We start from the raw sequence: 71226 nt of genomic DNA, 5'->3' as shown, positions 1-71226 counted from the left end.
TTCGAACCCCGTGGGTCAAAACATCCTAAAGCCAACGCTGCTCTACGCAGTGAGATGTGGAGAGTCACAGGTTCTGCTGTGCGGATTTAGTTAATGATTTTAAACCATGAAAAACATCCCAAGACCATTATCCCACCTTCAAAATATATCAATATAATTTTGCCTGCAGTATATAGTGTAGCAAGGTAGTCTTCAGTATTTTTTATAGCTACATTTTAGGGGACCCCCCAAGAGTCCTAAGTCATTTCAAACCCTGCATATACAGCTAACATATCTGGTGATATCTAGATAGGGAATGCTGCGGTGGAATAACCAGCAAACAGTGCCGCTGGTATGAATGATGTAACATTTTTAAAAGTGACTCTGGATCGCGTGGTGCGTTTGTGTATTCAAAGCAAACACAGACAGGTGGTTACTGAATGTTTTAACACTGCGTGAAAAAAAGATCAGAATGATATAATACAATCCATCCTAGTCATCCTTATTTACTTTATTTTAACATGTTTTGGCCCTATTCGACCCCTTGCTTAGGAACCACTTCCCTATTTGCCTGTGCTTTGGGCTGAGTTCTCTGTTGTGTAATTTATTCGGCTTGAGGTTTAACAGCCGGTGTCTCCTGTCCCTGCAGAAACCTCGGTCAGTTCCTCGAACTGAAGGCACAGGACTGTGAACTGACCTGGACACGGTGCTGCTTTTCCCCGATCCGGTGGAGTTCATACTCCTTCCTCTCTCTTTATACTGACTCCTCTTCTGATCCGCCGCCAGATCAAAACTGAATATCAACATACGCACAAGAGCATCAACACACATACACAGTTATCAACTTTATTCACTTAATGTTAGGGGTCAAATTAAAGTGAACTGACCAGGATTTAGATTTTTTGTTACTGGACTGAAGATGGTTGGCTGGAGCGGTAAAAAAAAAAGAAAAGAAGGAAATTATGATGTGTCAACAAAACATAAAAAACCCAATATAACATACTACGTCTGTGTCTACTAATTCCCCAACCATTACAAAAAAAGAGACTATAATAAAACAGTTGACCATATCTCCAGGTATGAAAATACCTGGAGAGTTTACACCCGAGCAAAGGTTACCAGAAATAGCATCACATTGCTCAGTGCTCCTACCCAAAGTCTAGTTATATGATAGAGATACTGTTCCAAAATATGACTCAGTATGTGAGCTAAGCTGCCAGATCGGATTTGACAAGGTGATCCTACAGGTTTCCTTATTAACCATCTGATGAGAAGATTAACTAGATGTGCTCTGCAATACAAGAACCAGGCGGTTTCCTCATTTATATGTCTTTATTTATACATGTTTATACATGTTACATATTTCATCAGTTGAGGGCGCTGACATTTTCCCTGGGATATGCTACTTCAGCTTTGGTCTATTGGCATATGATGTATGGAAGTGCACATGTATGACAGTCTTATTTTTTTAAGAGGAGGGAACTGAAAGTATTAAAAAATCCAGAGCAAGAATAAATATTGCTGAAGCGCATTAACTGCCGTACTGTCTGGGAAAATCATCTACAACTGCAGGTGTGACTGTTTTCCAAAGAACCTGTTGCAACCTGTCGCCCTGTCAATGTCTTTCTCTGAATGGATCACTCTCTTTCCATCCAATTAGTTTCAACTGAATTTCTTCCTTTGGTATTTTCCTCCGGTTCAAAGGAGCCTAACGCAACAAAAAACTAGCCTCCTCAGTGTAATTCACTGACTCACTCACATCCAATTCACCCGCAATCCTTTAATCAACTAATTCCCTGTCATCCTGTCCCGATAATGTTTGACATCACTTGAGTCCATTGGGACGTCTTCAAACACAACAATACAAAAAGTCGTCTGCCACACAAAAGTTATTTCTACATCTACTTGCTGAGATTAAGGCTGATGACAAGGAGCAGCCAGAACCACTCAACTAAATAGAATCTCTTCAAATATTTAACTGTAATGTAAAAAAGATCCCATTATCTTTCCACCCTGATTGTAACGTCCACATGAACAGAAAGCCAGTAAGCTCAAAGGGAAAAAGGCTGTTGTGCGTGTCACTCCTCAGAAGTCCAAATATGGTCACTTTCGTTCACGGGTTTGCAAAAATACGAGATAGCGACGGACAACACGGCAAACGTGAGGCTTCGAAACTTGTGTGTGAGTAGAGCAGAACACACTGGGCATCTACACCTACTTGCTTGATGGCATGTCAGCTCATTGCTTTGGTTGCACCACCCAAAACGTGACCATTTTGAATCACTCACCTTTGTCTTGAAACCAACTGTAACCTACGAGGTCGTCAAAGTGGGAGATGAACAAAGTTAGAAAATAGCTGCTGAACGCAATTTAGAGCATTTAGAAGCAGATGGGACACAGTGGCGTCGCCCCACTTGGTCCTCCAAGGATTTATACAAAATGTCAATATTTGTGTTTTGAAACATGGAATGTGGCCAGTGACATTTGTAAAATACTATTTGAAGATTCTCGTTCTTAACTCCATGCGAGCAGAGAGTGGATTACGGCTGGCAGCAGCTGTCAAATGGGCCCTTAATGGGTAATTAAAAACTTAGTTTAGCCTCCAGTTAGTTGCTAAGAGTAAACACATTTGGTAAACGTAACAAAAGATCTGCCAAATGACTGGTGGCGAGAAGTGCACAAGGCAAAGCTCTCAAAAGAGGGATTGCACTTTGCTACACACACACACACACACACACACACACACACACACACACACACACACACACACACGTCAGTGTTGGGTGGTTCAACATAAAGTCATTAAAGTCTATTGTTAACTCAAAAGCGCACGCACGCACGCACACACGCACGCACGCACGCACGCACACACGCACGCGCACACGCTGTCAGGACGTTTGTTGATGTAGCCGCAGCAGTTAGAGTGATGACACACACGCGCTCACACAGGCACAGTCAGTCATGCGTGGTGTTCCACGCCTCTATGAATGACTTTTTGTAAAAACTGGACTTGGGAATGAAGATGGATCGATGTGTATCTGTGTGTATCGCGCTGTGCATCTTTAGACACATGTGATCAAAGCTGCATTTTCATTTCAACACACTTTCTCTCTCCCCCTCTAAATACAACTTTGGCAACATTATTACTTCATCAATCGCTCAATGGTGCAACTCCATCACTGGGGAAGTTGTTCTAAGCGTAACTCATGATGAGTTAGTAGACGTCCTGAGCCCTGCGTCTGCAGTGTGACGCTGGAGTGTATGCTGTATACATCTTGTATAATACACACTTTTCTACACACTGCACTGCATCGGTTTAACTCTCAATTACTCAATAACTAACCAGTTGAATGTCTATCTAAGTCCATCCTTATGAAACCAGAACCTGTCACACCGCTTTACCACGGATAGGGGCACCAAACTTGTCCTGTATCACACTACACGTGTATACTCAATGTTCCAGTCGGATAAAACTCACCGCCCATGTAGTGTGATCATTTTTATTTAAGGGATAGGAATTACTTAGTAAAGCAAAAATCTTTTTAACTCCAGTTAAGTGGGAGTTTTAATCTGAGTTTAGGCTTGATGTAGAACAACAAAGTATTTGTAAAATGTCAAAGCCTTTTTTAAGTTGCTATTTGTACAGACTGACAACATGTGAAACTGTGAACAATGAGCACATAACTTTAATCTCGGGTGCATTGTGACTGACCTTCAGCTCCCAGTGAAAGGTCATCTTCAAAGCTGCAGCCGTTCTTCAGCGCTCCTGTTCTCACACACACAAAAACACAAACACATATTTGTTGAGTAAGACATCTATTGTAACATAGGCTGAGAAAGATTAATCCTGACACCAAAATATTTTGATGTCAAGTATTTAGTCATGAACCAAATTCCCCTAAAAGGTTTGAATCCTCACAATGTATTTACAAAAAAAACACAGAATGTGATGATTACCTTTGCTGGGAGAAGCCGTGTGATCATCTAGAGAGGTTCCGAGGGGAGTCCTGGGAAAATCACAAAGGAACAGAAAAAATAAACTCACCATGGAATTACAGCATTGTGTGTTTCAATGCTCATTATTTCCCTGACACATAAAGCTGGACTCGCAAACAGAAAAATCAATACCCATCAGCCCACCTGAGGTCATGACCGACGCCAACTACCACACTAACATGGCCTAACCCAACACTAACTGTATCTCCCAGCCAGGCAGAAGGCAGAGTATCCCGCCCATCAGGTCATGTGACCGACTGTTAGATAAAGGTTGAGCATCCCAACGGTAGGTACCTTCTCTAAACGAACTAAGAAAGCAGATGAGGCTAACTGCACGTCAGGCGAAGTAAATCCGTGCCTGTCGGGATGAGGGTCAGCCGCACAGGGTAACTGCACATGGGACTGAGGCTAAACAAGCCAGGCTAACTGTGGAATAATAAGGCTTCGTAAACGTAGGCCAGGTGCCCAGTCGAGCCGAGTAACGCTGGGTGACTGCCTGCCAGGTGAAGGCAATCAATGTGTGTAATTACCACAGGATAACCCCCCTAGCCTCACCTATCCGGGGGACGTTTAAAGATCCCACCCTAAAACACCCGGGCTGTTCCTGGTGAACGTTCCAGGTGTCCCACTGACCGGACCAGCTGTCTGAGCTGCCGCCGGCGGCCGGATGCTGGGAACGCGGCGCCGTTACACAACCTGCCGCGCTTATCGACGGGACAAAGCTTCCTGCCACCACTTAACACACACACACACACACACACACACACACAGATGTTTGTGCAACAGTGCGCAGCCGCAGTGTCTGCTGCGCCTCCCACTTTCCACCGGGCGGCCACGTCGGCCTCGAAGCCCCGGGCCTCGCGGCCGTCGCCATGGTAACCTGGGATCTAGCTTCTGCTGGTTATGTGACCACGACGTTGTTACACGGGACGCGTCGGTGCGCTGCGGAGTCACAACGAGGTGAGGGACAGCAGCGAGCACCGTGTGCGTTTGTGATAACAGTATTGACACAGAAGGACAAACCCCTCCTCTGTTTACTCTCTTTTCTGCCTTTCTTTAAATCCTCTGTAAACTTCTTCCTGCTTCCCTCTTCCTACCCTGGAAGGACTCAATGTGCTCAATCTCTGGGCGTTGGTCTGCCACTTTTGAGTCTGTGTGTGATTGTGTGTTTGTGTATGTTGTAAACCTAGGTGTTGGCAGTGTGGTGCGACGTCAGCAGCCGATAACAATGCTGCTGAGCACACACATCTCCAGACACCAGGAAAACATATCGCACAGGGTTCACATTGTAGTCTGTGAATTACTAGGGTTTTCAATGTGCATTCTTTCTGATAATTTTCTAATCAGTCATCAGTTTTTGTGATTGATTTTCGTCATTCCAAGCAGTCACTGGCAACGTTACACTTCTCTCAGCTTTAATGTACATGCTCATTTATCTGACAGGTCCCATATGACATTTGGCAAACGGGTTAAAACACAACATGAAAAACCCGTTGGTATGTTCCTTTAATCAAGTGGTGAATGGATACTGTACCTGCAATCAATCAGCCAGCTAGTGATGTTGTTGGGGACGGGCCCTGGCACAGAAAGACAGATGAGCGTGTTAAAGCTAGCACAGGCCGCCTGACACAGCAATTACAACATTAACCAAGTAAAGAGGAGCCAGACTTTCGGACATAACTCAACACCTCGGCTGAATATTGTCGGTGAGCCTGCAAATATTTTCATCTGTAAACATCCTAATCTCCAGCGTTTTGGTTTAGGGCCCCGGATGCGGACTACCTATCTTGCGTTCGTTTGTGACCGTTAGCAGCTGTGTCTTGCTTGTGTAACGCTAATGACATGGCGGGTGCGTGGCTGAGGAACTACGAAAGTGCAGCGTCGCCCCCAAAAACGTGGCGTTCTCTTAACGGGCCCATTTTTAAAAAAGGGACACCGCACTACTTTTTGTGAAGATGAAACGAGTGAATGTTTGGCATTTTGCACGGTGACTGACAACCTGTTGATTATTAAAGTCCAAAAGTTGTTTATAATTAATGAAAGAAATCCTCTTAGTGGACTTGAGAGAACTGCGCATGTTTAAACTGGAGTCTGCAGCGATGAGGATGACCTCAGCACAGCTGCACTTTGAGTTAAATGCTAATGTCTACATGCTCACCACTACAATGTAAACATGCTGATGTTAGCAGGTGTTCGGTGCTCACCATGTTAGTTCCGCATGTTACCTTGGTAACGGTTGCTAATTAGCACAATGCAGGCTCCACTGTTTGCAGGTATAAGGTCTCAAATGTATTGTTAAATGGAAAATTGGGTAAAAGACATTTACAAATCATCCTCTGGGGACAGAACTTTCTCCTGGATTCCTTGGCAATCTATAAAATATGTGTAGTTTACCTACTCCATCCAATAGTTTTTTGGTATATCGTTGAAATAATTAAGAATTCACATATTTTGGTAAACCTTATGGAAAAGTCATGAACGATGGAGGCAATGAAGAACTGAATATAGCGATCATGAATCACAAATGACATTGGTTGTTTATTGGAAAAAGGTTTATGATGATACACTACAGCTCCTGCCTATATACTTTCAGTCTGTAGAAAAAGCTTGTCTTTTTTATTTTACTGTTTTGTGCTGTATTTTACTGTAGTGTACTGTAAAAGAACGTTTTTTTTGTTTGGGCTGTGGTTAGGGTGTAAATGGTAATAAGGCTATTGACTAAGTTCCTTTGCATTTACAATCTGTTTTTCTGTTTTGTAATGACGGAAGATTTCTTTGTGTTGATATTATTTTCTTATTTAGCAGCAACTTTAGCACTCAGTTATGATGGTTGTAGAACATTTTCCAAATATAGCAAATATAGCTTCTGGTTTTTTAGAGTACAGCTATAACATTTAATGTTAAAACACAGTCACACCTGGTCCTTCTGACGGTCTCTGATCTTCCCCTTGGTTCTGTTGGGGCTCCTGGGGGCCACAGCTGCCTCCTTCTGATCCTTGCCAGGTGGAGTCTTTGCTCTGGGCCCAGGCCTGACGCCGCAGAGATGCTAAGCTGCAGTTCGACTGCACTCTGGGATCTGAGGATCAATCAAGCACTATTAAGTCCTCCATCAGGTTTGGCAGGCTCAACCTGTCAAACAGCAACACCGATTCAACACAACACAGAGCAGGAGAGTCCAGCCAACTGGTCACATGCAACCACATCCTATATATTATATATCTACATGAGCGAGAAAGACAATTGTCCCAACTCGTAACGTAACGGCCGTTACAAACCATTACAACCAGTTATCCTCTTCTCTGAAATACTACATAGAATGCAATGGAAGTCGCTTTGGATAAAAGCGTCAGCTAAATTACATGTAATGTATTGTAATACATAAAATTCAATACATTAGAAGATCCACTGTAGCATTTCAACTCTGTCATCTAAGCTTCAGTTTTGATCATCTTTGACACATGAGTTTTTAAGTTGTCCATTAAAAACGTGAGATTAAACATGGCTTATTATTTACTTTAAGCATTTATCATTCCAACTGTTCTTCTGTTACTTTAAGCTAACATTAGATATTACAATCTACAATCATTGTTTATTTGCTCCAACCGACTGACCGTTGATTTTTAGCTAATTATTTCAACTGCTTAAAATCAATTGTTTATTATTTCATTAATCAATTCCCTGGAACAAATGTTTAGCTTTTACTCATGTTTATAACTTAAGCTAATTATTACAATGCGAGTGTTACGCACAAATGGGGAATATTTGGCTTCCCACACATCCCACAATGCAATGTGCCAACGACCCACCTGGAGCAACGTTGGTGTCCATCCCCAGAGGTCCACTCTCCATATCTTCCTGTGTGTGTGTGTGTGTGTGTGTGTGTGTGTGTGTGTGTGTGTGTGTGTGTGTGTGTGTGTGTGTGTGTGTGTGTTTGGTTGGGGTCAGTCAGTCAAAGGAGACTGAGGGCTGCAGCAACATTAGCAACAGCTAAAACGCCTGGAGAGACAAAGTGAGAGAATGCATGTCATTCCTTGGAATTGTACACAACAATAAAGAGCACTGTAAATGTCAACACTTTAGGCCTTGGACAGATGTTACAAAGTCACACATATAAATAACAAAAATGAAAGTTCCATCAACTCTGCCGTCTGGAAGAGATCTAAAGTGAAACTATCCATGAAAGATTTTCTACATTTTTCTGGTATATAGATATTCACTAAATAGAGAATCTTAATTTGTTATAATGTTTTAATAGCAGCTTGCAGAGATATTGCAAGATACACAAATAGTACATAGAATACATAAATCCCTCTGGACAAAGCAGACAATCACTGGCAGAAAGTAGCGAAAATACTTGCCAAATTGTAGATGATATGTTCAAAAGACAAAAGAAGTAGCAGTATTTGTTATTAACACAAGGTTCCATGCCGCAAAGTCTAACTAACTAACTAACTAACTAAACTCCATTTTTCTTCCCATCTTGTTTTTTCAATGATCCCTCTTTTCTTGTTCTATTATTTCCTTCACAAGAAACAGGAGAGAGCGCCCCTTACATGCATGAAGAGGAAGACACGAGGAGTCTACTCCTTGCTTGGAATGCTGCAAAAAGGCTGTTAAAGGCTTTGTTGAGCTCAACCTGCGCACTGTGGACACAGATGTTGTGGTCCCAGCCAGTGCACGTGTCACAGCCAGGCATTGTGGAGCTTCGGGTGGAGGAGGCCCCGCTGGGGTCCGAGCTGAAGAAACCTGCATTAATGCTACCGTCGGTACGCTACCATCTGCATCTCGGTTTTAGAGATTCTATCAGATGAAATACACAGCGCTAACGTTCAGTAATTTAGCCTGTTTAGCTAATTGAATTTTCACAGCAAATGTGCCTTCAGCTTTTTCAAGAGTACAGCTGACATTCAGTATCAAAACACAGTCACACCTGGTCCTTCTGAGGGTCTCTGATCTTCCCCGTCCCCCTTGGTTCTGTTGGGGCTCCTGGGGGCCACAGCTGCCTCCTTCGGATCCTTGCCAGGTGGAGTCTTTGCTCTGGGCCCAGGCCCCACGCCGCAGAGAGGCTAAGCTGCAGTTTGACTGCACTCCGGGATCTGAGGATCAATCAAGCACTATCAAGTCCTCCATCAGGTTTGGCAGACTCAACCTGTCAAGCGGCAACACAAACGGATTCAATGCAATCTCTGCAAGTTCATTTTGCATAGAAATGGTCAACTGCAAATGGGTTTGTTGTTTTCTTCTGAAAACACGTTAACGCTTCCTGTCTTAATCACCCATTCACACCTATTCGCACACTGACAACAGGAGCCACCTCAACCGCTGACACCCCCCCCCCCCCCGCTTCACACGCCGTGGCCACAGCCACACAAGCTATGTGGGTTTCAGCCTTGTCCCGGGACACGTCCACGGGACACATCCACACGGGGCCCAACCAGAGCCTCTGATTGAAGGCCGCTCAGTACAAAACATATGTTCTTCTTTCCTAAAGTCTTTGTGCTTTCCCTCCCCACAGAAGCTTCTGTGGGCGGTGGCTCTATCTGATGGTGGTCCTGCAGCACACCTGGCTTACTACTCGCAATATTTGAATCATTTCTGCTGTAGGGATTGAAAGCATTGTACATCTTTCACGTTGTTCATTCTGTACACGTGTAGTCTGTCCATCCCTGAGGTTTCTTGCCTCTTTCCCCACTGAAGGGTTTTTCATTTCACAGTTTGTCCCGTGCCGCATGTGTACAGACTGTAAAGCCCTCTGAGGCAAAAAGGCCATTTGCGATTTTGGGCTATACAAAATACAATTGAATTAATGCAGGCTTCCTTTTTTAGGTCTAAATATATGATGATTTGTTGCTGCCACTTTCTAATCTATTATTGGACTATCAATCCCCGACTATTTGCAACGAGTCCCTCAGCTGCGTCTGGCAGGAGAAAAGCTGGCTTCAGCCCTGCACTCATGCAAACGGGAACACGGCATGCGGCCGAGGCTGTTTACAAACAGAAATGGAAATAGAGCGAGGCAGAGAAAAGTAGAGTAGAGAGTACAGAGAGTCCGTATGGAGCCCCGGACCGGAGTCGAAGGATGCAGAGGGAAGAAAAAGGAGCACAGAGCCAAATTAGAACGACGTGTGAAGCAGGAAACGAGTGTTTAGGCTGAATAACAGAAGGACTTCCTGTCTGAGATACGGGGGGGGGGGGGGCGGGAGAGATGGGAGAGGCTCGTCTAATTTTAGATTCCTCTCATAAATGCAAAACAAACCAGAATGTCAGAAAACAAACAACAACAAACACACGGCCAGAGAGCCCTCTGCAGAGTCCTCCCCTGCCCCCCCAACATCTGTCCTCTCCTGATGTTTGGAGACACCTGCAAAGGGTTCGTGGTGGGTTTGGTTTGCATTCTGAGGTTAATAAAAGGTTTCGTTGGCAAAGGGGTTGGTGAGCTTGTTTGATGTGTTCAGATATTTACTGAACCATCAACAGGGAGGTTAAAACGTTTAAAAGAAAGAAGCTTGGAAAAAGGTGAAATCTAAAAGTGTCAAATCTAAAATCGGCTATAAAATTAAACTGCACATCCTCATGCTTGAAAAGGCGGAAGTACGTAATTTGTGCTGCACAAAATGTTACTAACTATGATTATAATTGATCAATTATCAAAGTTGTCACATAATTATTTTGTGTGACGCAGACCAGCGGCTGTGAGTGTCTTTATTCCTTTGACATGGTGTTCTGTGTCGGTGTGACTGGTTATGACGTAAGAGGAAGTGCGTCGGACCGGCTGTGACGTTACAACGCGACGCTGCCTCGTGGAACCCGACCGAGTAGACCTACGAGTCATCTAATCAGTGCTGAAACTATATGAGCTGAATACTCAGCATCAACTATTTTCATGAAGGCGATGTTCACGCATTAAAACAACATACATTTTTATGGTTAAAGCAAATTGGATGGATGGATTTAATTGATATTAGAAACACTTGGAACACTGTGAAGGTGAGACTTTATGCTTGTGGTGTTAAATGGAATTTGTCACTCTTTTCAATCCATCGATAATAATCAGATTACTCAGATTACTGCCTGAAGATCCATCCATCTTCAAGCCGCTTATCCTGTGCTCAGTGAGAGACAGGGTTCACCCTGGATCGGCCGCTAGCCAATCGCAGGGCAACACAAAGACAAACAACCATTCACACTCACATCCATACATCTACAGGCAATTTAGAGTTCCCAATCAACCTGATCCCCGGAGCAGAGTCTTTGGACTGTGGGAAGGAAGCCGGAGACCCAGAGAGAACCCACGCAGACACAGGGAGATCATGCAGAAAGGCCACTGGGCGGAGTTGAACCCAGGACCTTCTTGCTGTGAGGCGACAGTGCTGAGCACCACACCACCGTGCCGCCCCCTGCCTGAGGATAATGATCATAAATACCAGAGAGAAACCTGAACCAATCACGCTGGAAAACTAGGTTCTACAAAATCGACATGAGTAATAATACTCTAATAGCACATGTTACCAGAGTAGCTTTTCCCTGCATCCTTTAACATTTTACTGACAAATTACTTAAAATAGCATTTTCAATGCAGGCCTTTAATTTTTCCAAAAGCATCTTTCAAGTACAGACTGCTGCCCCCCCCCCCAAAATGGAAAATCAGCCATTTCTGACATTTAAACATTTTCTGAAGCGGTTTTCGAAAATAAAAACTGATTTGACTAATCAAGAAATCAACACTCGACTATACTTTTTATTCCAATACATCCATACGACTTTTACAGATACTAACTATTTTCTACGTAAAGAAACATAGAATAGCAGTATACTTCTAATCTACCCAATGGACAAACTACAAAATTTAAATTGAAAAAAAATGTCTAATTCAAGTGAAAGTTTGTAATCAAGATCTTTACTTTCACTATTTTGTTTATTTGATCGAGTCGTTCATAAAAAAAAAGCTGTGCCATATTGTGCCACTGATAACAACAGCTATGTAACAATAACCAAAGTCCAGATTATTTACAACACAAAACACTCAATGGAACCGTTGAGTAATGCAACTAAATGAGTAGTTTATTTTAGAGTAGGTAACTGAAAGAGTTTAATGTTCTTCATCACAAACACAAAGGCCTGAGCTGTGACAGCATGATGTAGTAAACCGCCCAGAAGTCACTAAACGCATTTCCAAGCAGATACAATAATAAAAGCTGCCATAAGTGTGGTCAGTGAGAACCAATAATATAATGCATAAACCTGGAAGGGGCCATTCTGCAGCTTATCAGTAGTTTTAATGCTTTGACTACATTATGATAATGTTATTTTTATTAAGTATGAGGGTAAATTCAATTTATTGACGATTTTCACAATATTGTACAATGAATCTCTCTATTCATGAGAAGAATGTCAGGACTTCTTCCTCTTCCCACTGGTAATTTATTGACAGAATGATCCGACACCAAATAAGGAATTTTTTCCGTGTGTATGAACTACACCAATAATCTAGAAAACATCCTTTTAGGTGGAGGAAGTATTCAAAGCAACTACTGTATAAGTAAAAGTAATATTACCACAACATAACATTATCATGCAAGTAAAACTCCTGTACTTTAAGTTGTTTGTGAAGTTTGTTGTATTACCATGTAAGCAGTATTTGTCTAATCTACTTTATTCCAGAGATCTATCAATTTCTAGAAGATGGACATGTGTTCTGTGTAAAGTCTAAAAGTAATCAAAGTGCAATATTTCTGATATGTAGTAGTGATGAAGTATTCAGATCGGTTGCTTAAGTAAAAAGGTACTAGCAGCACAAATGTTCCCTGGACCCTGTACTGCTTTTTTAAAAATATCATTCGATTATTATTACTTGTGCATTACGGCCAATGCTTGGTTCAGGTGGAGCTCATTTTGAAATATTAACGAATTGTTATTTTCATAATGGATCAATCTGTTGCTGTAAATCTCCCCTCGGCGAAATCCAGGGGAACAACTTTGAATGAATGATGGAAATCGTTTGGACGAAAAGCAGCAAATAAAACGTAAACATTGAACTGTAGAGAAGTTTCATAAATCATCACATTCATACGTTCTCCGTACGTTGCGTGCAGGTCGCTTAAAGTAAGATAACCTCAACTTTGAGATAATTATAGTAAGTAGTAGTAAGTAAAACAGCAGCATATTCTACTACTCAAGTACGTCAAAGTACAATTTGAGGTAATTCGAGCAGAAAGGCGTACTTCCATCCCAGTGGAGCCTCGCAGGCAGTGTCCCCGCGGTGCGGCTCGGACTGGTTCTGGGTCATGAGGACACGGGACCGACAGCAGTGAGAAACTCTGCGTCCCCCCCCTCCCGTTAAGCTCCCGGTGAGCCCTTCAACCGGCGGCCACGGCGAGCCCCACTACGGACGCACTCGGGTACTCACCGTCATGTTCTTCCGCGGCTTGAGTCTGCGCTCGCAAACTGTCAAACTTGTCCAAAACTTTTTCTGAAAACACACCAACATTCCTGCTTCCGCTTCCTGAAACCTGCTGGAGGAGAAGGGGGCGCGTCCTCAGCCGGCGGCGCGCGGCCAACAGCGACACCTGGCGGACTGACCGCGGGCACCCAGGAAGCTCACGCGCATCTCACGACTATTTTTAAAAGGCATGTGGATTTAATAAAAAAGAAAAAAAATACTATCGTAATTGTTTATAAGCTGCTGCTGCTGCTATTTTGAATCAGAAACAGCGACGTTATATAAACGTTGTTCATTCTGTATACACAAATACATGAGGTTACACAGTGACGTCACACAGGGAAGTTGCACAGTGACGGGAAATAGTAATGATGTAATACATTTACTGCGCGGTGAATGAATATAATGAATATATACATGTTGTGAATGAATCATGTATCAGTAATGAAGTTCTACAAATCAAAAATAAGTAAATAAATTGTCTGCCTGCAGTACTTCGCTTTAACCACCAGATGGAACTATATGCAATCAAATAGATGAACGTCTTTAAAGGAGAAGCTGCTGCTGATGCATCCGCGATGAACCAAAAGATGTCAAACACGAACACATACTCCCCGGTATAAAAACAATGTACTTTCACTACTAAAGATTTGAGAAAGTTCAAACAATGTCCCCATTAGATGCCCTATAGCAAATTATAGCTTTAACAAATTCGTATCTTTAGTCCTTTGGTGGGTCAAAACAAGGATAACAGTAGAGGGTGAAAAGCACTTTTAAACCATACATCAAAAAGGGCAAGAAGTTTCCTTATCATTTCACACCTATGCTGGTGGACACTGACTTTGTTCATTCAAAACATGATGTATATGTGCGTATAACTTTTTATTTAATAAACTACTAATGCTGAATATAAGTTTAAATAAATTGTTAAATTGTAATAATTGTTAAACTACTTAAAGTTTAAAAGCACTATGAGACATCATTCGCTGTCTTAGATGTGTGTGTGTGTGTGTGTGTGTGTGTGTGTGTGTGTTCCTGTGGGTGTGTGTCGAGTTCTTATTGGCTGCTTTGTTCTATTTATGAATAGGTTAATCTGACTTTTTTTCACACACACACCACCTGCAGCAGAGAATAATAGTTCTTATTCAACACTGAGTTTGGTTTGGTCGCCCTGTTTAGACCACAAAGTTCTCTCCCTCGTTAATTATTCTCACATCACTACTGTTTAGTTTAAACTCTTTGTCATTCATGTTTCTTCTCCTGATAAACGCCTGTAAAGTAATGTATTTTTCTCATCATTGGAATTGTCAAAGTAAATATATTCAAGGCTGAAAAACATCAAATCAAACAGTGACTTCCATTAATACCCGTAAGTTAATTCTTTATATCACAAAGTCGACCGACTTAAAGTTTTATAGAAAGAAGTAATTATAATTGTGTGTAAAACTCGTCATTCATGAGCAGCCCTGAGTTCTATATTCATTAATCCTGGACGGAAGGCACAGAGACGCTGGATTGATTTTGTGTTAACCATTAGCTGTCAGACGCCGCGTGCAGATGGAAGCGCCACACCGGTCCTCTAAAGTTGCCTGGTAACTTCGTAGCAACCAATTTATCGTCACCACAGCAACTTCTTCACCGTCCAAAGTCCACTGCCTCTTTCCGATGGTCAGATCACCAAAACCCAGCCACATTATTTCAGTGGATGAAGACGGATGCGACTTAGTCATCATGATGTCACCCACTGGTTTGCGGACTGTTGTTATGCAGCCTCAAGAGTGGCGTTTTCGCCTGCATCTTCGAATTCGGCCAACCCCATGTTTTTGTTTCTAACTGTCAATCACAGAGTAGCTCCACCCGAAATATTACTCCTGGACCATGTGACTCTAAATGGAGCATAAGTTACTGAAGAGACATCATGCTCTGTTAACAAAGACTTGACACCAGATTGAGATCGTAAACTCATGTATGTTGTATACTCAAGGAATACATCGATAGAAAAGTAAATATCCCCGACACCGACACGCTTTGAGAGACAGAACAGTGGAGCAACAGCTGAGAAGACCCAGCCGAAGGAGGAGCAGACACTCTTTCTCCAGCACCACCAGGTGAGGTCTGCTCTAAGAAGGATCGACATCACCAAGGCAGCGGGACCAGACCAAGTGCACACTGAAGATCTGAGCCGACCAGCTAGCTGAGGTGTTCGCTAACATCTTCAACCTCTGCCTGCCACAAGCTACAGTCCACACCTGCCTTAAGGCCACCACCATTGCCCCTGTCCCAAAAAAACATGCAGTCACCTGCAAGTGCTTCCAGAGGACGATACTATGGCACATCAAAAACGTCCTCTCCGTCGACCTGGTCAGGCATCAGTCCACCCATGGACGGGTGCACCAACTCAAACACCTCTGTCTTTCTACATCACTCTGTTTGGGAATTCTGGACTTGCTCTCAAACAGACCACAGAATGTGAGGATAGGGAACCGGACACCAACAACCGCCATCCTGAAGACTGGTGCACCGCAGGCTCTCTTCACCCTCTTCACCCAGGACTGCTCCTGGTTTGCTAACAATAACGCTGTAGTGGGACTCATCTCCAACAGCGATGAGACCCACTACAGACAGGGGTCCAACATCTGGCTGAATGGTGCTCGGACTAAAACCTGGTCTTGAACACCACCAAGACCAGGGAAGTCATAGTGGACTTCAGGAGATCCAGGAAGATCCACTCTACGTACGTGGGAAGGAGGTGAAGACGGTGGACAGTATCATATTCCTGGGACTCCACGTTACTAAAGGCCTCACTTGGTCCCTGAACACATCACACACCGGGGTCACCCTTCGCTTGTTCCACTGCCATCAGGAAAAAGATTCAGTGCTTTTTAAAACCCGGACTAACACTCAACACCTCACTCAGCTCACACCGGACCAACAACAGACAATAACATAACACTGATGCCCGTGTTACGTTTTATCTGTTACATGTTTATTTTATTTATTGTCTTGTCTTAATGTTTTCATACATTCTTTTGTGACTGTTACTGCTGTATGTTACTTTACAACGACAGCAAACATCCTTATTGCCAAGGCGGGAGTCGCCCTCTCTGGTCAGCACAGAACACAAGTTTTCAGGTCGCTGTCTGATTAATACAAACGACAAAAGAGCAAAGGAAACATTGCTCGGATATCGGTAAAGTTTGGGAGGAGGCAGCTTCTGAAGCTGTTGAACCACTGATCTAACTTTCACTGTTGTCTCAGATAGCAGCTTTTCACGGCTGCACATTGCGCTGCTTTGAGCTAAATGCTCATTTCAGCATTCGAGCTTTTAGCTAACATGCTAAAGGTCGGCAGGTGTTATGCTTACCTTACTGGTCTAGTCCGTTAGCATGCTAACATCTGCTATTCAGCCAGGAACAGTTGCTACAGCTGATGCCGAGTGTTAGTTAGTTGTCATCACTGTGTTCATTTGTTATGTCAGAAATGATGACGCATCCCTCTGTGAAAGGTTATGGGAACCATAGAACTTTAAGAATTTATCTTATGCAGAACACAGATGTCTGAAAAAGTCCTTGTTGGTTCATGCAATTAGTAGGCTATATCTCCCAAAAAAAAGTAAAATAAAAAGTAAAGTAAATATCAAGGGATCACCAAAAACCAAAAGGATTCATCCTCTGGGGAACATAAATATCTGCACAAAGTGTCACGAAAATCCATCTTATAGAAGTTTTCAGTCAAATTGAATTTGGTGATAGCCAATATCCACCCAGAGCTGGTGTAGCCATAAACTCATTTGATACCCACGGGGTGCAGGTCGGTCTGAGGCAGTGGGGGTGGGACTGAGAGGAATGCAAGGTGGGAGGAAACATATCAACAGAGAGTCTGACGTTGTGCCAACACCTTAACTGGCATCAGACATTAAGTACAGAAAATCATTTGACTCCATCTCCCCCTGATAATCTGTAATCTGGATATTTACATTAAAAATAATCCACATCAATGCAGATGCATGAATGCCAAATTGCAACCTGACTTCTACTGTGCAGGTGAAGTGGTCCATGCAGGGTGATTCTCTAGTATACCTTCACAATTTCGAAAGTAGTTCTACTTCAAGAATAATGCTAAACCTTTTTCAAAACAACATATTGTTACCATCACACACCTTCTACAAAGTGCATGATGTTCGTGTGTGCGCATGCGTGGCTGCATGTGGCGACAGATGGTCAACTTTTCCTCACAAAGAGAGAGAGAGAGAGAGAGAGACTTGGCTCATACGAAAGGATTTGTCACGTGATCCCCGGGGCCGTTTAAATGAAGTTTGTACCATATGGCGCGTGCCGGGAGGGTGTGGCCTCGATATGCTAATTACCCCCTCCCGTTCGTGTGTTCGTGTGAGTGTTTGTGTGATGCGGGGTATAAATTCAGCATCCTCCCACGCACACACCTCAGACAGCTCAGCGCCGATCACGCACGGTTACGCCCGGACACGCACGTTGAGCGCGCGGGATGCGTGCGATCTGACGGACAGCGGCTTGCTACAACAGGTAGGGGTTTTCTTCTTTTAAAGATAACGCAGCACATGACACATGATAGATTCATCTGATAGTGATCTGTGCAATTTAATCTTCGGGATGATAATTCCGATTAATTATTCATGGCCTACCAAATAAATCATCCATCAAAGCTCATTTAAATCAGGAAACCATTAACACCAATTCGGTAATTCAATAACTACGCTCATTTGTAGGAAAATTGTGCAAATAAAGAATAAATGAAGATTCCTTTTTTTTAATAATTCTGATTGTTTAAAATTGTTGGTCACCTCACTTTAATTTTTCGACTCCTATTAATACATTTTTGTTCCCCTCAGCTGTTTCTTCTACCCATCAATGCAAACATTTGTTCAATTTTTTATTTAGTTAAATGGTTTTCGTCTCTTAATTCTTCTCCCACCTGTCTCACCTTCACCCCTCTGTGGAGGGGAAAAGGGACCAGTACGCAGAAAGCGGGAAAGGGTTTAAATACCCATTGTGTAATAATAGCAACTATTATTGAAAAGGATGACTTCCAGGGCCGCTAATTCTGGTACTTCTGCGGGGATTCGTTGCGTTGAAGAAATCCGTAAATCTTCTGTTCTGATTTTTTTTTTTTTTTAACGGATCATTTCATTTAATTTCGACATTCAATCAATAGATACGATCTATTAATTACACTCAACAAAGCTGCAGATTTGAGCATTTCATCAACAACTAAACTGTAGACGGTTGGATATTATATTTAATTTTCCCAAATCCCAAACTAAAGGTCCCATATTTTTATAAAAATTTAGGCCGTCCGAGTCAAATGTGTGATTTTAAGTATAGGAAATACAATCGACATAATCGTCGGGGAATTCATTAAATTTCAACAACGTTTCCCACTTCTTCAGGTTTACTTCTTCACCCTCAAGGCCTCTGGTGATTTCTCCGTAACTGCGATGTTCACGTTCACTGCATCTATCGGAGATGCGCGGCCACACTGATGTATCTCACTGGATCGGATTTTGTTGTCTAAAACAAAAAGATCTAAAGTAGCATACGTTAGAAGTCAAATAAATAGAATTCCCGCGTAAACTACGTGTACGTAAATTAAAACAAATCTTCGACGTCGGATTCCATGGAAATAAATATTCATCATTAAATAAACGTATCAATGCAGTAATTATCTGATAAATCACCAAAAACAAGATATCGATATATTGTAAGGTTAAATCCATCGAAACTTAAATCAGAAGAAGCCCCAAAAATCATATAATTAAACCGCCTATAGGATGTATTTTAAAATAATCATATCTAAAAGTTGGAATAACTAGCAAATGAGAAGACAATTTATTATTTTGTCAGAATTTTTTTAAAAGCTCAATAAAAGTGGAACACGTTGTAAACCAGGCCTCTGATGGGCTTTTTAATGATTTCATTTTAATCGGATTTCTTCTACATACATTAATTGTGCTGAAGGGTTGTTTATTTGTTTTTCTCTCAAACAGAGAACCAGCATCATGACCCGGTCAGTGCAAGAGGAGCAAGAGTCAGTGGAGTCAGAGCAGACGCAGGAGCTCCACAGCCCCATAGAAGGAGGAGGAGAAGAGGGAGGCGAAGAAGAGGAGGAGGACAGCCCCCACCACCTCGAGGAGGATGAGGAGGACGACGATGAGGAGGAGGAAGAGGAGGACGATGACGGCGAGAACAAGCCCAAGAGGCGAGGTCCGAAGAAGAAGAAGATGACGAAGGCCCGTATTCAGAGGTGAAGCATATTGATGTGAACTTTCAGCCGTGTTAAGGGTGGCGCTAAAAGAAATGTCACACGGTAGTAAAATGTGCAGGGCTCATCCTCTGAGGAGCAGGACTGTGAAAAGTAGATCTGATGGAAATCTGACCCGCATACCGTAAAAAATGTATTTACCGTAAAAGGCGGAAAAATCAGTATTATTTGATGAAAATACCAAATAATATCCATCAAATGTGATCAGAACAATCGTTGAATGAAGTAGATCAGACCAGTATTTCACTACCCAGAAGCCTCAGCACCTGCTCAAAGCTCTAATTATACAAAATCTGTAATGAGTCGTAATGTTTAATGCAAAAATGGATCTGAACTAAACAGAAACTAATTAATCAGTGGATTGGTGTTCTGATCAAACTCTGATCAACATATTCATCCCTTTTGGCTTAAAGTCTATGATGACCTGATGTTACCAGCAGCAGACCGGCTTTACATTTCCATTGTTAAACAAAAACATAAATGAATGGCTCTGTGTTTCTGCAGGTTTAAGGTCCGTCGGATGAAAGCTAACGCCCGCGAGAGGAACCGCATGCACGGGCTGAACGACGCTCTGGAATGCCTGCGCAAAATCGTCCCCTGCTACTCCAAAACCCAGAAACTGTCCAAGATCGAGACGCTCCGCCTCGCCAAGAACTACATCTGGGCCCTGAGCGAGGTCCTGCGCTCCGGCAAGGCGCCCGACGTCATGAGCTTTGTCCAGGCACTCTGCAAAGGTCAGTGTCAGCTTACAGCAACACGTTGACCAGAACCGCAGAGTCAGCGCGGGGCCCGGCGCTGTGGTTGGATCGATTTAAAATGATGGGAAACAATATGGCCATATTGGGAGCGCCATAGTGTAGTGTCTAATGCCCCGTGAGGCCTTTATTCATCACCATTGACCAGTGTCTCTCTGATCCCAGGTCTGTCTCAGCCGACCACTAACTTGGTGGCGGGCTGCCTGCAGCTGAATCCTCGAACCTTCCTGCCGGAGCAGACGCCCGACCTGCCGGTCCACCTGCCCCCCGCCGGCGCCGCCACCTACCCCGGACACTACTCGTACCAGAGCCCCGGGCTGACGGCCGGCCTGCCCAGCCCGCCCTACGGCACCATGGAGCCGTCCCACATCTTCCACCAGGTCAAAGGTCAGCCCTACGGCCCGCTGGAGCCCTTCTTCGACGGGGTCCTGGTGTCGGACGGCCAGGCGTTCGACCCGCCGCTCAGCCCGCCGCTCAGCATCAACGGGAACTTCTCGTCGTTCAAGCACGAGGCCGCGGCCCCGGCCGCCGACTACGACAAGAGCTTCTCCTTCAGCGTGCACTACGGAGGAGCCGGAGGAGCAGGAGGAGCCGGAGGGCACCCGGCCATCTACGGCGGCGGGGGGTCCAACCCGCGGTGCGGCGAGCTCCCGGTGGACGCGCTGATGGGCTTTGACGGACACACGCACCACGAGCGGATGATGAACGCCCAGCTGAACGCCATCTTCCACGACTCCTGAAGGAGGAGGACGAGGGACCGAGAGACTGAGGAGGACGGAGGACAGTTACATAGAGGGACAGACGGTCCGGTGTGTGTCTGTCGTTTCATAGGCGTCTTTCTTTCCGTCTTTCTTCCCGTCTGCTCTGCGACTCCTGTTCAACGAGGGCGACGACGCCGCCGTCACATCGACGACGTAGCCTCCCTCAACCGGCAGGAGAGGCCCTCTGAATGTCTCGTTATCCATATTATCACTTTGAAATAATCAAGAATCAATGAGCAATAATCTGGAGGAAACTATGCAATTTTGTTCCAAGCTGAGCGACGCTCAGTTGATGATTCCAAATGTTGAAAGAATAAAGATTTCTCTATTTTTGGGTGTGTAAGGCGGCTTTCAGCCGGGGTCTGGGCCGGTGTCGGGGCCCAAATGTTCATGTTGTCCATGTGGTTTTTCACCTTTTGCTTTTTATAACGTTCCTGTAGCGTTCTGTTAACTTTTCATGTGACTCTTGTTCATATTTTATAAGATAGATGTTTATAAAGGCCTTTCATTAAAAGGAATTCCGTGTGATTCAACTGAGACTCTGTTCATCCGCAGCAACACATCCCCGAGGGGTCCGGGCCGCTTCCTTGTGGTGGTAAACGGTTCCTTCGGGTTGGTCCATTCCCCTTTGGGTTGGTCCATTCCCCTTTGGGTTGATCCGTTCCCCTTCGGGACACTTTGGTCGAGTTCAACGCCGTTAAAAATGTTTGAACCACATTTATAAAAAAGAAAAAGATTGCAGCAGGTGATTATTGATGAACCTTTTATCTCCAGTTTTGGTCTGAAGTAATACTGGACTCCACATTTTCAACGGCCTAATCAATCAGATGGATTTCTGATTAGTGGATTGGTCCAGGAACAATGAATGTAAGTATTACATAGTTGTAATAATAATAATTATAATAATAAACTATATATTGGAGAAACTACAATTGTTGACAAGTTTAATGTGTAATTGTAAAATCGACTAATTATTTGAATAGCTTTTCAAACAAATTTAAAGTGTTAAAGTGAATATTCTGGCTTTCAAACTGTTGGTCAGAATAGATATAATTAATCCTGAAAATGATCAGCAGATAAAATTATGATTATAATTAATTATCATTACAACCTCCCACATCTCAATCTGCCATCAGATGATCCACTATAAACAGTGGGTAGCTTATTTTATTATTTCAGAGAACCAGCTAACAAACTTGCCGATGGCCCTCATAGTAAATGAGATTAGTTGTCCAACACATGGAGGTCCTTTTAATTTTCCACGTGACTACAGTGTTCTTTAAGTGGGTCTTAAATTCAGATTTTCAATAAACACATGAGGAGAGAACACATATTTCCTTACAGAGAAAACCCTGTTAACAGGTTAACTACATTATCTCACACAAGGACAAAACCAGGATCGGTGAGTGTGTGTGTGTGTGTGTGTGTGTGTGTGAGTGTGCGTGTGTGTGTGTGTGTACGAAAGGCACAGATGTTCATTCTGCAGGCGAGATTTTAATTTATGAAAATGATCTTGTTTATGCATGAGAGCTCTGCTACAAACCATGTCCTGCTGTGTGTAGGTGTGTGTGTGTGTGTGTGTCTGTCAACTGGGACAATATGGTGGCCATATCCAACCATTTAGCCTCCCTCTTAAATGGAATAATAGGGACAGAAAGTCAGACGGCAGTAGTCTCATCCAGAAATTATTCTGAGTCCTGTGAGATTTTTGGAAAAAAACAAACAAAGTTGTCTGGTACCAATGCTGATAAAATATGCTTTAAATCTACCAACAAACAATGTACAGATAGATATAGGGATCAGTTGTTCCTATTGTTTTTTCAGAAAAGCTTGTAATAAAACATCATGCATATTGCTTTTAGCTTTACTAGCAGTATGATCAGTATCAATCGTAGCATCAGCAGTACTCTTTGTAACAGAGGTTTTGTGTTTCAGTCCGTTGGCTGATCATAACACTGATTAATGCAGCTTAAATCCAGCCATCTGCCATCTACGCGCGCACACACACACACACACATAAGATGGCTACTCGATTGCTTAGCCCACAGCAAGGAAACACCATGCGCTCTAAATGGTTGGTTTGTGGCAATTAAAATCATAAAGAGAGAAGAGTGTATACAGTACAGTAGACTTAAATGGTAAAAATGGTTGTGTGTATTTTGGAACTTTTATATACAATGAGTTATGCGCTGCTCTTTATTGGAGTTATGGGAAAATTAACCAGTCATGCATATGACAACTCATTTGTTCAGTTGTCCACTGGACACATACTCAACGGCCTCCAAAGGCTTTGGCCTTTTTGGCCATAAAATATGGTGGCTTTAAAGTGCAAATCACAACGGCAAATAGGAAAACCTTTCATCAAATCATAAAACCCAACAGCAAATAGGAAAACACTCCTGTCCAATCAGAAGGGTCCATCCTCTGCTAGATAGGCCCTACCATCTCCGTAAGAAGTTCATCTCGTGGTGTTTTATGATTTGTTGAAATGTTTTACTATTTGCCGTTGTGATTAGCACTTCAGGGCCACCGCATGAATATCACCTCAGACGCTTGTTGATCAAACTGACAACCCGACTACCAGCCGCCCAACTTTTACCAGCTGCACCATTGGTAGAACATGTAGCCTACATACACGTGACCTTATCAATAATTATACTCTACAATACTATACTCACTATAAGCATCATATAAAGTAGCATACATTTGAAATGGTCAAGTAGAGTAGAACCACAAGTCGGCCCGTTGAAAAATAGTGTAACTATAAAATGCCCACAACTGCAAACACCGGGACACAATCACTTATCCTCACAGTGTGCGCGCTCCCGCGGGATAAACAAGGAAGCGCGCGCGTCTATTAGACACCGGATCTCCCGCGTGACAGAAATCTCTGGTAAACCTGCTCAGCGTTTCCATAGCGACGGTACCCCGGAAATACAACACAACCGATCAGTGGCGATAAGCTTACCGTTTTCTTATCTGCCACCGTGTTTATCAAAGAGGAACAAAAGCGTGGGAGCGTTTTTTTCGTTCGTCGGTTAAACCGGTAACGATGTCGGAGCCCGAAGAGGAGTTCGAGGAAGAGCAGAGGGACAGCGCGAAGACGAAGAAGAAAGAAAAACGAAGCGCGAGGAAAAAGAAGAAGAAGAAGAAGGAGGAGGAGGAGGAGAAGGGGAAGCGGGAGGAAGAGCAGGTGGAGGAAGAAGGGGAGGGGGAAGAGGAGCAGAGGTGAGTGTTTGTTCTCAAGGTTCCTTCAGATTCTGGTTCCACTCTGAAGACAGAGCTCTGCGTTTTCTTCACACAATAAACTGATGAGTCAGAAGAAATTAATCATTATCATTAGTACTACGTATTATCCAACTCTTTCAATGTAAAAGCCCCACAGTCTGAACTTTACCAAAATAAATCTAAAACAATGAATCCTTGGAGTAAGAAGTATTAACTTCACTGACTTATTGACAATGTGTAAGCAACACAATTTAGACATATTTAGACTTAGAATATTAGTCTTGTTTCTAATAAAAATAATAATAATAATGTAATAATTGTGTTTTCTGTGTGTGTCAGTGATTGTGTTGTCCTCCGTGGCATCTTCAAACTGGGCAAGAAGAGTCACGATGTCCTGCTCACCCAAACCAGGCTGACGTGGATGCCCATCATCCCGGAGATCCCCACAGGTCAGTTACCACGGTCACAGTGGTCCTGTTGATGTGTGTGTGCGTTCTGTCAACAGTATTAATTGGGTTATGAGGTTGTTGGTGTTACATCCTTTTGTCACAGTGAGGGTTCATTTTCTAAATAAAATGTTCTTTTGTTGCTAAAACTGGATTTGTCCTCCTGTCTCACGGGCCCAGACATCCTCGATACACTTTGTGGCTTTTTTCAGCTGAAGGATCTCAAAGCACAGCTGCTTCTGAACATGTTTTGCCACGTTCATGAACTTTCATTTCACTTGGCTCTCTTAGAGATTAAACAGAATGTACAGATTTAATATTTTTTTTATCAGAGTTCACATCTTTTAGTTTAAATCCATTCAAAGAGTTCTATTCTTGTTCACGGAAAGAAAGAAGACGGTGAGGCAGGATTTAGTTATAAACATTATTTTCTTCACTCCACTAGCTGATGTTTTGTCAGACTAGAAGCTCAACATGAGTTACAATTCATTTAATATACAATGTATTCAACTATTTAATGAATAACCGTACAACCAAATGAGACTCCTCGGTTTTACAACAATAGATGTTGAGTCAGGACATTTCCTGAATGGATAGCACTTTCTGTAATAGAACACTAACACATTTGTTCAATAACAGGTTAAAAGGAGCAGATGTTAATCTGCAATATATGTCAACTTCTGGTGCAGACAGGAAGTTAAAAGGCCAAAGGAATGGAGCCAAAGCCCATTCTTCAAACTGAAACACAAAAAGGCAATTTTGGGGTTTAAAATTTAAGATGAAGTGTCAAATTCAGCTGAGAGAGGATGAGTATACACAAGTATTTTTTTTATTCGTTCTATCTCAATTCCTTCTATGGGCTGATTTCGGGTAAAGGCACCTTTGCAGGACCACCACAGTCCTCTGTTGGTCTCATACAGCTCGGATCACAGCATGAGATGCCTTCTCCTGTGATTATAGGAAATGGCAGAAGCTTGATATCAAGCCAGCTACATCTGCAGCTTTCCTAAGACTAAGCACAACAAAAACGCTCCCTTTTGAAAGACACATCTTTAGGTTTTAATGTACAGCATTTAGTGCAGGACTTGGTTCTTGTATAAAAAAATATACACAGTATTTTTAAAGAATGATCTTCAGAAATGTGGATACAGTGACTGAGTGAGTGAAGAAAAATAATAGAACAGCGAGAGCAGGCTTGTATGCTCAGAACAGGACATCACTTTACTGCAATACAGCCTTTAAAACCAGTAAAAGACAACATGTGATATTCCAATATCCACCATGTAAGATGATAATCTCGTATTACGACATTGATATAATATCAATATACTGCCCCACCCTAACACATGCTGGTATAGTCACCTTGTGGCCACATTTTGGTTATATTTGAGTATCATTGTGGTATATTATGGTATGTCTTTTATTATTTTGCCAATATAATGTGTGATTGCTTTTAGTTGAAATCCATTCAAACAGAACTCCTTAGCAGGGAAGTGTTAAGGTGTAAATACAGTGTGTGTGTGGTTGAAGCCAATCTGTTTTGCTGTATTTCATCCAACTAAATGTCATTAAGCCCAAACTGTGTGTGTGTGTGTGTGTGTGTGTGTGTGTGTGTGTGCTGGCAGTAGTATAGAGCAGTTGGTTCGGCCCATGGGGGGTTATTAGAGTCTCTCAGTGTGAGGAGATTAACACACACTCTCACACAAACACGCATACACACTCACACTCAGTCAGCCTGTCAGCATGCTGTGTGTGTGTTGATTAGATATTTCTATAAAAATGCATCAGCTGTTGTTGTTTATTTGTGCAATTCATCTCGGTACACCCAGTCAGTCTGTCAGGACCTGAGACCCAGTATCTGCAGTTTGAATGCATTCCCGAATGGTGTAAAGCCTTCCTGGTTGAAACATCCGTTTAAAGGAGTAACAATTTTGTTGTTGAAGATCATTTGTTTTTTGATGAAAAAGAGGAGACGTTCACTAGAAACATCCACCAGGCTTAGGTTCTGTGATGTAGGCTTCTAATATATACACTCTGTTGACAAAACTAATAATACCAATTGCATCTTAAGTTAATTCACTCACCCGTTTTGTGTCAATCTTGGATGAATTCAGCACAACAGCACCTTCTCAACTGCAACAACAAAACTTTTTGAACTTGCTCAGTCATCTTCTCCATAACAACGATGGCTGAGGCTAGCGAAGTATTTGGCGTATTTAGTTAGTCTTTGAAAATGAAAGAAACCAAGTGAAATTGTTAAAGCTGGTATTCAGATTATAAACATACAATTGTTATCCAGGGCAGTTTTGTGTTGAGGACATTCAAAGAGGAATGCCACACTTTCCATTGTCAGTTAAAATGAAATCACAAAAAAAATCTGCAATCTGTTTAAAGTACCACGGTTTCCTTTGTGCGGCGCATTTAGGAAAGATCATGTCCATTAACTTCACATGGAAAATCTGCTCAATTCATATGTGGTTCATTAAAATGAACCACTTCATAATTTCACTACACACTAGAAAACAGCCACATAGATGAATTATGAATATGAATTATCAACTATCCATATGAATTAACAATATCAGAGAGCAGCAGTTTACATAATCAATGTCACCAAAACACAAGAGGAGTAATGCAGCGCTGGTGCCTCAGTGTGTGTGTGTGGGGGGGGGGGGGGGGGGGGGGGTTGTGTGTGTAAATTAGGTATCATCCATAATTACCCACCGTGAGCCACATGGCTTGGTCACCATGAAACCGGACTGCCACTGTGTGTGTGTATCTGCGTGTGGGTTGTAAGGATATGCCAATTGCACATCTTTATCTATCACTACTTTGTAAACATAACTTTTGCTTTAAGTCTGAAATTAGGAGAAGGTAAGGCCTCCAGAGAGTGAACAGAAACACGATATTGTAGCCAACATATATGTATACATATATACAGGTGTGTGTGTGTGAGAGTGTGTGTGTGTGTGTGTATGTATGTGTTTTAATGTTGATGAGGTTGGCACAGTGTGTCGGTGAGGGCATGATGGGGAACTCATCTCCATCTGCTACCTGTGACAGGCAATAGATTGTGTGTGTGTGTGTGTGTGTGTGTGTGTGTGTGTGTGTGTGTGTGTGTGTGTGTGTGTGTGTGAACCAGAGAGAGCAAAAACTCTGTGGGTTCTTTCAACTCAGATCACCGTTATCTCTATTGGGGTGGACGGACAATCTGTCTCTCTCTTTCAATTTAATTATTTATATTTCCTTTGTACTTTACTGAAATGAGTTGTGACGTACATTTCAGAAAACAATGGATACAAATGTCGACATGGAGTTATTCTAATTATCAACTGAAATAATTCATCCATCAAAATCTCTCTTTCTTGACTGAACTCTCTCAGTGTTTTGTTCTCCTATGCTGCCCCTGCTGTTGCAATTATTTTACTGTATATAAAAGTGTGCAACTCTTCCAAGTGTAGTATCCAAAACCATGAACATCTTCTTAATTTTAGATGGCACTGAGCTTACAACTTCGATCTTACACTGTACTCAAGCTACAAGGTAAGAGAGGCTGTGCTTTCATCGTTAACGCAGAGTGAGTTGATTTCCGGCTATGCAGATAAATCGGTTGGCTGTTATCAATAATGGAAGTTAATAGTTTTAAACAGTGTTGGAGGATGAAACTCAATATTTCAAAACTTGGATTGGGATAATGGCAACAGCGAAACCTTATTGAGAGTGATTGTTCTCTTCTGGTGGTTATGGTTTTGTCTAAAAGACAGTTTTTTTTTGTTTTGGATCACAACCTTGTCTCCGGCAAAGAAACAATAGTATTTCTCTGTATGTTTGCTGAATGCTGTTCCATTCTCTATTGCTCTTTAAATGATGATGGATTCTCCTTTTTTGTATCACTTGAATCTGTTCAAATGTGAGATCAACACATTGAGCAGGGGCTGAAGCCACAACAGCAGACAGACCACCGTCACACATACTGTGACCCTGACATATGGGCGCTGGCCTCTGCGGGTGGGAGAGGGGTGGGGAGGTTTGGGTTTTTTTTGGTATCTGATAACGGCAGGAGGGTATTTCACACAGAGGGGTAGTTAATCAGTTATCATCATTTATAATTTGTTGCTAATGGATCTGTTCCCTCTGAGAACCTATAAGCTGTTCATTGTGTATTTCACACTGTTGGTGTGTTTGTTTGGTTTAATTACTGTTGTCTCAGTTCATCATCTGTTCACAGGGGAGCTGCTTAATAGCTCGTTCTGTAATTTCATTTCTTTCATTCTTCACTACCTTAAGAGACTTGTTTGTACTCAACATCAATTTGTTTGTTTATTGTTCATGTTAACAACTAATTGTTAATCTTTGAAAATTCTTAACCAGATCATTTTTTAACAGCAAAATCTTAACAATAAATTAGGTAGATTCAAAAAATCAATATAATAACAAGAAATGCCTCCATTGCTGTTCATGGTCCAACAATAATCATCTGAATTCCTTTGAACTATAGCTTCATTTTAAAATAAAAAGTGAAAGTTCTATGACTGGGCTGTAAAATATAAGCGGTTTAAGATAATAAATAATAATTCAAAATCTGGATTTGAATATTTGTAATAATTACCGTGGATTAATATCTCATTGAGGAGTTTTTTTGTTCATGTACAGATGTTGGTCAACCTGCTGTGAACGCTGGGACCCACTGTAACAGGCGGACTCTGCACACTGTCTGACGTAACTGTGACTGTACTGTCTGAGCTCCTCTAACCCCCCCCCCCCCCCCCTCATGCTTATTGCTGCTGTACTGTACATTATGTAATGTGGACACAGATGAACCAGCAGCAGTATGCCTACTTAGTTTCCTGACAAAATAATGGGAAACCCTCTCTTTACAGATGTTATTAACACAATTCTTATGTAATCATCACATAGTGAAGTTAGTAAAGTTTTTTGCGTGCTGGGTTCAGGGACTGCGCGTTGACCCCACCTCTCTCCCTGCAGCTGAGGCGTGTGCGCTGCAGCCAGGCGTGTTGATGCTCCGCGACGTGTTTGCGGTGAAGGTGAAGCGGCGGCGAGCGGTGGGCCAGCAGTTGGGGGGACCCGTCCTCGGCGTGGCCCTGTTCTGCTGCCGGAGGAGGGGGAAGAGGCTGGAGGAGGAGACTCTGCACCTCCACAATGCGTCCGCAGAACACACACAAACCTGGTACACCACCCTGAAGGAGCTGCTCACAGGTAACACGTGGCCCCCAGTAGATGTTTTTACATTTTTAACAAATGAAAGAAGTGAACACTTTCTACGTCCGGGATGTGGTTTACATCCCTTTAACAGAACAGAATTGGACTCACATGCAGTCAATATCAATGAGAAAAACAAATCCAGGCCAATAGTGAGATTGTCAGCTTTTCTTTGTTATGTAACAACTACAGTGGAAACATGACTGAGTACTTCTTTGAGCATCAACAAGATGATTACACACACTGCTGTGTAATACTGTTATAATAACCCCTATTGGATGCCATTCAATGTGGCCGGGTCATTCTGGCCCCCCTCACAGGAGCTGTAGCGCTGACATCGTATTGTGCAGTTTAGCTTGGACTTACAGTTAAGTGCATCAGTGTCCTAGCTGCTGGGGTTATAATTTCACTGTTTTCCATCAGCGTGGTCATCACTCAGGTTAATGAGGCGGGTCAGGGTTTCATCAGACAGTAGGGACAATCTGCTAATCCACCAGAACAAAGAGACTCAGATTACACACACACATTCAGCACGACTCACTAAGCAAAGTGCAGTCAGCAATTGAGTCATGTTGTCTGCAAGAGAGATTAGACAAACTAACACGCATGTGTGTCCAATTCACTTTAGCTCACAACGGAAACCTTCACTGGGCCCAACGTATGTGGACGTTCATCCACATTCAACGTTGCATCTGTATGGATTTCATAATTATGATTTAGCTATCTCATGAGATCATAATTATGAAATATATATATAATATAATATATTTGTTTGATCACTAAAAAATTGTAGGTTGACTTTTCATTTATGAACATTTAGTAAACTGCCCTATTGTGCCTTTATGTAATGTAAAGGTGTCACTTAACTCATAATAAAAAAACCACAGAGAACCAGTCCTTGCAGTTAACCTATATCAGAGCATTCATTTTTTGCCCTTTATCAAACTCTCAAGCCACAGAAGGTGACTTTTTTTTCATTCTTAAAAGAATATGTAAAAAAAGCTTTAATAAACTCTACACTGCTCTGCACACAGAGAAAGTGGAGCTACAATATGTGGTCTCCAAAAAGATAGTTCTAGAAATGGGTGCAAATGGGTCTCCAACAATAACTAAATAAAAGGCAATAATGTCACAAGCTCATGCAGTTTTCTGCAATCAAATATTTGCGTGGATCGCGTGAATCCAATGCGTCAACCACCTCCTGGCAGTTTGATATTCTGGATATTGCTGCTGCTGAAGTTCCCAGACTGCGGTTTCCCAGGTGCACGGTGGTGGGCGTCGCCCGGCCAACACTGAACACACAATGGGATTGTTAGAGGGCACTTTGTATGGACCTCACAAAAAACGCTTTACATTTCTTCTCTGTCCACTGCAACAGAGACGTCACAGGCCTTCCATGGATCGCCTCAGGTCACACGCGCAACCTTTGTCTGCTCACCATGTCATCGGTGTGACACGTTATCGCCGGTCACCTGTCCGTCTGTCCTGTCCGCCCGGGCCGTCAAACCAGATTACCCCGCGAGGCCCTGCAGCCAAGTCACAACTTCCTTTAAGTGGGTCGTCTTTCGCCTCTCACTCACGCACACATGAATGGCTCACAGGTCGCGTGTCAGCTCGCGTGGTCACACCGCGCGTCAAACTGTGACGGCTTTTGTGACTTTGCACACCGCGGCGGAGGAACCTGTGTGTGTGTGTGTGTGAGGAAAGTAAACAGTCAGGCCGCTCTGGTGCAGCGCAGACATTAAGCCTATTTTCCAGCCGAGGGTCAGTGTGAAAAGCTCATTGTTGTACGAATCGTGGCGTCGCGGAGCAGGCAATCCCTCCACTGACACCGCCACCTCCGCCACTTCTTAACCCCTCAGGTCCGAAAACATTCAGCAGCACAATGGTTGGCGGTGGACGGACACTTTTCTGTTTCCAGGGAGGGGTTTGCCGCGTGAAGCAGCTGCAGAACGCCACGCGGAGAGCTGAATGGCAGTCAGAGTAACAAAAGGCCGGCAGCGATGCTGTATAGTCTGCCTCCATACATGCAGCCAGGCGGCGGGATGGATTGACTGCAGTTGTTTAACAGCACAACAGAGTGACAGGCCCGGTGGCCCCGGCGGAGCTCACGGGACGGCCAGACGCCGCTCGCCCAGGGCACCAGCGGCCGCCGGGACTCCTCCCAGATCAATTGTCTTGTCAATCTGACGTCCGCTTTCCGCTCGCTCACATAGTTCGGCTTGACAAAGTGAAACCAGTCTGGTCAACCTGGTGGTAGCGTAAGGGGCCTTAAGGTCAAAGCGACGCCATCAACACACAGTGCGGCCTGTAGGAATCTGCTTCTGTAGCATTTCATCTCAGCCATATATTTTGGTTTCTCTCTCTCTCTCTATATCTTTCAGTATTTTTAACTGAAGGCTATTGTTGATTGAGCATGTAGAAGTCCAGGGTTTTATAGTAATAGCGGTTGGGACTGATATGAGCATCATAATATATTTAGTGATGGGCAAGGGCATGGAAGAAATGTCGCCCACTAGCTCTGAATGCACGTACAGACGAGGAGTTGATGTCACCAAAGTAGTTTGTGAACACAACTGTTGAGATTTTAAATGCGCACAAGACGTAAGAAAATTCTTATTTCTAACTCTATTTTGGGTAACCCACCAATGCCGTTTCCCCGCAGGCTGTTGCCCTCACCTGAATCCCCTTTGGTACCTTCATGTATTTCTTATAAACATCAATAAGCATTAGGAAAACAGATGTTTTAATGTTAAACTGCTGTTGCATGCCCGTTATAATGTAACTGTTTCTGCTGTAACAAACTGCAGATATTAGATGCTGTAGATAAAAACATTAATGCCCCAGTAGCAGCAAATATCTATGGTTTTACATTTAATGTCCTGATCCAGGACTTCGTATCCCACAGAGTTATTCGCACATTACACCACAATAAAATGCCTGACTCATAAAGGACATTGTAAAAAAAAAAGAATATTAACTGATGCACAATTTATTATGTTATTTAGTTTTCATATGACATATAAACTGTGAAAAGCAAAAAATCTTCAATAATGCAGAAACTTTTTTTTAAACTAATAACTAATGACTAAATGATTTACTGATCAACAAATCATTTTAATAAGATTCATTTTGTAACAGAACCCCAGTAATTGGTTTCTCTGTGGGATTCACGAGTATGAAAGTGTTTGCTATTATTGCTCTGTTCTTCTAGTTTGCCTCTTTTACCAAGAAGAGACGGAATAAATAATAAGCTTTATGGCCTTGTGTGTCTCTGTTACATATTAACGGAGGCCTCCGTGAAGCCAGCAAATGTTTCCATAGAGACACGAGGAGAGAAACCTGTTCACCTTTTTTTCTCTCCTTCATATTCAAGTTTAATTAGTTTGTCAGGACACAACCTTTATTGCACAGCAGCACATAAAGAAACCTTCCTATCCACCGGACGAATATACAGCAGGTATCAAATGTCCGACCCTTTCATCCCATGTTTTATTTGCACGCTGTTTTTGCTGCATCCTGGCAACTCAGAGATTTCTACGGACCTTTCCCCCGTCCACGCATTTAAAAACATGTTTTTAAAGTGAGCGCTGTCAATAATATTTCCTTTTTTGCCAGCTGTGTGGCTCTTGGGATGGCGGTGATGGTCGAATCAGTCAGTCTAATGCTTCTGTCGAGACAGAAATATCTAAGACTGGACACACACCATGCTGTAGAAATGTGTAAAATACTGGATTACAACCAAAGACCTGGAAAACAACTGAGCCTTAAGGTGTTTCCATTCACCTGTTGTGCGGAAAACTAACCCAACCCACCAGATGGTTCCTAGTACCAAACCATTTGGAAGAGAATATAAAGAATGAAATAAAAACAATAAAAACATCTTTTCTCTCCATTTCTAATTATCCAAAAGGACATCAGACTATTCTTAAAATGTACACATTTAAACATTGAGAATTAAAGATGGAGATATTTTTTGACCAAAGTCAGAAAAACCTTTTAAAATTACCTCTAATTTTATGAGGAAAGAGCCAGATGGAAGTTCCAATCAGAGAGTAAAAAGTGGGAAATAAATACCCTTTATTGTAAATCGTGTTTTTTGATGCTGTCATAGTGCTGTCTATTCATATAAAGCCCTCACAGACTCTCACACTTCACCACTTACCAGGTGATGTTAAGTCCCTGAGGGTTCAGGGTTTAGGGGGTAGGGTGGGATCTAAAACACATAAAAGCCATGCAAAAATGCTAAACATTACACCTGTTACCAGCATTTAGCTCAAAAAGGAAAAACTGTCAAAACCTCTTAAGTGTCGGGGAGGCAACAAATGGACTCAAGTGCAACTCTAGGTTAAAAATAAAATAACTTTCGAACAACTTTGACACCCAATGCCTAGGAGCACCAAAAATAACAGACAAACCAACGATGAGACAATACACTGAGGAGCTGATGGTGATTGGACAAAGGAGGAAACAATCAGGCACAAGGCCGGCAATCACTGAGGGAGGAGGTGAAGTTACCACAGGGACACGGGAGGTGGGGAAATAACCCAAACAGTCTTCCCAAATCCCTACGGTGGAGATTATGAAACCATTTTCATCATAAGTAAGGGTCGCATTGCATGGGAGAAATACTTCAACCACAATTAATGCATCTTTTAATCATTTGTTTTCTTACCAAAGTCTTGTTTGGTTTCCCAAAGAGAAGTGTCTTCCTTTATCCAACGGTCCAAAACCTGAAATATTCACTTTACAGTCAGTAAATCTGTAATTTTTCCATTAGAGAAGCTGGAACCACAGAATGTTTATTTTACAGATGAGAAACAGATTAGTTGATGAATTCTCTCTCTTTTATTACATTTTTTTTGACAGCCAAGGACGGCAGATTCTTTCCTTCATTTTGATAGCCTTTGACCTTTTGATTGCTGTTGGTATGTCATGATAATTTAAACAAATACAACAAAAAGTGTTGAATACATTGCTGGCCCCCAGGTTAAGTCTTAAGTCAGGTAAAAACACCCTACGACTGCATCTGTCTGAGTAAACAGTGTTTCCACGTATTCGATCTCTTCTGTCCCCTGACCTTCGGTCTACTCAGATCTGTTTTTGTCAACAACATCCAGCAGCTTCCCTCCTTTGGTCCTCTCTCAAAAAACTAAACACAACTCAACCTTGACAACACTGGGATTGTTTACCATGGCAACGCTTTGGCAGCGACACGGCAACCTGCCGCTGGCCGAGGCAGGAGATGATCTGATGGATACTTGATCTCTTCGCATGTACCTGTCCGTCTGCCTTTCTTCTTAGAAACATATCAACAAATGAAATGACCTAATTTCCCTATGAGACTGTGTGTGGGGGGATGGGGGGGGGGGCATCAGTCGTGCAACAATCACTTAGAGACAGAGAGATAGACCCCGTTTCGATCCATAGTTTCTTTAGTGGCATAACAGTGATTCTGACACAATTTTAAATATTTTTTTGGTCCATATTGACATTTTGGCTATTTTGCACCATGTGTGCACCGTGGCTCTGTGTCTACATTTGACTGAGTTGTGACGCACAGGAGTGTGAATTTTGAGGCTAAATGGAGCAATCAAGCGCTTAGTATTTGAAAGTACCGTAAGAGCCTCCATGAGGTGTGTGTCCAAGCAGCGACACACCTAACGTCAATATTTGGACCCATTATTTTGGATTCATCTTGGTAACTAGGTTGGTGAGTTATTTTTGGTGGTTAGAGACCAGATTGTCCACCATGGAGACACTTTTCAGTGTCCTTTCTATCTCTCAGGTCTACGTTAATCCATCACATCCACTCAGACAACAGGCTCACAGTCAACAGTAAATACAAACAACAAACGCTGTATCTGTGCTCGGCCCTTTTTGCCTGATCTTCATTGTTCTTTAAATACGGAGGAAATGTAAACAGTAATATTCATAAAAGGCTCCTGATGCTGCCTTGGAACCCCACCCAAGCTGGGTAGTGAGACAGCGTCCCAGGTGTCATTACCATTATGGCTCCCAGTATCATCCTGCAAGTGCCTTTTATCATTCTCAAAGATGGGACACTTGAAATACTAAGTTCTCTAAATGCTGTAGTGGATTTCTGTTGGTAATGTTCGGCTTGGTCTCCATGTTTTTTTGGGGGGGGAAAGGGTACCTCAAAGTAGTAATGGATGGGATCCAGTAGAGAGCCGGGGGGGTGCACTGTGTATATGTGTGTGGGGTCATTACCAGGGTGAGGTCACAGCCTTCTGGGAACAGATTATAGTAATGATCTAGATAATGGAGCCGGTGTGTGCGTGTGTATTGATCTGTGCTGGTCTCTGGGGATTTATAAGGCGGCCTTTGAATCTGCCTAATGATGAGCTGTAAGGGGTGTGTGATTGTGACTGCAATTTGGAGATGAAACCATTTATTGCGCACACGCGTTGTCTATCAGTGTTGGGGATACGATGTGGTAAATATATTTTGCATCAACCAGGCCTCTGCAACGTGTGCAGGTCTACTCCTCTTAAGCACACACTACAAAAAGACAAAGCAACAGGCCAACGCCTCAAGCTAATATGTTTCACAGCTATATAATGAGGCAACAAATGCTCACATTTGACAAGCTACACATTTTTACACATCGAGAGGGACATCTTTGTGCCACCGGCCTTATGAGGTTGTATTGCGACACTTTTTTAAAGCTATATGCTGACATCAGCATGCTCACACAATGGTAGCATACAGATTTTTAGCCGGTATATGACATTCTCCATCTTAATTCCTAATAAATGAATCTTAATAAAGTATTGATATTACATTAAAAACAATGATTAATATTGCTATTTGGAATGTGGTAATTAAACAATTTAAAAGTAATAACCATGAGAACAGACAGTGATATCTGTGGTGTCATGTTTCCTGCATCCACCTTCTTATATAACATCGACACATCAGTGTGTTGGTCACATAAAACATCTGTGTGTTTAAGGAGATGTTTTTCAAAGCAACATAAATAGATATTGGAGAGGGAATTATGAGCGGTTTAACTTTGTGACAACATTGAGTACATTGTATAAATTAATTATACCAGGAGTTTTTATCAATACAAATACAATAATGTATTTCCTAATCATTTGAATTATTAAATAAAATGGATGTTGCTACACTGCATTAACGGTTATTTATTAGCACCATTTGATATCGCAATGAACGTTGTGAATGCAATAATCCAATCGTTACTTGACTACTGTAAAATATTGCATTTTGTAAATGTGTGTATGCGTGTTTCCGTATGTGTGTGTGTGTGTGTGTGCAGAGTCCAGCAGTCGTCCAAAGTATCTAAAGGTGTTCATCAACCCCAGCAGCCACAAGAAGGAGGCCGTCCACATCTACAGAGAACATGTGGCTCCGCTCTTCAGGATGGCCGATGTCCGCACTGACATCACTGGTCAGTCCGACCACTTTTTTGTTTTCATTCATCTGAAAATAAGACTTATTATTAGACTTATTATTATTATTGTACCTCAAACTGGCCAGAATTAGTAAAATAATGTGCATATGCAGCAGAGTTGTCCTTAATATTTTTACTGTCCCTCCTTCTATATTGATATTAGAGACAACGTCCAATCTGTGTGTATGTGTGTGTGTGTGTGTGTGTGCGTGTGTGTGTGTGTGTATGTAGAGTAGGTCCAAAGGTCAGAGTTAATAGCAGTATCTCGTCGCTTGGTAACCTGATACAGGGGGGTGAGCTTAGTCCATCTGTTGTGACAGTGAGGCAACCTGCTCCTCTACTAGTCTCCTTGTCTCCTCTTCTCTCCTTTCTCCTTTATTCTCCTTGGTTGCTTTCTCTCCTCTCCTAAGTTATTTCCATCTTTGTCTCCACTTTCCTCCCTTTTTAAAAAATCTATTTATCTCTCTATTGCCTCCTCCTTATTTCTTCTCTCCTCTTTTCATCCTGGTCCTCTCCTTCTCCCCATACTTGCTCTTTGCCAATAGAGTGTCCTCCTTTCTCCGCTCCTTCTCATATCATCTCCACTTCTCCTCTGAGCAGATGGTGTGATATCCGTTGTCCCACTTTTTTTTGGCAGCCTTCAAACACATGAGTGTGTACCAGTGACCACACACATACATGAACACTATGGACAGAGGTCCAGCTCAATGTCTCTCCATCTGTTCCCCCCCTCTCCTCCTCCTCTCCTCCTCTCTCTCTCTCTCTCTCTCCGTCTGTCTGTCTCTCTCCAGTGACAGAACGGAAAGGTCATGCTCTCTCAGTGATGAAGGAATGCAAGCTGGATGAATATGATGGGTTAGTTTTCTGTTTCTCTCCTGTGATTTAAATTGAATACATGGTGTGCAAGAGATTTGATCATTACTTTTTGTATTGTCAAACAATACATCACACTTCAACGATGCAAGGGAAAATACTTCAGGAAGACAAAGCTGTGTTTAATAGAGTAAATAAACTTGTACCTCAGATAATGGCTTTGTCTGAGGTTGATATATATTTTAAATTTATATTAAGCTTAAGTTGTAAAATGAAGCAGCGTTCACATTTAAGCGTCACATTATACAATCAAAATGTGACATCACCCCACATACAAGTGCACTAGATAATTAAACCGTGGTTCACGGTCAGAGGAGGACCAAAACCCACTGAGCCAGACTGATTACGCACACAAACACACACTAACACACGCAGACAGGTGAGGTCAAACTTGGACTGCTCCCTTATTAAAATAAAAGACCAAGAATATGAGACAATAACTACAAATATACTAAATAACTGATCAAACCCTTAACTTCAATATCTATATGGTCCCTGTCTGTGTGTGTGTGTGTGTGTGTGTGTGTGTGTGTGTGTGTGTGTGTGTGTGTGTGTGTGTGTGTGTGTGTGTGTGTGTGTGTGTGTGTGTGTGTGCAAGCAGCTTTTGTGCTCAGCCCTCATAAGGCTTAACGTGCTTATAGCAGATTAGCTCAGCGTTGCTAAGTTAGCTGCTGCTGTGTGTGTGTGTGTGTGTGTGTGTGTGTGTGTGTGTTTGGCTGCTCTGGTCAGGATTTGGTTGAAACCTACATTTGCCAATTAGGCTGGCTGTCACCGTGGCGACCGGAGCTTCAGGTAATCCCATACACAGGAGGAGGGGGCGGAGGCAGAGTTTGTTTACTTCACATTTACTGGAAACACAAACTCTAAAGATGAGCCTTCTCACTTTTTACTGAGCTTCTAAAAATATAGATAAATCAGTGAGAAAAATTAAGAAATTATTATTGTCTCTTAACACTTCCACTTCAACTGCCAATCATACTTTTGGCTGGGTATCAATTATACAGCATTTTGAAGTTTTAGTAGATGCCAAGTTAAGAAGATTGCATAAGTGACAAAGAGCTACAAACAGCTTTGTATTCTTGGAACTACAAACATTTTAGTTTGGGACCACAATAAAAGGTGTTTAGGCTTATATAGTTCTGCGTCCCTTACTATGACCATTGGCTTTAGGATATCTAATAACAAAGACACAAACAATGAGTTTGACTCTCCCTGGCGGTGCCCGTGTGTCAGGGTGGTGTGTGTTGGTGGGGACGGGTCGGTGGCGGAGGTGTGTCACGCTATGGTCCTCAGAGCTCAGCTGGATGCTAATTCTCCAGAGAAACCAGTGAAACCAGTGCTGCCACTTGGAATCATTCCTGCCGGTGAGAGAGAGAGGAAAATCCACATATGTATCCAAATATTAGACAAACATTGTGCAAAAGTACATCTATCTACACTAAAACTGACCAGACGGGGGGTTGTTGCCCTTCTTTCCGTCTTTACAGGTTCTACAGACGTGGTTTCCTGCTCTGTTCATGGGGTCAGAGATCCAGTCACTGCAGCCCTGCACATCGTCCTGGGTAGGTTCTACCTGTTCTATCTTTAGTATTTTGTTGTCTTGGGTCGACTCCTACCTGACACATAACAGGTCTAACTTCATAGTGTGCTTGGTGGGTTCTACCAATAGTAACGTCTATTTGTACTGGGAGACTTCTCCCGTTTCCAAATTTACCATCACATCATCCTTTGAGAGTTCTACCTGTTCTAGATCTGTTCACGTGATATTGACTGGTTTTAACTTGTTCTGTCACACCTTTCAAGGTCAGGTTTTTCTTGTTTGGATAAATAGTATAGATTGACCTGTTCTAGATATATCTCTTAAAATGAACTGTAACGTTGTTCTCGGTGGATTCTACCAACTCAAGATCCGTCTTCCTTTGCGGTTTCTACCTGTTAGGAATCTATATTTGTCTTTTTCTCAGGTAAGTCTACGCATTTTAAGAATAATGTCTCCTCCGCATCATGGTTGGAATTTACTTTACCTCAAGCTACTCAAAGGGAACCAATCAGCAGCTTGTGTTATTGTTGAGCTTTGTCGTGATTGGCTGATGGTCACTCAGCTTGTTTGAGAACAAACAGATTCTGGACAGATGTCTAACAGCAGGCTCAGTTTCATTTGAAATCACAGGTCTTTTTTGCTCACTGTAGCCCCGCCCTCTTCACATCTCAGGTAAACGTGCCGAGCTGACAGCAGGACAGGCTGCTGTGTTTGAATGACTGAGAGGACGTGAGATGGTGGTTCTGGTGTGTGTGGGACAGATGGGAGTATTCATTGGAACAAATGAGACCAAACGATACCCTACAAAACAAAACAGGCCAAAAAATGTAATTAAGACAGGAAACAGCAAATAATGATTCGTTGTCGTTTTTTAAAATCAAACTTTATATCATTTACTTGCCGGCGAAAATGATTATTGTTTAAACCACCAAGGAGCGATGCAAGTTTGATCTCACTGACACACTGACTGTGAGACTGATCGTCCCTCACACACACACACACACACACACACACACACACACACACACACACACACACACAGACAACATGCCATATGGAGAGGAAATCAAATGTTACCCATAGAGACAGACAGGTGGGCAGTGAGCAGTTCAGTAGGTTACAGCAGGTATGTGGCCAGATGGCATGGTGTGTGTGGGGGTGTGTGTGTGTGTGTGTGTGTGTGTTTGCAAGTGAGAGAGAGAGAGAGAGAGAGAGTGTGTGTGTGTGTGTGTGTGAGTGTGTGTGTTTGCAAGCGAGAGAGAGAGAGAGAGAGTGCGTGTGTGTGTGTGTGTGTGTTTAGAGCATCTTACTGATGGTCTTAATGGTGAAATGGGGTCGTTACTTCTCTGGTTCGTGATACATTCACAGGCTGTGCATAAACAAACTGTGAAAAAATCCCAGTCAACTTACTCAAATCTTCCTTCATCTGCCCACTTTTTCTGTTGGTTCTGTTCTTGTTGCATTTAAAGCTTTCAGGATGCTGTTCTCCTGCTCGACCAGAGGAGACAGAGATAGAGAACCGAGAGTGAATGAAAAGAGGGACGGTTGAGGACAAAGCCAGGACGCCAGGAGAATAAAATTATTAGTAGTATTTTTTTAAGATGGCCATATGTTTAAGAGCACAAATAAACACATACGGTACACGTTTCCTCAGAAACCTGCGCAATAGACATAAAAACGCATGCTGATCCAAAAGCCCCTTTGTGTCAGGTGCTAACGAATGCCATATATCTTTAACATTTAAAAAAAAAAACTTTTAAAAAGAGAAGTCAGTGTTTTTGCTTTTTGAAATCAATAACGACACAATCTTTTCATGTTTAAACGTTGTTTGTACTGGAACATGTTAAAAACACCTTATTTTTCTTATACTGTTGGTCTAAATATAATCTTTATTTATGTATTCAATACATAATAATTGTTCCGCAACCAATGAATAGAACTGACCATACAAGAAATATGGCTGAGTGACGTAGAAACGCTGCTAGCATCTCTAGTAGCAACAGTAACCTGTCAATCACCGTAGCCCCGCCCTAAAGCATACCCTAATCTTCTATTTGAGACCCTAAATTGACCATAATTCACAAAACATGTTTTCTGATCTACAGCCTGCAAATAAATGATTGGCTTGTCATTGTGTACAGCCTAAAGTTCATAAACACTCTAGACACCCCGATGTATGACAACAAAAAGCAAAAAGTGAGTTTTGTAAAGGAAAAGTTTTTCTTTTCATTTTCTTTTCTCTTCTACTGATTAGGACCCGTTTGTCCTAAATGTGCTTTAATTTTTAACTGTGCTAGTATAGACAGGACCAGCCAGACAGGCTGGTCAAAGTGGAGCATAACGACCAGTCTGGTCATGTGATTCTCCTGATGTTTATAGATATTACACGCACACACACACACACACACACACACACACACACACACACGCATGACCTCCTTCAGTGCTGCTTCTCATGAATATTTATTAGCTTCTAACCATACAACCACTTGGCCCCACTTACAGAATGTGTGTGTGTGTGTCTGGAGGGTCCTACGTTAATGAGTATTCATAATTAAAAACACTCTTTCATCAGTGCCCCCCCCCCCACACCCCGTCTCCCCCTCTGCAGGTCACCGGCTGCAGGTGGACATGTGCAGCTTCTCGTCTCTTGGGCAGTTGGTGTGTTTTGGTTTCTCCGCCATGTTTGGCTTCGGTGGGAGGAGTTTAGCGCGGGCAGAGAAGAAGAGGTGGATGCCGTCGTCACGCCGACGAGAGTACGCTGTCGTGAAGACCCTGGCGAGTCTGAGGTTATTAAAAATTGCACACAGAAAAGTTTCATTATATTTGGGTATGTCTTTTTCCAAGGATGGAGATCATATGTTAATTCCACTAAGAGAAAATTGTCATTTCAAATTTCAAATACTAAATAGTACATTTCAGCCATAGCTAGTATGGGATTTGGTGTTTTAGTCTTTTTTTCCAACAACTTTTTGCCAGACATTCATGTCCTTTGGCAATTGTAATTAACAGGCTAAACAAAGGTGGTGAACATGGTAACCCTCGTCATTGTCAGCATGCTGGTGTCTTCTAAGTCAAGCATCACACACGTCCTACTCTGGTTCTTCATTTCTTGTTCTTCTTCACTTCTGTCTCCATCAGACCGGATGACTGTCTGCTGTCTTTTCTACCAGCAAAGAAGTCAAACAGGTGAGACACGCACAGAGGACGTTAGCACTGTGTAAAACGATGCAGTTTGGGTGGTTTCGAGACTTGGGCTCTGGTGATTATTTCTCTCAATGGAGCTACAGATTTCGGGGTGTACAGGTTTTCACGTGGCATATTGATTATCTTCGAGATCTTTCATGTACAAATCTGAATTAGATCTCTTTTCACAGTGACCAGGACCAGGACCCAGAATCAGGTGAGACAAATCGGAAACCGGAAATAAAGAAATAGGGTTCGGATTTCTGTGTGTCTATCCCATTTGATTCTAAACTCATTGTTTTTTCTGTGACTGGTTGGTACAGGAAGGGAGGAGACTTGGACAACTAATCAGGGCCTGTATCTAAGCATCAGCATCATGTCCATCCCCTGTCTGAGTCAACATGCACCTCGAGGACTGGCACCCAACACCAGGTACCCGGTGAGCACTTAATCCTTCGGGGAATGTTGAGGTTAGCTGACCTCGAACGCACCGTACGGCAGGTTCATGTCACTGTGTTTCTGCTACTGATCCTACTTTTGCACTCCCTGTTGCTGACAGTTTGGCAAATGGCAGCGCAGCATTGATCGCAGTAGGAAACACGTCGAGGTCAGAGTTCATCAAACATCTGAAGAGATACAACAGCTCTAGTGGACAGGTGAGGCCATTTCATGAACTAGTGAAACTTTTCACATATATGCAGCTAGCTGGTTAGACAATTCCAGGTATTTTTCCGCCCGGGAACAGCATCCAAAATGGGGTCTGCTCATCAGAACTCATCCCTGATGTGGATTGTTTCACTCCTGAAATCGCCTGAAATCCTTAATCCTTCACCTCTCAGAGAGATAAAAATAAGGAAACTAGTTATTAGCAAGTGGATTAGACTGGTTTGGGCTGGCCTGGCCTGTGAGATCACACACTAACCCACTTACTAAATATACTCACAGCGTGGCGCTCACTGTCCCCCGGAGTAAACAGGCTGTTTACTCGCTGACCTACATCCATTTAGCCTCCATCCAGGTGAAGGGACGGACAGCTCTGAGTCAAACACGACAATACGGGGCATTACGCAGCATTTCTATGTCACACATTTCACTCCGTTACGGTGTAGCTCATCTAGATTTATTATCTAATATCCAATACAGATGTAATCATTGTGAAGTGTCTGTCTTTATTACCAAGAGCTGATAAATGACACCTTCATGTCAAGGCTGACGTACAGTCAAATGCCTCGCATCTTTGCATGAAAAATATTCCCTGAATCATTGAAGCTAAAATAGTTTTATTGCAGTGCAAGGTTCCAATTTAAAAGTTTTTTATGTCTAGTAAAATGAACATAGAGTTGAAAGTACAATATTTCCCTCAGAAATGTAGTGGAATGGAAGTATGAAGTGTCACAAGAAGTACCTCAAATTAGTATTTATGTGTATCAATTATGTAGTTTGTTAACTTATTGTCATTCTATCAAACAGACTATTAAACAGCTTCAGTTTACTAAAACAAACTCAACCCGGGGAGGAAGGATGGGAGACAGACAGGGAGACAGTCTGTCCTTCTGTCTGTCTGTTGGTCTTTGCTGCTCCCTGTTGGAGCTTTGTGGTATTGCCGTTGAGACGGTAAAGGACAGGATAGGAAATGCCTGTCACTCCTCCAGATAATCAAGCTGATTAGCAGGATTATAAAGAGATTTTCTCCCCTCCCCAGATGACCTTTGACCTCTGGGGAGCCACATACACACACACACCCACACACAATCACCTCGTGGTCTGTCTGATTGTCTGCAGTTCAGCTTCTCGTTCGTGGAGACGCACACCGTCTCAGCGGTGAGGATTTGCCCCCGCTCTCCGATTGGCTGTTCAGAGGAGGAGAGTGAGGAGGAGGCCGAGTCCAAAACCTCGCCCATCATCCAATCAGAGGGAGCCGCCTTCCCCTGGAACATCGATGGAGAGCTAGTGGAGATTGCGAACGAAGTGCTTATCAGGTATGCAGTGTAGATATTATTTATTTTGAAATTAATCACTTGTTATGCTGAGTGAAACAGGGGCGCCTGCCAAAAAACATTTGAATAAAGTGAGTGTTTAATCTGCAGAATTTTGCGTTTTCCAAAAAGTGCTCATTGTACCTTGTTAAATGTATATCTATCAATTGAAGTTACTGAGTAAACAGAGTGAAAATTAACTGTGGACATCAACCATCTTGCGATGGAGCCAATGGTGTACGATGTGTGTGTGTGTGTCTGATCTGATCGATCTTGAACTCCACCTTTTTTTAAAATCATTTGCATAAGTTTAATAATTCAACCAACAATCAATTAACATGCGTTAAATAATCACTGTCATATCAAAGTGCATTCATGTATGTGTGTGTTCCTACGTGGTGCATTCAGGGTCCACCCGCAGCTCATCACTCTGTACGGGGAGGAGGTGGACGAGGCCGAGTCAACCGTCTCCTGCAGCTGCATCTGAGTCAGGCAGAGGGCACTGTGTGTGTGTGTGTGTGTGTGTGTGTGTGTGTGTGTGTGTTGGGACAGAGACACACAACCATGGGAACCAAACGGTGCCCTCATTAGATCATCACTGTTTCCAAGGCGACGTGAACTTACGGAGAAGTTTGATTCAAAGTAGCATACACACATAAAACATAAAACTAGCCACAGAGCTTTCTGATTACTTCATGTATTTTAAAGCTGCATTTATTGGTGTTTATTGTTATTTACTATTGCGGCTTTAATAACCAAGCAGGTAACTTGGAGATACCTTTAACTCACAACTTTACCTGTGCTTTAAAAGGTTTAACACTAGTTGACGAGGAGAAAGATTAATGTTTTTTGTATAATTCCATGTCCACATTTTACTATACTTTAATCACCAGCTCTTTTCTTAATATTATCTATATATATTTTTTTACATTACATGTTTCATGACCATTTTTGGTTCTGCTGCAGATTGATAGCATACAATCTATAATGATGACCTTTTCAATTTTCTATTAGAAACTCTTTCACTTTATTTTTGTTTTTATCATGATAAAAAACAAGAAAAAGTTGTTTAAATAGAAAACCCTTAATTTTAATATAAAATTGTGTTTATAAGCAGTGAGACTCCAGTGCAGACTTCAACTTCACATAAACATAAAACAAACTGACTGAATATTAAAAGCATTATGTGTGATGTGTATTTGTACTGAATAGATAATCAGAATGGAGGATGGCAGCTGTTTTAAATGTCTGCTTTCACAAAATACAGATGGTTAAAACATTTCTTCAAGTACTGTTCCGTCATTGAACCCTGTGGCTCTGCTGACTCTGTTCTCCGACAAGCTGCTTCCTTTACTGTGACGTCACTCGATATATTAGTCCTCACCCAGAAGGGGTTCATCAAAGAACCCAGTGACATCGAGGTGTTTTACAAAATAAAGTTTCCCCCTGCTGGTCAGTAGAGAGAATGCAACCGGCTTCAGTCAGCATCCTGATCTGGATTAACATGAACAAAGAGGTCCAAGATCAGTTGGAGTGAGACTGTGGTACATTTATGTTATTTGATGATTTAATTTTGTAGATGGAGCATCCTTGAGAATCTCAAATAGTACTCTATAAATTATCTCCAAACAAAACTATTCAAGTTTTACTCAACGTCACATGTGATTTGTAATTTTTGTTATCGTGACGCCTGCAGAAAAAAATAAAACGTCTCCATTTAAATTCAAGTGATACTGGTGCAAAATCTCCCCATCTGGGGTCAAGAGGGACAAACAACTGAAAGATATTAAAGTTAACACAGACTCTGTGAGGATGTTCGATCTCCATTAAAACATAAGCATAAGCCATAGGTACCAGCATGTTCCGCCCCTGAGTGTGTCACCAGTGCATGAAATGTTGGTCAGCAGGTAAACAAAAATGCATAATGACAAACAGGTTTTTGAGGAAGAGCTATGAGCAAGTCAGAGGCCAGGCTTCCATCCAATGAGATCCAAAGGTCATCAGAAATCCACCTCCTTTGATTTGTTTCCTCTTCAAAACGGCAGCCATCGATAACTGTCACAGGTGATGCTTGGTTCCGTAAGCTTCAAGGCCTCCCAACAGGTCTTTTCCAATTTTGTTATTTATTTTTTTCGAATGCTGCAAGATTTAAATGTATCTGTATTTGTGGAAGCGCATCAGGCAAAATGGTTTTGAAAGGTCCGGTTCCAGAGTACACAGGAGGCGTTCACGGGAGTCATTTTGTCAGCCATCACACGCTCGCTGTCAGCTCTGTGATGACCAGCGGACTCGCTATGAGACAAAACAGCGCAGTCGTGCTGGACGGATTTCATTGGCCGATGACGCTCAGCAGCAGTATTGTTCTACTGTTTTAGACAAATTGGCCAAGCCATATTTTCATAAGCAGCGCGCCATCCATCCGTCAACACAACTCTCATTGAAACTGTTGCACGGTCACAATGTGAACTCCTTTAGTAGTTAGAGGTCAGAGGTCGGGGTCAGAGGAGATAGCAGTGTTATGAATAGCTCTCTCTTTTGTTGTTTTTAGGGACGTAATCCCAGCTGTCCCTCTTTAACTCCTCCTCCTCTTCTTTCTTCTGGAACTCCCGCTTGAAGAAACCAGCCTGAGAGACACAGAGAGGTAGACAGACAGGTGCACAGAGAGGTAGACAGACGTAGACAGACAGGTGCACACATAGGTAGACAGACAGGCAATTAGTACAGGTCAAAAATGATGCTGGTGTTATACAATGGAGATTATGTCAACATAATAATATACCAAAGTTCATTAACACTATTATACCACAGTGTACTGCAGTTTATCTCAGTGTTCCTGCAGTTCCACTACACCTATATTGTGATATATATTGTTTGTTTGAATGTAATTTACCTTCCAAAGACACCAGATGAGAGCAGCTAGGATCGTCAGACCCAAAACTAAACTGACGACGACGATGAAGACTTTCACTGTTGTTGAGGGTTTCTGGGTGAAAAGAGCTTCAACCACCACCTGTAAACGTACCGCATACAGTATATGATCACGGGGGACATCTAGAATACAGACGTACGTACAGAAATGGAGACACATTTCCAGGTTGAAGACATCACTGGGCGTGGTTGGGTCTTGGTTGCGACCGGTGTGTTTTACCTGTGCTGCAGGTTGCTCTGTGATGAGGATGGTGTGGAGACCGCCTGTGGGATTTGACATCGTCGCTGTGCTCTCAAGCCTCATGACACTGTGACGACCCTGAGACAGATGCATTACAGATTATTCATCATGATACGTCACTGCAATGTGTTTTCTTGATGTTGAGAGTTTGAGTGCAAAAGGGATGCGTTCAAGATCCGTTCTGACTGTAATTTAACTGCGTTTTAGCAGAAGTCAGATTCACACACACTACTGAAGTTACATATGAGCTGATAAAGACTGAGTGAAAACATTAATCTGTGTGTGTGTGTGTTACCGGAGCTTGGAGTAGTACAGCAGGGTTCAGCGTGATCTCCAGTTGGATTAGGGCATCTCTCCCCGCCTCCAGGTTACCGAGGCGACACACTAACCGCTCACACAGCTGATCACCACGGCCACAAAACTGCACACGCACACACACAAGGTTGTACAGTTGGATGGTGGTTGTTGACTAACGCAATCATCTCAATATCTCCGTCACCATGTTGGTGGTGTGTGTACCATTCTGCGTGTGGAGGACGAGGAGAAGAAGAAGATGAGCTGTTTGATGAAGGAAGCTTGAGGCACCTCACAGTCCTCGAGGACTGAGACAGTCGTGTCACTGATCGAACACACACCATGAGACGACTGCAGAGAGGGAAAATGTACATGGGTTAATATAAACATCCATTACTGCTACTTCTCACAATGGTCAGTATCTGCTGGCCTTCTCTTATTTTACTGCGTTCAAGACATTTCTGGACGTTAACCTTTATAAAAACATACATTTTGTTCAATAGTAGGGGAAACAGTGCTAAGGAGATGGATGACCCGACGCCGTAACGTTCCAAAACGATCCGGGTCTACTTCAGCTCTCTACTTTTGCAAAAGATTCACTGGCTCCGGCAACCGACAACGACTGACTAACTAAACTAAACTAAACTAAAATCAGCAATTGAAATGTGCCCTCAGAAAACCTGTACTTCAAACTGTTTTAATACTGACTGCTACTTCCTCTGCTTCTAGTGTTGCTGCTGTTGCTCGCGCTGAACGTACCTGCCAGTCCACCACCTGCAGCAGTCTGTGTCTGTATGGTGTGAGGATCTTTGGTAGCGTGATGTCGACCACAGTATCTACAGACCTGCTGGGGCCAGAGTTTAACACCTGCACAGACAAAAACACAGAAATACCAGAAGAGATCAACAAAATGCAAAATATAAATGTCATGCAGACACACAAAGTTGTTTCCTCTCTGAACTGTAGTAGATGAGGAGTACAAAGTCATATCCAGTGGTTGCTAGTTAGTGAGCATCCTCATTAGCGTGGTGGACAACGGGACAATAGACAAGACGTGTTGCACCATTGACCTGTTTCACAATCAGAAGAGGGTTAAGTAATACCTTGTATGTGTAGTTGAATCTCTCAGTGTAGCAGTCGACCAGAGTTGTGTCTTCATCTCCAAACACAAATGAGGTGGGAGTCACAAAACTGCAAGACAGGTGGCAGACAATCAGTCAGTGGGTTGCTTGATCTGAGTGGTTACACACTAACAACAGTGTTCTCGACTGTGGCGCACAACAGCTTCAGTTAAGATACGATTCTGTTGTGCTTTCTCATTCAACTGTACATTTAACAGCAATACTCAATCCAACAGGTCAGCATGGCAGCATAATGCATTTTCTGTCTTCTCACTAAGCAGAAAGAAGGAAATATTTGATGAAAAAGTAGTAAATATCCTCTGATTTACATCGCAGACTTGTTGGTAATTCCTTTGGTCGAAGTCAGTATCTAAGGCTGATTTACACAAAGGGATCATAAAGGGCTCAGAGAACACTCAACGGACAGTGGGACAGACCTAAAGGAAGGCAGAGTTTGACGATGGTTTTGGTCAGAATCGTTACCCCCGTCCCCATCTGCCTTTGCGGCTGGTGTGATTTATTTTCCTTCCTCACACATTATTTATCACTAGAGTTAGTGTGATTTATTTCATCATGAGATCAAAATAACTCGCTTTGTAACTTTTAGAAAAGGGCAATATTCTAAATATTATTACTGTTATGAATTTTAAGGTAATAATAGAATTACATGGCGACTCACCCATGAATGTTAATGTTGACTCCATATTTGAGAGGAAGGACGAGGCTGACCGAGTTGTCACGGAGATAATCTTCCTTCTCGTAGTTATCGCTGAAGAGAAAAAACACATTTTTAAAAACTTCTTCTCTACTTGTTTATACGAGTTTGAGCAGTGTCCTTACCTTCTAATGTTGACGTGAACAGGGACGTCACCAGGTGTGCTGTTCTGGCTTACGTCCAATAGGAAGCTGATATTCAACTGCAAGAAACAAGAAATGCGCCGGTGATGATGTTTGAGGTGGAAAGCTGCAGAATGATGAATACTTGTTTTCCTTCCTGATCTGTGGACTCTGGTCTGGTGTGTTTGTTCCTTTTTCATCATTTTCTTTCATTTTAAATGAAGAAAAGAAAACGGTTCCCAGACCGTGATTGTGGATCACAATGAAATTTGATACAAAAATCCATTCGTCTTGTGCTAATTTTAGCATGCTACCAAACCAACTAAACTATTTTGATTGAGTGTGTGACAGGCTGAGGGTTACCCTGGCGTTGGCAGGGAGGAGAAGGCTGGTGACGCTGCAGTCCACACCTGCCAGCGTAGTGTTGACTTCCTGCGTGACATCACAGCTGACAACGTTGTCCTGCTGCGCACACACACACACACACACACACACACACACAGACAGTTGTGTAATGAGTTATTTATGTTGTGAGTAAGTTCTAATGCTTTAGATTTTACATGTTTTATACTGTTTATTACTATTATACATTTTTGTTTCTACACAATGGTTTTTATTTCAACTGGACATATTAGAAATAAAAAACATTATGTTGAAAACCTGCAGCAGGAGTGTTTCAATGCATGATGGGAAAAGGCAAATTGTTCGTCTGACTTCTCCATTAAAACAATTTAAACCAGTTTGTTTGTCTATACTAGCTGCTTTTCCGTTGAGTGTTCAGGTGTCGAACTACACTTGCTGTTACTAGCGGTACCCATCAGTGGCTCTAAGTCAACCTGAATTTGAATCTCCAGGATTTTAAATGGCATGTCGTAAACTCACGTTCTGCAATACTTTAATGTATTGGATGTTGTCGGGGAAACGCAGCGTCAGTCGCGGCAGGAAGGCATCGTCTCCAGAGTTCAGTAGCGAGGTTTTCAACATGATCGTCTGTCCGGAGCCGAGGGCAAAGTAATTCTGCTGACTGATGACAAACAACAACAAGATAAACAATAACATTGATGTTCCAATCATCAAATCAAACTAAAGCTGACTGATCACAACAACGAACACTAAAACTAGGAAATAGAAATGATTGTAACACCACTGCCCTTATAAACCTTTTCCCTCAAAGAAAATGATGAACTATGACTATACTATGAATAAATAAATAAATACATTTTTGGACTATGCATCACAGAGACAAAGTCCAACTCCTGAATTAGCCCGCGGCTAATTAGCATCATGTGTTGAGGGGAATAACATCCACAAAACATGTGCACTAACTGGACTAATAAAATATAAAACCTGCTGTTGCTTAAATCTGTTCATCTTTACGTAACTTTCCTCAAGACTCAAACACAACTTCCTTCTGTGTGTGTGTGTGTGTGTGTGTGTGTGTGTGTTTGTCACTTTGTGTTCTTACTGTTGCAGAACAAGTTGAGCAGACAGCTGCATGTTGGTCGAACAGTTCACCAGTGAACAGGAACGAGCAAACCAGGTCTGGCAGAGACAAGGAGTGTGAGTTTTGTTAAGTGCGTCAATGATAATAACAAGTAATGGCATCATTCTCCTTATTGGTGACATTACAACCTCTGAGCCCAGCCTTAAAGATGATGACTAATGTGCTGATGAATAACTCCAGTCGCAAATTCCTACATGTTCCTGCTCAGTTTTTATGAGTCAGTGGGACATGGCGCGGTCTCAGGATGAGCTGACTGATGTTGGTTAATGAGCTGCAGCTGTATAGACATCTGGATTAGCAGGAAGTCATTTTTGATGTGTGAGTGTTTGTGTGTGTGCAGGAAATCAGATGAGCTGTTTCCTGCCCTTTAACACAGATCAATCTGAAAATGCACACAACGACCGCACAGAGAAAGTTGTTGTAACACACAAATGAAAGTGTAGATGTCATTATTCCCCTTCCATATCATTCTTGATTTAGTGACAGCACAGTGGACACATTAGAAGTAGTAGCAGTAGTACATATGAGTAAATTTAGGTCAAGCTAAAACTAAACCGGCAGCTGATATTTATTATTCAAAAATAATTAACTTTAATAAAAATGAGAAAGCTAAAATCAACTAAATTGAGTATTTGGGCCAAATTAACATGTGTTTCCTGAATGTGGATCAACAGTAATACATTATGAACACGTTGAAACCTAAAGTTCTTTGTCTTGTCTTAGCTGGTACACAGAATAAACCATTTCAACTGGTGAATGGATTATGAACTAATTCCATGTATTTGCAAATTGCTCTTTGCCAATTATGAATTTCACCTTGACACTGCCACAAGCAACTCTTTTAATTACGACTAGTGGCTAACTATTAGGCGTTAGCATTAGCCTGCACCTGGTTGGTGTTAGCACTAGCTGTAACTAGTTGGTGTTAGCACTAGCTGTAGCTAGCTGGTGTTAGCATTAGCCTGCACCTGGTTGGTGTTAGCACTAGCTGTAACTAGTTGGTGTTAGCACTAGCTGTAGCTAGCCAGTGTTAGCAGGAGTCTGTACCTGGTTGGTATTAGCATTAGCTGTAGCTAGCCGGTCTTAGCAGGAATCTGTACCTGGTTGGTGTTTGCATTAGCTGTAGATAGCCGGTGTTAGCAGGAGTCTGTACCTGGTTGGTGTTAGCACTAGCTGTAGCTAGCCAGTGTTGGCAGGAGTCTGTACCTGGTTGGTGTTAGCATTAGCTGTAGATAGCCGGTGTTAGCAGGAGTCTGTACCTGGTTGGTGTTAGCATTAGCTGTAGATAGCCGGTGTTAGCAGGAGTCTGTACCTGGTTGGTGATAGAATTAGCTGTAGATAGCCAGTGTTAGCAGGAGTCTGTACCTGGTTGGTGATAGTGTTCAGGTGTCCTGCGCTCTGCTGAAGAATTGGTTTCAATGGCGGGAAGGTTTTGGAAGAGGTTTTGTGGGTGTTTGTTTCTCTGTGACTATAAGAAACCTCAAACTTGACTGGAGTAAAAATGTCTTTCACATCTTTCTGTGGGAGGAACAAACATGGACAGAGGAGACATCATTACAATTAGCAATGTTATGCTTATCATTACACCCAAATTAAGAGGTATGAACTGACATTTTATGCCCATGGAAATGTGTGTTTTTTACCCTTTGGTGAGCCATATGGGTTGTACAAGTGAGCTGGCCTTGTTTGGCTATCACACGCCCCTTTGTGCTATTGGATGACCCGTTGCCATGGAAATAGAAACGATGAGGGAAGGATGGTTTATGGAGCAGGTCAGAGGTCAAATTATATTGAAGAGCTGAAGAGAGAGGTAAAGTAGGTACGTCATACACACTTATGTACGGGATGTGCATTGTTCAGCGATAATGTACAGTTGCTGTTCACATTGACCCCAGCGTTCCATATCACTGCGCACTCCAAGAAACAGGTTAGATTTTCCGTGACCGTTAACATTTCCTGAACCCCTCCCCAAACAGCAATTGGCTAATCTCTAGCAACCGTTACTAGGCGCAGCAAGCATTTCTCTACATGATGTACCTGCAATAAGAGAGACACTGAAATTAAATATTTTGGAGGGTTGTATTTACAGTACCTATAGCTCCTCTGAAGTGTCTTGACTTGACACTGAAGCAGACGGTAACGTTGAAGCAGACAGTTGGAGTCTGGTGTTCTTTACACAGTGTCACCTGCTGGTCGATTTCCTCGGGCAGAATCAGGGATGCCTTTACCTGAATCACAGGACGGGTCCTACAGCACACATTCAAAGAGATTATCACAGCATAGTGACTAAAATTAAGTCATTTGATTCCCTGCTGACAGTTTCCCAGTACTGGTATGGATTTTATTATTATTATAGAATCTACTTCTACAAAATCCTACTATTGAAAGCAAAAATGTCCTCCCTCAATATGTTGAGAAGCATTGGTTACAAAAGATGTCCTGTTTCCCCTGCCCTATAATTTCCTTCCACATAACCTAAAATAAGGAAGCTTTCATCGTTTACACCTGGATGAAAGGAAATAAATAAAACTGGAGCATTTCTAGGTCCTGTTTAAACAGAAAGCTTCAATGTGCGTTTACCTGAGAACCACGGCAGAGTCTGAGAGGAAAGCACCAACCGCCACATCTGCAGAGACAGAGAGTTTAATCTAAATGTACAACAATGCCAGATGTCGTGACATAGGAAATGCCTGTTTAAGTTGCCTTGGTAGCCGTTATCATCGATGTCAATGCCAGAGCTCAGCGACTGGCCAAACATCCTGAGGTTACGACCCAGACTGGATCCAGTAATCCTCTGAAATCATATACATACACAGACAGACAAACACACACAAAACACGTTTGTTATCACAGAACAGAGCAAGTTCATTAAAAACATGACGACATGACGTGACAGCGTTTTCATTGTTAGAGGGTACAGTCCCTCTGCTGTCTTAAAGGCCCTGCTGACTATCACATGACATTAATGCACCTTTTCCAACACTTGACTACATTTTGTTATTAGCATTGTCGTTATTAACGTTATTATTTGTACCTGAGATGGAGTTGGCGAGATTCCCTCCTCCCTGCCGTTGAAAATGTAGACGGCTCCTTTTAGATCGTCTTCCTGTGGGGCGCCAACGGCCACATCTACACACAAACACACACCCAGACAAACAGGTCTATATTACTGCATTTGTGAGGATTATTGCTGTCTCCATTAGATAAGCCTAACTTCCATCTAGGGTTCGGTACTATATTGATATTATATCTTTTAAACATGCCGGACTGTTCTGTTCTATTTCTTTTTCTTTACCCAATTAATTACCCACAGTATCAAGTAATATAAGGTATTTGATCAAAAATATAACATTTCATTTTCTCTAAATTGAATGATTGAATGATCAACAACACTTTCAGAGACTTGAAACATACAGCATTAAAAATCAATTAGTGGTTAATTAACCCTCTGGGAGCTCAGGCTGGTATTTCCTAAGGGGGTTAATGGTGTATTTTGGGAAGGCCCTGGTGTAAAATCAGCAGGATGAGAGTATCCAGGATTGGTACATAGACGTGAGAAAACACCACCATGATCCTTTAATATTTAACCTGAGTCCTTTGACAATGTGAGGTTCTGAAAGTCAAACAGTTTCTGTTTTTTCTTTTTCTGGAGAATGAACACACACACACACACACACACAGGCACACAAGTACAAACACACGCGCACACACTTATCTAGCTGTGGCAGATTAGAAGGCAAGTTCAGTTACAGAGCAGCAACAGTTTGTCATTACTGTTTTAATGAACGTAATAACACACTACGACCTTCACAACCACACACACACTGATAGTGGGGTCTGTGTGTGTGTGTGTGTGGTTGTATTTGTTGGGGCGTTGAGCTAGTCAGGGATGTTGGTTATCGGAAAGTGGCAGTTACTGTTAGGTAGGTGGATGTGTACTGTAAGAAATACAGTATGTGTTTTTGGTGGTTCCGTGCAGTGACAGAAGTATTAGAAGTATTGCAGGATAGTTTGTGGCAGCCGATCTGGGAAGAACATCAAGGAGCAGCTCTTTAATTATTATTGTTGAGGTGCCTTTGAGCAGTGATGTGCAGTCCAAAGCATTTTCAGTACGGTGATACTTAGCAGAATCAAACAAAGCAATGTATTTGTCGTACTGGTAGTTAGCAGTGTCAGAAAAAGTAGTAGTATTCATAATACTACTTTTTTAAGAAGAATTTGCAGTAGCAGCAGCAGTAAGTAGGAATATTTAGTAGTAGAATAAATAAAAAGGAAATAGAAATAGATGAAAATAGTAATATGTATAAGTCAGTAGTAGTAGTAGTAGAAACACAATTAATGGTATCAGGCTTAGTACAAGAGTACTTTTATCTATTAACAGTGGCAATAGTTTTAGTGATTGCAACAGTAATAACAGCCATAGTTTTATTAGTGTTTTTTACACTTCAACTGGATCCACCGAAATAAAATAAGATAGGTCACGCTGTGCAGGTGTTCTCATTACCGGGGTAACCGTCGTCGTCTAAGTCTCCCAGGTCGGCGATGGTCTCTCCAAACCGGGCGGCGTAGGCATCACTGCCACTCAGCTGAAATCCCGCCTCCAGCAGCTTTGCCTGAGACAGAGTCAGTTTGTGAGGAAACAGACGACACAAACCGTCACTAAACCTCCCGAGGGAGGCACCCAGGTCAGGTGTCAAATAAATATGATCTGTTTTGTGCTATAATAGTATTTGTGTGTTGAAGTGTGTGCTCACATTCCCCTGGTTGATGTACACGTGGACTCTTCCTTCCTCTCTCGTGGCGCCCGTTGCCATGGGAGCGCCGACCAACAGATCTGACAAACCATCAGCATTCAGATCCACCGCGCACACGCTGGAACCGAAGTAAGATCCCAGCTGCACAACAAACGCACATGTACCAAGGGCTAAGTATACGTCTGCTTTGAATGGAGGACGCTAATGCTGAGTGGCTTCTCACCTCTCTTCCAGACACCTCAGAGACGACTCGCAGCATGTTTGTTTCCACGGTGAAGATGAAGACCTGAACAACACAAAGACACACACTAACATCAACCATTGCAAGTATATAATACTACGTAACGTGATCAAAAAGTCAATAACAACTCCGCCACCCTAACAAGTGGAAGTGAGAATGAGTCTTGAAGTTGCACACACAGCCAACATTCAGACTTTCAGTGCAGTTAGTAGGCAGACAGGTAGACAGGTACAGGTACATTCTCTGCATGTAAGGTCTCACCTTGCCCTTCTGGTTGTATTGCGGAGCTCCACCCACCACCTCCTTAGTGCCGGGACCCAAAAAGGAGCCGGCTCCAACAGCGTAACCTGAACAACATCACGTGTTTAGATGTTTTTTTTTTTAGAAGATTACACCACTATTTCCAAACCTTTTGCTTGGTGGCCCTTTTCAAATATGGTAGTGTGAGGCACCTTTATGTGGTAACACAATTGGGATTTTATATAGGCAAAACATGTTATTATAATAGTTGAAAGCATTCATGAGAATCGCAGATTTTATTGTGTTGTACAGCATTGATTGGGGGGGGAACCAGGTAAAGCGGAACCAAAGTGCGAGTGGCGTTGCATCGCGCCGCCTAGAGTGACGGACGCCTTACTTTTCTCATATTGAGATTGAGATCTAAAGATGGCGGTTCGTTCATTCTCTCGCTAACAAAGGGATTCTGTTTTCCAGGTTCGTACTCAGTGGTAAAAGCAAGAACTGTTTCCTCACGGGGTGTGTTGTAACTGTTGCGGGTTGGAAGTTGAATGTTTAGTGGGTGGAGCCGAGTGGGAGAGCCGCGTTCGTGATCGCGGGAGAGGGCGTGTGTCGACTATGGCGCGCGCAGTTGCTCAGCATGAGCGTATGGATACTCTGAATGTATGGGTTGGTGCATTGGTGTCCTCACTCCCCAGCGGTGCCTTATTCATTTAGTTTGTGAATATCCTGACAGTTTGTGAATATGTTGTAAATAGTGAGAAAAGAGAGAGATGTTAAAATGTAGAAGAAATAATATTACGGTTACTGTTTGTTATTGTGACCTGATGTATTGTAATAAACATATTGAGATTGAGATCTAAAGATGGCGGTTCGTTCATTCTCTCGCTAACAAAGGGATTCTGTTTTCCAGGCGGACATCGAGGTGAGAGTAACGAACCCCATAACGAATCTTTTTGTTACTGCCGTTACTTCCCATTTGAAACCGGTAACAAACTGTGGGGGCTCGTCCGGGATCACTCCTCATCACAACCATTGGGGGAGCTGATCCAGAGATACAAGAACCACGCGACCAAGGTGACGAGACGCTGCTGCCGGCCAGGAGTCAACCCGTGGGTGTCCGAGGAGGGAGGTCAAAGAGAGAAGGGATCTCCGTCTCGCTTAGGAGCCGCACTGTTGATCCTGAGGCCAGCGCACGTTACTCACCGGGGAGCCAGCGCTCGCTACTTTCCAGAGGGCTACACGCTGATCCTGTGACCATCGCACACCAGCAGCACACTGTGATTGGGAGGTCAACACACCCACACACGCCATTTAAGACACTACGGCGCTGATTTACTGAACTCAGAAACGGACATCAGAACTACACACCATGTCGGCAACGCGTAAAGAATTAGTATGGGGCATCAAGAAACAACTATTCAGACTCTCAAGCGCCGACATATTTCAGGTTGCAAAAGACATTGCAATTAGTAGTCAAGATGAAAAAGAGCTGAATGTGAATGATGAAGAAGACTGCATGGAGTATGTAGTCTCCTACATGCAATCTGACGCTTTACTGGACCTTGAGGATGAGGGTATGAGTCAGCTGTTGGTTTTAAATGATTTGATAGGTAGAGTAATTGATGTTGATGCTCCTAATCTGCCAGTGGGTACATTGAGTGATGGTAGCACACACGTTACACCTAGTCAAAGTCCATCCACTACAGGTCCAAACCCTACAACACAACCTCACTCTAGCGCTCATACCAATACAACAACACAGCCATTAGAAGAACTGAGGAAAGTCTATGAAGAACTGGGTGAGAAACTGAGACGACAAGAATGTACAGTGACCACATCACCCCCAACTCACCTCCACCAGGGTGAATCAGAGTTACACTACATGCCCCTGATGAACTCAGAGAGACCAGTACTACTGAAAGACCTTTCCTACCTGCAGCGCAGAGACTTTAAGGTACATGGTGGTCAGGTTGGGGATCAGAACTCTGATTTAAATTACAACAACATCAGTAAACAAATCGACGAGGGAGTGAAAGAGGGCTTTGCTGAAGCAGAAGTGGTGAGAGGGGTGTTGAGGATCATCAAACCAGGTGCTTTTAAAGATATGCTGGTAAACAAAGACTCAATTACAGTATCTGAACTCAAAGGTTTCCTCAGGTCTCACCTCGGAGAGAAAGCAACAACCGAGATGTTCCAGGAATTAATGTGTGCCAGACAAGCAGACCAAGAATCGCCACAGCAGTTCCTCTATCGCATGATTGGACTTAAGCAGAAAATCCTTTTCCAGTCCCGACAGGCCAGTGCAGACATTTCTTATGATCCCAAGACCATCCAGGAGGTGTTCCTCCATACCATCTACCAGGGCCTTGGGATAAAACACGCTGACCTCCGACAGAGACTGAGACCTCTAATTTCAAACAGTCAAGTCACGGACGAGGAAATCCTTCGCCAGGTCATGGAAATAATGAGTGACGAGAATGAACGCCAGCGCCGACTGGGCCAACCCTCACGACAAAAGGTAACACAAGCACATAGTGCCAAGGTTGAGACAGGTGACCTTAACAACAATAACAAGTCACGAGACACATCATCAGACAAGGAAAACCATCAGACAATACAACAGCTCACTTCTCAGGTAGAGGCCCTGACACGCATGGTGGCTTCTTTGATAGAGCAGCGGACAGAAAATACTCGGGTGACTTACCCTCCTCCTCAGCCGACCTCTAACATGTCTGTCCAACCACAGCGGAGACAACCTATAGTCCAGGCGAGAGGAAGAACAGCTCGATGTCCGGAGTGTACAGAACGGAATGTGCAGGAGTGTAACCATTGCTTTGTGTGTGGAGAAACAGGACACAGAGCAGTGGGATGCCTTCAACGAGTCAGGGTGCAGGGAAACGGAGCTCGGTCTTTGTCGAGGGACGCTCAGAGACCGGAGAGCAGCTTCAGTCCCAAACATTAACAAATGACAAACAAATAACAAGACACCCCAAGCAAAACAAACAGCAACATTCACATGTATTGACCAGCCAGAGTAACATCGCTTGCAAAGCACCCCTAATTGGGAAGAAAAGTCCGCTGAAATGTTTGATTGGCGGGTACCCAGCTACAGTCTTGTTTGATTCAGGCTCGCAAGTGAGCATAATTGACCAACAATGGACTGAAACTCACATTCCTACTCATATCTTGAGACCTCTTTCGGAGCTTTTAGAGGAAGAACTCGGCGTCTATGCAGTCACTGGCCATGCTGTCCCCTACACTGGATGGGTTGAACTCACTGTTAATCTTGCCGGTAATGAAGACCCAAATCTAACTATACAGGCCCCTTTCCTGGTCAGTCCCCTGCCACTGCCCCAGCCCCTTCTAGGAGCCAATGTACTCCAGGAGATCATCAGAAGGAAAGAGTCCTCTGGCGGTGCAGTTGCAACGGTGGTCAGCCTTCTCCGCAGTGCCTTCGGAATAGAGGAGGAACAGGTGGAGGCTATTGTGAATTTCATCCAGGTGCCTCCTAGAACATACGGTGATCCAGTCATTATTAGAGTGGGCCAAGAGCATACCATCGTTCCCCCTGGCAGAACAGTCCATGTATGGTGTAGGGTACCACCAAACTTTGATGTCTCAAACCCCACTGTTTTATACGAACCAACAGAGGGAAGCGCTGTATTAGAGCAGTTGAGTGTAGGAGAAGGCCTCTTGAAAATTAGTCACACCCGACGGCCGTATGTTAAGGTGCCCATCGCCAATCACTCAAAGCATGAGGTCACCCTGCCAAGGAGAACCACTCTGGGAACCATTCAACATGTTATCAAGGTCATTGAGACTGATGCACCAGAGTCACATCAAGCTGATCCCGCACCAAGAAAGACTACCTCAGTCGATGTTAAGGCCGTCGCTTCTCCCAGCATCTCTCCACCTGAGTCCTGGCTTCCTCCGGTTGATATCAGTCACCTCAGCCCTGAACAACAACAGGCAGTAAAGAAAGTGCTCTACGAGGAATGTGGAGCATTTGCTCGTGACAGTGACGATATAGGGTGTATCCCCTCCCTACAGATGGAGATCAGGACTAAGGACGACATCCCAGTTCAGAGGGCCTACGCGTCCATCCCAAAACCACTCTACAGGGAAGTTAAGGAATACATCCAGGAGTTGTTGGTTAAAGGGTGGATTGTGAAGTCCCAGTCGCCCTATTCAGCCCCTGTCATCTGTGTGAGGAAGAAGGATGGGTCCTTACGCCTGTGTGTCGACTACCGGCTCCTCAACAACAAGACCGTGCCGGACCGTCACCCTCTTCCCAGAATTCAGGACCTCACGGACTCCCTGGGAGGATATGCCTGGTTTTCGATCCTCGATCAGGGCAAAGCCTACCACCAAGGCTTTATTGCCGAAGGATCAAGGTACCTGACCGCATTCATTACTCCATGGGGGCTCTATGAGTGGGTTCGAATACCCTTTGGACTATCGAATGCCCCAGCAGCTTTTCAAAGGAGCATGGAAAGTATGCTTGACACACTCAGAGATGAATGCTGCATCCCTTACCTCGACGACGTGTTGTGCTTCTCCAGGTCCTTTGAGGAGCATGTGGAAGTGCTACGCAGAGTCCTCCAAGCCTTGCAACAACATGGGGTAAAGCTGAAGCCGGAGAAATGCGAGCTCTTCCGCAAGGAGGTCCGGTATGTTGGCCGGTTGGTGTCAGCGGAAGGAGTAAAAATGGACCCCAAAGACCTTGAAGCAGTACGGGCATTGAAAGACAAGAAGCCACAGACGGTTGGGGATGTCAGGCAGTTGCTTGGGTTTCTGAGCTATTATCGAACATATGTGCAGGACTTTTCTCGTATTGCCAAGCCCCTATACGACCTGCTCCAGTCAAAGCCCAGCACCCCTCCGACCAAAACGTCAGGAGGGAAAACAAAAGGCAGTCAGCAGTCCTCCCGTACTCCGGTAGAGTGGGATATGCAACACCAACAGATCCTTGAACAGCTTGTGGACCGGCTGACCAAACCCCCAGTGCTGGCGTATCCCGATTTCAACCAGCCCTTTACACTCCACACAGATGCTTCCCAAAAAGGTCTCGGTGCCGTCCTTTATCAGAACCAGGATGGGAAGATGAGGGTGGTTGGGTACGGGTCACGCACGCTAACATCAGCGGAACGAAATTATCACCTGCACAGCGGGAAGCTAGAATTTCTCGCATTGAAGTGGGCAATATGTGAGAAGTTCCGTGACTACTTATTCTACGCTCCACACTTCACAGTCTTCACGGACAATAATCCCCTCACATACATCCTGAGTTCTGCCAAACTGAACGCCGTGGGTCACCGGTGGGTGGGGCAACTGGCCGATTTCAACTTTGATATCAAATACCGGCCAGGCAAAACCAACATCGATGCTGACACTTTATCGCGCTGCCCACTGGACATTGACACCTTCATGGCTGGATGTTCGGAAGAGATATCGGAGGAGGCAGTATGTGCTGTATGGGAAGGAAGCCAAAGAGCACAACAAGGGGACGTGGCCTGGGTGGCAGCCCTCAACCTAACATCCCAAAGCCAACCTCAAGTTGAGACTCTGCCGGAAGTCAGTCATGATGAGCTCGTGAGAGGACAAAGAAAAGACCCCGCTATAGGGAAAGTGATGGCGCTGAAGGAAAACGACACACCACCAACGGAGAATGACAAAGAAAGAATGGACACACAGGCAAGGAGGCTATTAAGAGAGTGGAGCAGGTTGTACATAGAGAATGACCTTCTCTACAGGAAGAGTGCAGGTCGACAACAACTGGTCCTGCCCGGCACCTACAAACGAACAGTACTCACCCAGCTGCATAACAACATGTGCCATGTTGGCGTTGAAAAGGTTCTGAGCCTGGCGAGGGAGCGATTCTACTGGCCTTTCATGAAAAGAGACATAGAGGAGTACGTGACCAGAAAGTGCTCTTGCATTAAGCAGAAGAAGCCAGCCACTCATGAAAGAGCACCAATGGGAAGTATAACATCAAATTCGCCCCTTGAGTTGGTGTGTATCGATTTCCTTCACCTAGAAGCCTGCCGTGGTGGATACGAGTATATCCTGGTAGTGGTTGATCACTTTACAAGATTTGCACAGGCCTACCCTACCAGGAACAAGGCTGGTAAGACGGCAGCTGACAGGCTTTTCAATGATTTCATTCCCAGATTTGGGTACCCGGCCAAACTACACCATGACCAGGGTCGGGAGTTTGAAAATGAACTCTTCAGAACTCTCAGGCAGTTAGCTGGTGTCGCCCACTCAAGGACTTCTCCATATCACCCCCAGGGAAATCCAGCAGAGAGGTTCAACCGCACGTTGTTGCAAATGCTCCGCACCTTGGGAGAGAAAGAGAAAGAGAATTGGAAAGACCACCTGCCCCATGTGCTCCAGGCGTACAATTGTACAAGGCACGAGGCCACAGGTTTTTCCCCACACTATTTGCTGTATGGCCGCCATCCTCGTCTACCAGTAGACATCCTCTTTGGTCTCATAACAGATGAGGGAGCTGAAACTAATGGACCAGGAGGATACGCTGAGAGATGGGCAGGAAAAATGGTGGAGGCATACAGAATAGCAGACGCAAACAGTCGACAGTCCAGCTCCAAAGGCAAGAGATCCTACGATAAACGGAGCCGAGGTGTAGTTCTTCAGCCTGGGGACAGAGTCCTGGTACGCAATCTGAGTGAACGAGGGGGCCCTGGAAAGCTCAGACCGTACTGGGAGCAGCTGATCTACATAGTGAGAGAACAGGTTGGAGATAATCCTGTCTACAAAGTAAGTCCGGAGGCCGGAGGCCGACCAGTCCGCACTCTACACAGGAACCTCCTGTTGCAAGTCAACGACCTACCTGTAGAGCCACCTCAGGACACAACAAACAACACAGCTGAGTCACGGAAGAGAAAGAAGAGAGTTCCAGACCGCCCGAAACCCATGCATGAGACACAAGACTCAAATATAAGTGACTCGGAGGAAGATGAAGGCGCGCCTCGATACTGGTTGCGGATACCGAAGGAGAAGCCAAGAGTTGAAAGTTGCTTACCGGTGCCGCATGTGAATCCTGATTGCCGAAACAGTTCCGACCAGGAAGAGACACACCTGGGAGACACAAGTTATGCAGAACCTGAACAGGACAGGGAGAGTGTTAGGGGCGAGGAACAAGAAACATCCAGTGAGGAAGAACAGTGTATGGAGCTGCAGCAACCAGGAACCGTTCAAGATGAACTGTATGCTGTCCATCAAGAGAACAATGTCCCCACACCACAACCTGAACATCAGGTCCCACTGAGACAGTCCACAAGGGAGAGACGGCCAAAATGTGTGTTCACTTATCCATCCCTGGGTCAACCCGCTTATCACCCTCGGCCCACTGTGAGTGCAGTTGGAATACAGCCAGTACCGTGTATTTACCAGAGTCTCAATGGACCATACCTCCACCATTTCCAACCTCCGTCCATGCCACCATACCCGTACCTGCCTGTAGTGTACCCAGCTCACTGGAGATGAGAAGCCATGAAAGACAATTACACATTCCATATTCCGATGATATCTGGCGCACACCTTATAGAACAGATAGGATACATTAATTAAGAGTTGAAATATGTTGTGTAAAAAAAAAAAAAATAATAAAAAAAAAAAAAATGTGAATGTTCAGAGTGAAATTGTTCAGAATATCTTGTGTCAGGAGCCACTTTTATTTTGTTGGGGAGTGTGTGAGGCACCTTTATGTGGTAACACAATTGGGATTTTATATAGGCAAAACATGTTATTATAATAGTTGAAAGCATTCATGAGAATCGCAGATTTTATTGTGTTGTACAGCATTGATTGGGGGGGGAACCAGGTAAAGCGGAACCAAAGTGCGAGTGGCGTTGCATCGCGCCGCCTAGAGTGACGGACGCCTTACTTTTCTCATATTGAGATTGAGATCTAAAGATGGCGGTTCGTTCATTCTCTCGCTAACAAAGGGATTCTGTTTTCCAGGTTCGTACTCAGTGGTAAAAGCAAGAACTGTTTCCTCACGGGGTGTGTTGTAACTGTTGCGGGTTGGAAGTTGAATGTTTAGTGGGTGGAGCCGAGTGGGAGAGCCGCGTTCGTGATCGCGGGAGAGGGCGTGTGTCGACTATGGCGCGCGCAGTTGCTCAGCATGAGCGTATGGATACTCTGAATGTATGGGTTGGTGCATTGGTGTCCTCACTCCCCAGCGGTGCCTTATTCATTTAGTTTGTGAATATCCTGACAGTTTGTGAATATGTTGTAAATAGTGAGAAAAGAGAGAGATGTTAAAATGTAGAAGAAATAATATTACGGTTACTGTTTGTTATTGTGACCTGATGTATTGTAATAAACATATTGAGATTGAGATCTAAAGATGGCGGTTCGTTCATTCTCTCGCTAACAAAGGGATTCTGTTTTCCAGGCGGACATCGAGGTGAGAGTAACGAACCCCATAACGAATCTTTTTGTTACTGCCGTTACTTCCCATTTGAAACCGGTAACAGTAGCACAGTAATAAATAAAGATGATAGAAATGACTCAACGAATCATCTGCCTTTCATTATCATAAGTATATAAGTCGGTATATTTAACTAAGATTTGTGAGGTAAAGATGACACTCTTTGCGGGTACAAGTGAATTTCAGTCTATGCAAAACGCAAAAACAAAATTGAACAACCACTGCTGTAAACTGCTTTGCACCTACACCCACGCACACTAACTGAAGACACCATGCTCTCATCCGGATTATCACTAACATCTTTTCTTAAACTTTGAGTGACACTGTGAACATCACACCTCTGTGTTCAGCTTCCTGTTGAGGGAACATGTAACAACATGTTTCTGTTTGATGTCTTTCTGCAGTTAACTCGGTCCTGAACTAATTGCGTAATTCTAATATCTTGAAACAGGATTAAAAGAAACATGGCTGTTGGATATGTTTACACCTTTTCAATAACAGAGAATGCCATTTAACATACGGAGAACCATTATTTATCTTTAGCTTTTCTATTTCGTACCTCCGATTTGCGTACTAAATGATTAATTAAATTACTGTGATCTGTACCCACATTAAACAATTAAAAATTAGGAATTAATCTCAGTTCTGACCCAAATTAGACTCTTCAGCTTCCTAGCTAATGTAGCTAGCAAGGGACAAGGCGGCATGGTGTAAGCCGTTTACTTTGACGATATCTTGGTTTAACTGTGGCCACTTCTGCTTGTATTACTCCTCCCTGCAATATTTTAAACTGCTCTGCAGACCAAATGGTGCAGAAAACATGCATATCTTGCAATTTAATCATATGCGATTGAGGCTTATTAAAAACAAAATCTCCTGTTGTTTAGACTGGGAGATGATCAGTAGCTGCAAAAGACTAATACGTTTAACCTTTGTTGGATTGTGGAAGAATGTAGAAAGTGTTTGCTGCAGAGGCTACAGTAGGTACAGAGGTAGCAGGTGCATCTGTTACCTAGGTAGCTTCCGAAGCTGACGGCTCCAGCTTCGTCGTCCAGGTACACCGACATCGCCCTGCTAGACGTGTTGAACACCAGAACCGAACCCGTCCAATAAGACGACCCCGGGGCCCCCATGATGATCAGATCCTGATTAGGAGACAGGCATTAAGTAATGTAACATGTATCTCTATAAAAGAAAAAAAAGTCAGTCAAATTTATTTACTAGACTATTTTTTCCATCATATACAGTATGTTACTTAACAGTTGGAGTTGCAACTTTTTATCTTTGTCATCGGAGTTGAGTTTTTGTTCTGTCTTTTTTTTTTTTGATGAACTGCTAGATCGCAAGAGAATGAGGAAGACCTACTGACCTCTGTCAGGAAGTTGGAAATGCCCGCCTGACACGACCCATAATCCTCACCGAACTTCCTCTGATGGTCTGTAACACACATGTCAAGAGGTGAAGGTGAACAAATTGATAACACATCACACTTCGAGTTCGAGACATAATCTCAAAATCCAAAACATGTCTCCATCGATTGTGTGTCTGATAATGTAGTCACGGTGCATTTGTAAAGCGTGAATACTCATTGTGTACCTCTGTAGCAGGGTATGATGGGCCGGGCGTGTCCCAGGTCGTTTCCGTAGCGATAACAAACTCCGTTCGGCAGCTTGTGGTTCTGGCTGTCTTTCTTTGAGTAGAAGACGTTCTTCCAGCGGTGAGCACACGCCTGCGCGCACACACACATTCCACTATATGAGGCGGTGTTGCTTTTGTCTCCTATGTGTCCGGTACATTTCAAAGCCACTCATTTTTGCACAATTGAACTATAATAGTTAAGTTGTGCAAAAATTAGTGGCTATATGTGTGTGTAAACATTCTTACTTCTAATGGAGTCTAATAAAATGCATCACATCACATAAATCAGGAAAATATGATCAAAACATACACCAATAATAAACCAATAGTAAAGTGTTACCAGGATATGTCCCCCGTCGACTCCAGGTTGTCTGGACAGACTAACACCGAGCCACTGGTGATCACTCTCTGCATCGCACGTCTTTCCACATTGCCGAACATCTGTGCACACAGAAACACACACACACACACACACACACACAAATGAATTTAACAGTTTTATACGTCCAGCCTTAATGAGTGTTTCACTGTTAAAGGCCAGAACTGACCAGCTGACTATTAACATGGTAGACATGAGTCTAATAGTGTATTTAGTCATGTTCATACTGGATCTGTGCGTGTGTGCGTGTTGCTTTGTACTATTGTAGGCATGGCTTTGTAGGATCGGATGTTTCCATAAAGCTCCTCATCTTTTCCTCACATCAACTGAGGAACAGGCTAAAGTTTCAAAACGCAGGCAGGAAGTTAACCGCACAGACACACACACAGACACACACACAGACACACACCGGCGCGCATGGGGTGGCAGCGGCGGGACACGTCGGTGACGTTACAGCGGTACAGGGCTCCTGGAGATTGAACGGACGGACTCGAGGATGAGTTTGCCACCGGGGCTCCAACCACCAACCTGAGAGGGAGAGACAGAGACACAGTTAGACAGGATCTGACTCTGAATGACATCTGTGTGTGAAGAATCAAAGGGCGTCCCTCATCGACAAAGACCGACTAATCAGCATGCACACACCGACACACGCAGACAAAGCCCTTCTGTGAGGGGGGCAGCTAATAGGGCATCGTTAACATAATCACATGGATCTAAATATACTGAGCTCAAGCAGATCAACAAAGGCTCAACAGAAGATCAAAGGAGGGTCAACGGCAGAACGAACGAGGAACAACAAGCAGATCAACGGGCGATCAATAGAAGATTAAAAAAATCTGAATAGACAACAAAGACACACTATCAATAGATCAATATGAGTTCAAGGGTAGATGCATACCATCTATGGGCTCCGTGGCGATGCAGCAGGACCGAGTATCCAAACATGGACGAGGATGGGCCACTGAACTCCAGACTGTGTTCCATGTCCAGATTGTACCCTGCAGCAGGATGTTTCAGGACCTGAACCAGGAGCAGGACCAGAACCAGGACGAGGCTGCTGCACGCAAAGGGGTGCATGATGGAGGACAGACTGCAGGGACACCAGAGAGACACAAATCTACAATCAATACGGGGGGACAGCAAACTTTACAACAGAGTGTAATCCCTCTAGGTTCTGTTTCAACTCACATACCTTGATTTACATTTTTTGTGATTTAGATAAATGGTAACTTAAATATTTTTATACCTAGTTTTCCATGTTTTGTGCACATGTTTGTAATTTGACAAATAGAGAGGGAGAATGTAAAACCACTTAGCAGTACTGCTTTCTGCATTGCTATTGCTCTGGGTGTGCCATGTGACTTTTAACCAGAAGTAAAAGATGGAAACATGAGGGAAAGTTGGAGAGCAGTGTTGGGAAGTGTGTTTGGTTGTAGTTGTGTTGTCAAGATTTTAAATGACAAATATCATACATACAATAACAAACAGACCCGATCAACTGAAAGACATGAATGTCTCTGTTTGGTCCTTAATGCTGTCAGCAGTATGTTTGATTACAATCTGACAAGAAATACTTTTAGTGGTTTCACATTGACTTTGAGGAGTTGCCACCACATTTTAAGTAGAATAAAATTGATTGGATAAACACATTATGGCAGACGTTCCTCAAACTCTGTGTTTGGGTCTTGTCAACGGAAATCTCCTTATAAAGGTTTGATATCAGGACCTGGATTTGAACAGTTTTGTATTGTTAGGCTTCATTTACAGATTCATCTTGATTAACCAATGACTGTCCTTATAAAATGTCTGTCAAAAACACCGCTTTTCACATTTTTTAAGTTGTCTTTAAATAAAACATTGAGATTAGATCGTTTGACAATAAGACAATAAGACGTTTCTTCATCCTCATCATCGTCAGCCACTCATTTTGTGCCCGTCCGTAACTCACTAAGCGACTAACTCTGAGTCCACTGTACCGCTATCCCGAGTCAGACGGAAGATATCCCGGGTCAGCCTATTGGCAGATGTTGAGGGCGGCAGATGTGCTCCAAGTCGTGTCGGTTAAATCCGTCTGTCCTCCTGTTGCTCCTCGTGCTGCAGGAGAAAAAACTTCGAGAAAGAAAACTGAAGAACAAAAAAAAAACCCCAAACTAAAGTTCATCTGAGTTTCAGTGAAGTCAATGAAACTGAGAATTGAGCGCGCGGAGACCCTCCCTCTGCGCGCGCGAGTGTATTGTGTGTGCGTGCGCGCGTGCGCGTGTGTAACGGTGTTTCCTCTCCGCATCCGCCGCAATGTCCGCTCAGCCGCGCGCGGTTGTGTGTGTGTGAGTGTGTGTGTGTGTGTGTGTGTGTGTGTGTGTGTGTGTGTGTGTGTGTGTGTGTGTGTGTGTGTGTGTGTGTGTGTGTGGTCGGGGTGTTTCCTTCAGTTATCACTATAAGAATGAAGTCATCGCGGCTCTAATCCGAGTCCTGCTGCCTTGATGCACGCACACTAATATACACATGAATACTGTATAAAGCCCACCGATATTGATAACTTAAGTCCCCTGGTGTCTAATAAGACTACAAGATAAACTGTGATATATCCTTAGGTCATGGGTTAAGCTATACTCTATATACTAAGTATATTGACTAATTAAAAGCAGCGTCTCGGTCAACAGTTGAACATCAAACTAATGTGTGTTTTTGATCCAGTTTTTTGCTGAGTATTTGTGATGATTTTGATTTTATTATATTCTAATCCTTGCATTTGGCTCAGAAATGTCACCGAGTAAAATATATTATTCTAAAATGGGCAATTTTTCATAGTTAGTAGCCTTCTATTACTTTTGGTTTAACTTGTAAGCAGGTTGAATGCAGGAGTTCTAACTATATGCCCACATTGTATTTCTACTTTTGACAAAAAGATTATAGTAAAAGATCTGAGCAGGAGGACACTAAACCGTTTTTTAGAGGGGACTTAAAGTCCATCTAAAGTTGATTTACACTCAGTGAGACGTCACGGCTGTCATGTGGTCTGTAATCCTGCTCGGCTGAAGTCACCCTCCTTGCAGTGCAACATACAATTATTGCAGGGTTCAGTGCCACATTAGCACTGCTCGAAGCGTCGGTGGTCTTTATGAAAAGGACGTGATGCATGCGAACATGGACTGATTATAGCTGTTCTAGCACCTCTGTGAAGCTGTTGGGCCGACTTACACACTGCAATGATTCAGCTAAATGCTAAACGTCAGCCTGCTCGCAGAATTTTAGTTTTCTCTTTAGCGAATGAGCATAAAAACAGCAGGTCGACTGCAGCTGAGGATGATGGGGATGTCATTAGTTTTGCGGTATTCAGTTATAAAACAAACTTGGAAAAAGCACTACAAGATCTCTGGGGAAGATACATTTTTATAGTGTTCGAGACCCATCACTGAACCATAGATATCAAGCTCATGATTGCTCTTCCCCTGGG

At 43.2% G+C, this 71226-nt stretch overlaps 4 protein-coding genes across 6 annotated transcripts in view; 2 read left to right on the top strand and 2 right to left on the bottom strand.

The window, feature by feature from the left end:
• itprid2 (ITPR interacting domain containing 2) overlaps positions 1-13571 on the bottom strand; it is a 29641-nt gene extending 16070 nt beyond the window's left edge. The window contains exons 1-10 of the mRNA XM_062564943.1: positions 13382-13571; positions 8906-9124; positions 7782-7971; positions 6893-7051; positions 5510-5552; positions 3937-3986; positions 3692-3745; positions 2268-2291; positions 867-906; positions 677-772 (exon numbers count right to left, since the gene is read on the bottom strand). Coding sequence (XP_062420927.1) covers positions 677-772; positions 867-906; positions 2268-2291; positions 3692-3745; positions 3937-3986; positions 5510-5552; positions 6893-7051; positions 7782-7824 — 509 coding nt within the window. The 5' untranslated portion in view covers positions 7825-7971; positions 8906-9124; positions 13382-13571. The remainder of the gene's footprint in view (positions 1-676; positions 773-866; positions 907-2267; positions 2292-3691; positions 3746-3936; positions 3987-5509; positions 5553-6892; positions 7052-7781; positions 7972-8905; positions 9125-13381) is intronic.
• A 4264-nt stretch (positions 13572-17835) lies between these two features.
• On the top strand, positions 17836-21760 carry neurod1 (neuronal differentiation 1). The gene is made up of 4 exons (XM_037489464.2): positions 17836-17955; positions 19437-19693; positions 20216-20445; positions 20632-21760. Exons 2-4 carry the CDS (start codon positions 19449-19451, stop codon positions 21204-21206), a joined length of 1050 nt encoding a protein of 349 aa, XP_037345361.1. The 5' UTR covers positions 17836-17955; positions 19437-19448; the 3' UTR covers positions 21207-21760.
• Positions 21761-24105: 2345 nt separating this feature from the next.
• On the top strand, positions 24106-46413 carry cerkl (ceramide kinase-like). 2 transcript variants are annotated; one of them, XM_037488613.2, is made up of 14 exons: positions 24106-24455; positions 24795-24904; positions 29888-30118; positions 37425-37556; positions 38351-38414; positions 39666-39796; positions 39920-39994; positions 42584-42761; positions 43114-43161; positions 43350-43375; positions 43482-43590; positions 43718-43814; positions 44941-45137; positions 45543-46413. In XM_037488613.2, the coding sequence occupies exons 1-14, from the start codon at positions 24280-24282 to the stop codon at positions 45619-45621; spliced, it is 1653 nt and encodes a 550-aa protein (XP_037344510.2). In that variant the 5' UTR covers positions 24106-24279; the 3' UTR covers positions 45622-46413. The 2 variants fall into 2 exon arrangements, with proteins under 2 accessions (XP_037344510.2, XP_037344511.2); XM_037488614.2 differs by lacking the exon at positions 45543-46413 and having other exon boundaries at positions 43482-43597; positions 44941-45079.
• itga4 (integrin alpha 4) lies at positions 46342-70104 on the bottom strand. 2 transcript variants are annotated; one of them, XM_037488611.2, is made up of 29 exons: positions 69721-70104; positions 68671-68862; positions 68179-68297; positions 67731-67831; positions 67349-67481; positions 67122-67189; positions 66765-66897; positions 57316-57401; positions 57037-57099; positions 56814-56954; positions 56564-56672; positions 55094-55188; positions 54763-54853; positions 54640-54685; positions 54152-54306; positions 53703-53857; positions 53425-53577; positions 52021-52097; positions 51438-51579; positions 50919-51020; positions 50559-50635; positions 50398-50487; positions 49701-49788; positions 49357-49464; positions 48823-48948; positions 48599-48724; positions 48283-48381; positions 48025-48144; positions 46342-47758 (listed from the first exon to the last, which is right to left on the bottom strand). In XM_037488611.2, exons 2-29 carry the CDS (start codon positions 68847-68849, stop codon positions 47651-47653), a joined length of 3090 nt encoding a protein of 1029 aa, XP_037344508.2. In that variant the 5' UTR covers positions 68850-68862; positions 69721-70104; the 3' UTR covers positions 46342-47650. The 2 variants fall into 2 exon arrangements, with proteins under 2 accessions (XP_037344508.2, XP_037344507.2); XM_037488610.2 differs by having other exon boundaries at positions 69749-70103.
• Positions 70105-71226: the final 1122 nt, after the last annotated feature.

This window comes from Pungitius pungitius, chromosome 10 (genome assembly GCF_949316345.1).
Source record: "Pungitius pungitius chromosome 10, fPunPun2.1, whole genome shotgun sequence".
NCBI lineage: Eukaryota > Metazoa > Chordata > Actinopteri > Perciformes > Gasterosteidae > Pungitius > Pungitius pungitius.
This window is presented reverse-complemented; position numbering and strand designations above follow the sequence as displayed.

Excerpts from the sequence above, each read along its gene's own strand:
- neurod1 (XM_037489464.2), top strand. The coding sequence starts at position 19,449 with ATGACCCGGTCAGTGCAAGAGGAGCAAGAGTCAGTGGAGTCAGAGCAG. Across the intron at positions 19,694-20,215 it reads ACGAAGGCCCGTATTCAGAG|GTTTAAGGTCCGTCGGATGA; the intron begins GTGAAGCATATT and ends GTGTTTCTGCAG. Across the intron at positions 20,446-20,631 it reads TGTCCAGGCACTCTGCAAAG|GTCTGTCTCAGCCGACCACT; the intron begins GTCAGTGTCAGC and ends CTCTGATCCCAG.
- cerkl (XM_037488613.2), top strand. The coding sequence starts at position 24,280 with ATGTCGGAGCCCGAAGAGGAGTTCGAGGAAGAGCAGAGGGACAGCGCG. Across the intron at positions 37,557-38,350 it reads TGTCCGCACTGACATCACTG|TGACAGAACGGAAAGGTCAT; the intron begins GTCAGTCCGACC and ends GTCTCTCTCCAG. Across the intron at positions 43,376-43,481 it reads GGACCAGGACCCAGAATCAG|GAAGGGAGGAGACTTGGACA; the intron begins GTGAGACAAATC and ends TGGTTGGTACAG.
- itga4 (XM_037488611.2), bottom strand. The coding sequence starts at position 68,849 with ATGCACCCCTTTGCGTGCAGCAGCCTCGTCCTGGTTCTGGTCCTGCTC. Across the intron at positions 57,100-57,315 it reads AATACAACCAGAAGGGCAAG|GTCTTCATCTTCACCGTGGA; the intron begins GTGAGACCTTAC and ends TGTGTTGTTCAG. Across the intron at positions 53,578-53,702 it reads CCCATATGGCTCACCAAAGG|AAAGATGTGAAAGACATTTT; the intron begins GTAAAAAACACA and ends TTCCTCCCACAG.